General features: G+C 38.7%; 3 protein-coding genes and 2 pseudogenes across 9 annotated transcripts; 1 reads left to right on the top strand and 4 right to left on the bottom strand.

Annotated features, from left to right (window-relative positions):
* Window positions 1-7,596: 7,596 nt before the first annotated feature.
* LOC122135808 lies at window positions 7,597-21,783 on the bottom strand (annotated as a pseudogene).
* An 8,478-nt stretch (window positions 21,784-30,261) lies between these two features.
* On the bottom strand, window positions 30,262-42,651 carry LOC109080504 (annotated as a pseudogene).
* On the top strand, window positions 42,649-46,009 carry si:ch211-286b5.2. Of its 6 annotated transcripts, none has more exons than XM_019099715.2 (7): window positions 42,649-42,757; window positions 43,101-43,152; window positions 43,270-43,358; window positions 43,461-44,801; window positions 45,378-45,511; window positions 45,649-45,741; window positions 45,874-46,009. In XM_019099715.2, the coding sequence occupies exons 2-7, from the start codon at window positions 43,125-43,127 to the stop codon at window positions 45,974-45,976; spliced, it is 1,788 nt and encodes a 595-aa protein (XP_018955260.1). In that variant the 5' UTR covers window positions 42,649-42,757; window positions 43,101-43,124; the 3' UTR covers window positions 45,977-46,009. The 6 variants fall into 6 exon arrangements, with proteins under 6 accessions (XP_018955260.1, XP_018955264.1, XP_018955259.1 ...); XM_019099719.2 differs by having other exon boundaries at window positions 43,273-43,358; XM_019099714.2 differs by having other exon boundaries at window positions 42,706-42,830.
* LOC122135961 (nanos homolog 3-like) lies at window positions 45,969-47,523 on the bottom strand. Its single transcript, XM_042717242.1, has one exon. It carries the CDS (start codon window positions 47,398-47,400, stop codon window positions 47,026-47,028), a length of 375 nt encoding a protein of 124 aa, XP_042573176.1. The 5' UTR covers window positions 47,401-47,523; the 3' UTR covers window positions 45,969-47,025.
* A 3,207-nt stretch (window positions 47,524-50,730) lies between these two features.
* LOC109064304 (guanine nucleotide-binding protein G(I)/G(S)/G(O) subunit gamma-5-like) lies at window positions 50,731-54,053 on the bottom strand. 2 transcript variants are annotated; one of them, XR_006153817.1, is made up of 3 exons: window positions 53,885-54,053; window positions 52,233-52,416; window positions 50,731-51,486 (listed from the first exon to the last, which is right to left on the bottom strand). XR_006153817.1 is itself a non-coding variant. In XM_042717243.1 (3 exons), exons 1-2 carry the CDS (start codon window positions 53,975-53,977, stop codon window positions 52,291-52,293), a joined length of 219 nt encoding a protein of 72 aa, XP_042573177.1. In that variant the 5' UTR covers window positions 53,978-54,048; the 3' UTR covers window positions 50,731-51,486; window positions 52,266-52,290. The 2 variants fall into 2 exon arrangements, 1 of the variants encoding a protein (XP_042573177.1); XM_042717243.1 differs by having other exon boundaries at window positions 52,266-52,416; window positions 53,885-54,048.
* Between the last annotated feature and the right edge of the window lie 1,874 nt (window positions 54,054-55,927).

The following is a 55,927-nucleotide window of genomic DNA, read 5'->3' on the forward strand; positions in this document are numbered from 1 at the left end:
TATTATAGTAAGTATGTTTTTACTATCATAATTATTGGGTATTAAGATATTTTAGGGCAAGAAACGCTAATGAGTTATAGGCTCACGTACCAGTCAGAATTTTGGTGACTTTATTTCCTTCATTCTTTATTATATTATACAAACACCCTTTAAGCCATTAACACCTGGAAAAACTGGGAAATATCATAATAAAATAATAAGAATCATCAAATAGTCCACCTCACCAAAGTTACATCCACAACTTTTTACTATTATTGGAAGTAATATATGTAAGAACGCAATTCATAAAATAACAAAAAAAAAAAAAAAAACGTAAATTGGATTAACACAGTACCGTCATCTGGTTTAAAAAGTCAATATTTTTATTTTAGAAAATATTGCAAACAGGAGTAATTATTTTAGGATTACATGTTAGGACGCGATTCCTTCGCGAACACCAATGGCTTTCCCCCGGCTGGGTTGGATGTGCGTAATTCCATTACAAAGAGCTGAATATGAATGCTGGGCCGCAGATCATTGTATCCTACTGTCCCATGGGCAGGTGAATTTTCATGAACATTGATGTTCTTAAATAACACTGTCCGTCCCCACGCTGACACTAATCATGCCAGCCCAGTGTACGACTACTACTGCAACGTTTGTTTCCTGTCGATGGACATCTCAGTATGGCGAACCTTTCAGTCCTCACTACTCTTAGTTTCTTAAAGTGATCATATTCCAGGTCCGTTCCTCTTCAACGGTCAGAGGTTCACCCGCGCAGCGTCCGTCAGAGAGGACAAGATAGAGGGCGAGAGGTTTGCTAAAAAATTGCGACATTCCGCCGCAACCTTCAAGATGTGAGGGGGAGGCACCCGACTGCTGCGTTCACCGGGCCTCTAACCGTTGAGACGAGCGAGAGAGTACAGACACCCACGTCTGCTTGAGGTGACTGTGTGTGTGTGTGTGTGTGTGTGTGTGCGTGTGCGCGTGCATGTGTCTCTGTCTGTGTCTCTCTCTGTGTGTCTGTGTGTGTGTGTCTGTCTGTCTGTCTCTCTGTGTGTGTGTGTGTGTGTGTGTGTGTATGTGTGTTTCTGTCTGTCTGTCTCTGTCTGTGTGTGGTCTGTTGGGGTCCTGTCTGTCCTCTCTCTCTCTCTCTGTGGTTGGTCTGTCTGTCTGTCTCTTCTGTGTGTGTGTCGGTCTCTGTGTGTGTGTGGGTGTGTAGGTGGTGTTGCTGTACTGTCGGTCCGCCTGGTGTTCGGGTGTGTGTGGGTGTGGGGGTTTCTTCTGTCTGTCTCTGTGTGGGTGTGTGGTGTGTGTGTGTGCTGTGTGGTTTACCCTGTGCTCGGCCCGCATGAGGACCATCGTGGACACGATTGTGCAGCCGCCAGGTTTTCTTCCGCTGACCAACGCTCATGGTGTGAGGACACAGCGAGCTGCCGACACACACGTAAACCCACCGACTGACCTCACACACACTTTTGACAATCATGGAGCAATGACTCCGACGCACCAGAAAGACCAGGTTACAAACGTCTATGGTCAGCAGATTTGATTTTTAAGAGAGCTTAATGCGCTTTTTTATTCAGCAAGGATGCATTAAACTTTTCACATGTGAGAGCAGAGACATTTATCATGTTATGAAAGAATTTCTATTTCTAATAAATGTTGTCCTTTTGAACTTTCTATTCATTAAAGAATCCTGAAAATAAAAACTCTCATCAGGGTTTTAACGAACAGTAAGACAGCAGCACAACTGTTTCAACATTCATAATAATCAGAGAAATACTCCCTGAGCAGCAAATCATCATATTACAGTGATTTCTGAAGATCATGTGACACTGAAGACTGGAGTAATGATGCTGAAAATACAGCTTTGATTACAGCAATAAATGATATTACACTATATATTTAGATAGAAATTAGTGACTTTAAATAGGCAATACATATTGCACCAATTTTACTGTATTTTTGATCAAATAAATGCAGCTCACTGGATGAGCAGAAAGAAAATAAAAACCCCATTCCAAAAATAGTTGGGACACTGTACAATTGTGAATTAAAAACAGAATGTAATGATTGTGGACAGTTTCAAATTTCAATATTTTATTCAGAATACAACCTAGATTGACATATCAAATGTTTTAATACTGAGCAAGTGTATCATTTTAACGTGTAAATAATAAGTTGATTTTAAATTTCATGGCGATCAACACATGATCAACAAAGTTGGGACAAGGCCATGTTACCACTGTGTGGCATCCCCTCTCTCTTTTTATAACAGCCTGGCAAACGTCTGGGGACCTGAGAGAGACAAGTTGCATCAAGGTTAGGAATGGAGGGACTCTGTTGTCCCATTCTGTCTAATACAGGCTTCTAGTTCGCTCAACTGTCTTAGGTCTTCTTTTGTCGCATCTTCCTCTTTATGATGCCCCAAATGTTTTCTATGGGTGAAAGATCGGCCACTGCAGGCTGGCCATTTCAGTACCCGGATCCGGGTTCTTCTACGCAGTATCCATGATGTTGTAATTGATGCAGTATTGTGGTATGGGGGCATGTACCATGTTGGAAAATGCAGGCTCTTCCCTGAAAGAGAGACGACATCTGTGGATGGGAGCAATAGGTTGTTCTAGAACTTGGATATACCTTTCAGCATTGAGCTGTGCCCTTTCCGATTTGTAAGCATGCCCCATGCCACCCGCCTCATGCAACCCCATACCATAAGAAGCTCTTATCTTTTGCAGGCTCTGTAAACCTGAGCGCCTTGATGACTTCAATTGGGTTGTCCTTGTCCATCTTATTAGTTCTGGATGACACATGGCACCACCAGTTTTTCAAAAAGAACTTCAAAGTTTTGTATTCGTTCTGACACCCGAAACATGGTTTTTCCACCACTTGGCCACAGTCCACGATTTAACTTGCGTCCTTGGTCCCCAGAGCCAACACCACACTGCGCTTCTGGCTCATGTTAGGATATGGCTTTAGTTTTTTATCTATGTTCAGTGTTTAAGCCGGCAAAGGGGCGACTGGCAACGGGGATCGTGCTTCTCAACGACACCATGTTTTTCGGAAGTATTTCTGGAGCCAATGTTGTGACGATTTCCATTACACAGTAGACATTCCTGGATGTGATGCAGTGCCGTCTAAGGGGCCCGAAGATCACAGGCATCCAGTATGTTTTCCGGCCTGGACCCTTAGTACAGAGAATTGATCCAGTATTCTCGTGAATCTTTAGATGATATTATGCACTGCACATGATGTGTAACTTCAAATTCCTTGCCAATTTTTCTCTGAGAAAACTCCTTTGAACCCCTTGTATCCACTATGTTTGCCGTCCCCCCCCAGCCTTGGGGGGAAAGTGGTGATCCTCTCGCTGTCTGGACTGCTGAGCGCCGCACTACTGCCTACTTTGAGAGTGGCTCTTTTTTATTTACCCAATCATGTTGCCAACTTGACACTAATAAGTTGCAAACTTGGTTCCTAAAAAGCTGTGGCCTTATATGTACATATTTAATCTGTTTCTCCGCGCCCTCCTTATTGCTACCTGTCCCCATCCCAAACATTTTTTTGAATGTGTAGCTACGCAGTAAATCCCAAATAAACCAGTATTGGGCATGAACACTATTCAAAATGTCCTCACTTTTCAACATTTGATATGTTTATCTATAATTCTATGTTTGAAGACAATATCAGTTTATGAGATTCTTAAATTATCCATTCCGTTTTTTACTTCACAATTTGTACAGTGTCTCCAACTTTGTTGGAATCGGGTTGTAATCCCATATTTTAAATGGTATTATGTATAAACACACCACTTCAATGCGATGCCATTTAAGTACTGATCAGCAAAAGGAGCGTGCGGCTCGGAAAATGTTGCTGCAGCCCCTTTCAAGATCAAACCAAATACTATGAAACCATTTATTTTTATGTGACCATCTTGCTACAGTGTTACCAAAAATGGATTTACGTGAAAACTGAATATAAGAACCCTGAATGGTGTGATGTCCTAACACAAATAAATAAAATATAAAAAGCTAGCTATTTCAGCTTTACATATTGCGTTTAATAAAGTAGCTGAGGGTACATTACACTACTTAGTACATTTCAAATAAGTCACTTGTTACTGTATCCTATTACATTCCAAGTACCGCCTACCCAACATTGAGTGATGTGACTATAAATGCATCTTCACAATACTTGCGAAAACTGTAATAAGATAAAAATTATGTGCACACATTTCCAACTGTTGAATAAGGCCTCAACTCACCATCAGTGACCAAGAAACACACTTTCCCCAGTGTCCACATGTCAGGTCTTCCTGAGTGTTAGATGAGCGAGAGAGCTTTTCCACTGACTGCAGACTGAGAGAGAGAGAGACAATAAGAGAGAGAGAGAGAGAGAGAAGATCGAGGTTTTGGGCGGAAGAGAGGAGCAGGAAAGGAAAGGAAGAGAGTGAGTGAGAGAGAGATGAGAGTCTGTCCACTACAGTCAAGGCTACTTTGGAACAAGAGATGATTACCTGCGCTCTGAGAGCAGATTTTCACTAGAACACTATTAGATCATGCGAGGACGTGGCTCCTTTGTTCGCGAACGGGCAGAGGGAGTTTTTCTGTCCACACGCCGAACCCATCAGCAACCCGAGATACATAATATATCATTCAGATAGAACACTATATATTTCATATAGACACTCACACATTGACGTGTCAATCTTTCTCCTACTGCTCTAAGGCGTTGGTCGTAGTTGGATTGCAGCTCCCTTCCTGTTTTCAACGCAAAACTGTTTTAAGACAAAATAAACAGTAAAAGATTGCTATTGTTAGGTGAGCTTTATAAACAGAGCGAGGCGCTTTACTCAAGAGCACAGTTCGCGCGTTTCAGCTCCGGACCTTTAACTGTACGGGTAGCAGCGCCATGATGAGGCGTATCTTGAGATAAAGCGGCGTTTTATTGATTTGTTTGTGTGTTTATCGGCGGAAAAAAACAGCGAAAACTCCATCGATTCCTCGACGGTTTCCTCCTCGCGCGCTTCTTTTCCAAAGTTCACGCGCGTGACGTCACACAACGACGCGACACACAACACAGAGCGTTGCGCTGCTGCCCATCGCGCGTGTCACCAACTTGTACTTACTGTACATTCGTGCTTAAACTTTTATATCTTACTTTTTTTTTTTTGGAACATGTATCTTAAACGTAAGAAACGCACAATGTATGTTGTTAAAGTGACATTTCATCGAAGGGAATATATATAAACATTTATATAATCTTAAAACGTAAGAACCATCACGTATTTCATCGAAGGGAATATATATAAACATTTATATATTGTAATAATAATGACAACAGTCTCAAAGGATATATAATTGATCTTTTGATGAAAAAATGTGAGATTTTATGGATTCGTATTTTTATTTCTCGCTCTCTATATCAGATGCTAAAAAAAACTAGTTTACTCTGACGGAAGTCAGCACTATATCAGATGCTGTGAAGTATTGTAATCTGCAATTAAACAGCTTTTTTCTGTCCAGATCTAACCCTTAAGTTTACATTTGTGTAACTAAAGGTATTTTAGTCAATTCGGTGACGTTAAAGTACACTTTGGGCTTCAATAATAAATATTTTTATGGGTTAATAGTTTGAGTGTAGTGTTCTTTTGACACTTTTAACATGTTTTGTTTCATTGTAAAACTGGTTTTCATGCAGAAATGCAAACAAAGCATTATTCACATTTATTTCAGCAGAAGCAGAAAATCCACCATTCAAATGAGCGTTCAGGAAAGACAAAAAGCCTGAAACACTGCGTTATTTAAACAACGAAAGCAAGAGATTTATTGTTTCATAGCATAAGGACAAGCCAAGATGAAGGTTCAAGACAACCTCTTAACACAGCAAAACCAAAAAGAGTGAGAAAAAGAGGCGAGAGACACTCGCACACATCATGGTACCATGAGAAATAATGTAAGCCGAGCTACAAACCTGTGCCTTTGTGTGTGGGGAAAAACAAACCAGCAAACAAACAAAAAAAAACAAAAGACACTGGTTTTTTTTGCAGAGGACCAAAAAAAAAAAATTCATTCACGCTGTAATCCATGTTTACTGCTCAGTTCAGCTGAGTTTATATTCTCTATCAATAAAAAAAAAAAATGAGAAAATAATAAGCACATCAAAATAGTCATTTTAAGGAGCTTTAATTATTAAAAAAGGAAAAAATAAACAGTAGCCAGTTCAAAAAGATGAAAACGACTTTTTATATTCCCGCAGGTTCTCCTCAACCAACCCCCCCTAATCCGCACAACATAAAAAACAAACTACTTCTAAATGCACTCATTCCCTTTACAGCACTTCTGTCACCATGTTCTTTTGGTTTTGCGTGACTAGTTTGGCTCAACTAGACCAAAGTGTGTAACTCTTCTTTATCTCAAATAATGATGCTGGTCTCTCTCTCTCTCACTCACACACCACACACACACACACACACACACACACACACACACACACACACACACACACACCCACACACACACACATCTGTGCCTGGCTTCCTCTGTGTAGCTGCTGAGTTCTTCTCCATGATGTATGATACACGGACGGAAAGCTGGTCCAGTTGTTTGACTGATCAGTGCAGGGATCGGAAGCTACAGTGTGTAAAAGTATCTGGGCTCTCCTCTATATCTCTCCGGACTCTCTCTCCTCGGAGCTGGAACGCTGATCTCTCTCCAGCCACACGGATCTCTCCCGCTCTTTCATTCGGGCTCATGTCTGGGGAGACGGGGAGCTCTCTCTCTCATGTCCCTGCAGCGTCCGTTGTCCCACCATCTCTCTTCGCATGCGTTCTCCCCCTGCCATCTCTCCTGAGACAGATTCGGTTCCTCCGGATCTGGATCTCTGGTTTGAGCAAGACCTGCAGAAACAAGCAAAAAGCATCTGGAGTGAGCGTGACAGGCAAGAACAGGAATATACTATTTTATTAAACATTTATTTATTTTAACAAATTTTTATATTAACAGAAATATTTAATTAAATAAATCTCTTAAAAAATAATTTCTAAAATTTATATTTAAGAGTTTAAAATTGTAGGTTATAAATTAAAGTCATTTCAAATGATTTTCAATTGAGTGATCATGTTATATACATGTATCTGGAATTAAATTTTTTTAAATAATCTAAATTCCTATTATATAAATTAACAATTAAAATTCCAAATAATAAATGTAGTCATTTAAAAGAAAACGATTTAAAATATTTAAATTCTAAATATTAATTGCTTAATTAAAAAAAGTACATTTTACATATTTCAAACCATTTAAATTCAAAAAGATACAAATGTAGTCACTTAAAAGTAATGTACACATTCATTTAAAATAGTTCCCAATAATTCATGATTTGACATTTAAATTGTTTAATGATTTTTTTATTAATTTAAATTCCAAATATAAATTATTTGATAATTAAAAAATGTTCATGACTTCATTTAAAATATATCTATGACCATTTAACACACATTACGTGTGTATATTTATTTTAATTGATCACTGGTTATCAATGCTATGTTATAAAAGCTGTTGTTTTGATCATACTTCTCTTGGACTCCTTTGTACGAACATTCACCTGTAAATCATGCCTCATTGCTCAAATGTAATAGTCAGATCAGGTCAGACAGGTGGAGTCGAGCAGGAGTTGTTGTGGTACCTCTTTCTTTTGCTCCTGTGTGAGTGGGAGCGAGAGCGATGCCGGTCTTTGTGTCTGTGTTTCCTCTCCCGGTCTCGTTCCCGCTCTCCCTCCTCACGGTGCCGACGAGAGCGATGGGAGGACGAGCTTCCTCCCTTCCCTGAGAAGCACACAGAAAGAGATCATTTTATCACAGCACATCCTTTGATTACTGACACAGATGTTATTCGACAGGAAGCTGATCCTCACCGATATCGCTCAGCACTTCTGGATCTGGACCTGAGAACAGAAGGATAAAGAGAAACTTCATCATGATCAAACACTTGGGCATTTCTGTGTTACGACGTTAGTTTGTTTTTTGTTCAACAATTTGTGTGTCAACTCTTAAAAAAATGTTCACAGGAGTCTCTTTGTGAAACTTGTAACAGTTGATGTGTAATCCCACACTAGTATGATTTACTAGGCTACATCACCTAATTTTTTTGTACTAGAAGTACTTACAAAGGTGTTTATTTTTTTATTTAAAACACTTAAAAATGATCAAATTATTTATTAGTTCTTTCTGGGGGGGGGTAATTTTTTTTTTTTGCATTTTTAGACTCAACATTCTGAATCTGTTTGGCTGTTTAATCTATATATATAATGAACTGAATCAACACTGAACTTTTTATAAACGAAATCAATCTGAATAATGACACTTTATATACATCACAGTTATTAAATCTGAACTGAAATAAATGAATCTGAAATTAATCAATAACTGAGCCGAATAATGACACTACTGTCTTGTGTGGAAGCTGCTTTTATAGTTTGAGACTCCCCACTGCCTTTACCTATTAGAGCTCCACTGGAATTTGAAGGAAAGTAACATAACATCGAGAGACTTTCCCAGCTGTAATATCAAGGCCTGAGTATGCTTTGCACACATCTGGGTGAATGAAATGAAAGCAGAGCACAGAGACGGACATCCTGCGTTTCTCTCTCTCTGTCTCTCTCGCCCTCGCGCTCTCTCTCTCGCTCCCTCTCGCGCTCCCGGCGCACTGCTTCCCTCTCTTCTCTGCTCCAGCTCCCACTCTCTGGCTCGCTCCTGTGCTTTGTCAGCGCTCCTCCTCTCTCTCCTCGTGCGAGATGGCCCCTGTTTTCTCCGCCCACAGCCTTCTGCAAATCCAGAGCAGATCGTCGGCGAAAGAGCCAGCTGCTGACACCAGCCGCCTCGACTGCTGTGAAGGTCATCCTCATACCGCAGTTTTTTCAAGTTTTTCCCGGATTTCGATGCAACCTAGATGAAGTTTCCCCTCCGAAGTGGTCGGGCGAGGCGGCGGTCGTTGTCGTGGAGACCGAGGTCTGGCGGAGCACACCTCTCACACAACACGCCGGCTTCTGCTGCTGTAAGCTGGAGGCCGGCATGGAGTTACGGTAGATGTCCTAAACACAACAACATAATTAACTTGCGGCATAACAAAAACACACCTAATCGATTATTTTAGAATATCATAAACAACATTCACATGGAATATTTAACAGTTTAAAAAAACAGAAGCCACATCTTCTTAGAGACCTGGAATATGTTTTTGGACCTAGTATGAACCCTATATCTTAATATCCACTGTTATCACACTGACCATTCATGTGCTATCATTTGATTTCATTTAACATCAAACTGGATTTGATGATGCATGTTTTCATATCTGTATGCTCTTTAATGTATTTTTTTTGTGTATATTGTTTTTGATTGTTGTTATTGTAAACCGATAAATAAATAAAAAAACAAAAAACCACAACAAATACCTAATCAAATTTTATTTGCGATCACAATGATATTTCCACTATGACCTTTGACCCCACACCGACCTCTGCCTCTTTCTTCAGGGTGCGTGTTTTCTCCACCTTCTCCAGCACCTGCTCGCGCCTCCTCCACGTTACCCCTCGCCGCCCAGCTGCTCCGCTGCTCTGCGCCAGCAGCTTCCCGATCTCCCTCGTTCAGCTCGTGCACACGCTCCGCCTGCCAATCAGAGAGCATCGAGATTAGAGTCACAGCTGTAAAAACAGACAGTTCTGAGAGTAAAGGTGGAGAGAGGGGGGAAAATGGGCATGAAAAATAAAATTTCTTTTGGTTGGGGAAAAAAAAAAAAAAAAAAAAACCTTTTGAACCGTAACTGTGAATAATACACTTATCTCAAGCAAAATAACTAAAAAGCTACCAAATGGCATAGATATTGTGGAAGCCTGTTTCTGCCACAAAAAAAAAAAAAAGAATTCAATCGTGACTCATCCACTATTCTTCTTCTCACAATCATTCTTGAGTTTAAATCTTAAACTCTGACTTTTTTCTCTTAGAATTCTACGTTTGACTATCTATAATCCCTGACTTTATACTCTCAGAACTCAAAAGTTTACACTTCAGACTTTTTTTCTCTGAATTCATGAATTCTGAACTCACATCTCACAATTCAATCTTTTTTGTTACATCTCACAACTCTGACACTCTTTTCCCCTCAGAATTCTGACTTCACATCTTGCAATTCAGACTTTTTGCTTAGAATTCTGTTTACATCTCACAATTTGTTTAATTTTTTGCTCTCACAATTTCGGTTTACACTTCACAATTCTGACTTTTCTCAGAGACTCAATGCTTATATTCCACAATTATAATTATTTTTTTCTTAGAATTCTAAGTTGACATTTTAGCTTTAGAATTTTAGCCAACACTTTGAACTATAAACGTAACATTCTAAAAGAAAAACATCAGTTGTTGAGATGTTAACGAAAAAAAATTGTGAGATATAAACTTACAACTGTGAAAAATGAAATCAGAACTGTGGGATTTTTTTTTTGGTGATGGAAACAAGGTTCCGTGGATATGGTCTCTTTAAAAAGAAAATAAACTGAGTGGATTTTCATTTTCTGTTTTTGCATGTACTTCCTATCGAAACAGGAAGTTGGAACAGGGACACATTGAAAGGGCCCATCCTCCTCCTCCTTCTTCATAAAAAAAGTCAGTTTATTTCAGAGCTGTGGACCATGACTCACTAGTCTGCTGGTGTGCAGATGTGTGAAACTTCAATATGAAAAATGACATGAAAGTGAAATCTTGCGATCGTTCAGGGATTCCCCCTCGCAGATCATCAGGTTTTACCTTGGCAGCCACTTCAGCGCTGATCTCTTCCTGTGTTTCAGCCAGCCGTTTCTTTGCCAGTTCGGTTCTTCGGTCACAGTCTGCGATGAAAGACTGCAGGTGCTCTGTGGCCTGAGCAGACGCGGCACGATCAGCCATTTAGAAGCACATACAGTCAAATGTATACGAATGTAAAGGGTTCATACTCACATCCAGCTCAAAGAAATACTCCTGCTGCTTAGATGCGATCTCATAATCTGCTCTCAAAGCGAGATCATGGATCTTCACACACACTCCCCCAGATCCATGCGCTGCCACAAACACAACCGTTTAAAAAAACTCAGGTGACCTTTCAATGTGTTTGATGTCATAATGCAACTGTGGCCAAGCATAAATACAGTCCTGCGATTATCAAACTACCCCTAGTTTTAGATGAGTGATGAGGAGCGATAATGAGACACTTACGGTCCCGGACGAGTATGTCATATGCTGTGGGACACGACTCCAGCAGATGACTCTTACACACCCCGATTCGTCCATGAACTTGATCCGCTGTCTCATCGAGTCTCCTGCCAGAAACCCAGATCCACACATTAAGCAGCATCAAAAATCATAATTCTCATCGTTTCAAACACACAACCAGACAACCACCTTCAATCAAACAAACAATCATGCCACGAATCCAATCATGATGCTCAATAAAAAACAAACACACATGAGAATTATGACACTGATGATCAAACTACAATTTGCATCAAAATATGAGGCTTTGAAAATGATCGTAATAATTATGTATGAAAAAAAAAAAGAAGAATAACTGTGATTCTTTTCATACCAAATAAATAATAAAAATCATGATTCCCACTAAATAATTGACTGCTATGAATTTTATTCCAACCAAAGCATAAGCTTTATGATTTTTTTAAATCATATCTAATCGTCGGAATCATGAAAATGAACCAATATTTCGTGAAAAGCGAGAGTAGCAGTAATTATTATAAATGAATGGCATCAAAATAATTGAAAATCATCAAATCTGACATGCTTCCCGTCAATCAAATCACTAAATGCAGTGCTATTAAATGATTCAACTACAACCACGAGAGCCGACGACTCACATAAACCGTGACTTTCTTAACAGGTCAAGATCAAGAGAGTATCAATATATACCAGTAACTTATATAAAACAAAACACTAAAGCAACGAGGCACTGTCGGAGTCAAACGCACTGGTTTAGTTTCTCGTTCGCCGGGGATGAAAGAAATACTCTACCATCTCTGCTGGTGCCCATGAGCTGGTCCAGCATGGCTCTCATCTGCGCAGGGACGCATCTCACCTGTCTAGCCGCAACACCTGGACTATACCTGCTCGGTGCGTTAAACCCGGTGACCTGAGCTCAGCTCGCTACTCTAGAGCAGGAGGCATCCGCCAGCGGCCGCCGCCGACCTGAACACAACACAACCCGCCCGTCCTGCGACTCTCTACCACACTGCTAATATACAAAGCGCCACTTCTGAGTGTGAGAAGCTCCGGAAAGCGCAGTTTATAGATGAAATGCCAGCTGAAATCAGCTAATCATGAATCTGGCGTAGTGTCGCGCGTTAGCAGCAGCGGATAACTCTTCCTCAATCGCCAAAGAGGCTTATTATCAGTCCTCGCGGCTTTATCAATCCGCACAGGTCGTCTTTTGTGTAGTGGTCCATGTTCGCCAAGTTTGCACAGTGTTTATTTGTTGTTGGTTTTATTGTTTTATTTGTGTTTTTCCTCTCGGAATGAGGACTTCCGACCCGCGCGCGCTACTCCCGCTTAGGTTACGCGGCCCTCGAGGACGTGCTGCAGAGCTCGAGCGCTGATTGGCTGAAGGGGCGGGTGACGTCTTCACGTCGTTTGAGGTGCGTTCAGAGAACAACGTTTTGGTGGCATATAAAACACGTTGACAATGGGTTAAACCTCGTCTCATTAAAAACACCCAAATTGTGCATCTTTAACTCGAATGTCCACAACAGTTTGTTTTAGGGTTTTGTAGTCACTAACGTAATCCATATCATTACTTCACATTTTAAGTAATATGACTACTTTTTGATTGCATTACTTTAAACCGAAGACGTTTATAACATTGATTTAAATAAGATAATCTTGTACCATATCGATATAAAAATACAAAGAGAAAGAAATTAGTTCCATTCGTTGTTAATAAAGATGAAAAAGGATAAATTAGGGAGATTTAATAAATTATGTATTATTTATTGCAGTTGTGTGTGAATATAGTAATTATGTTAATCAGTAAATAAAGTAACTAGTCTTCATTTACAAGGGATATTGAAAAATCTATATAATCTAATTACATGTACTTAATATTTGGAATCTGATTATGTAATTCATACTACATGTTACTATCTTATAGTTAGTAATATAAGATTATATTTAAACAAAATAATTATCCAAAAGTTTTCACCCCCAGTAGTACCAAATGAAAAATATGATATTTAAACAAAATAATCATCCGGTTCAAAAGTTTTCACCCCCAGTAGTACCAAATGAAAAATATGATATTTAAACAAAATAATCATCCGGTTCAAAAGTTTTCACCCCCGAGTTAGTACCCAAATAGAAAAATATGATATTTTAAACAAATAATCATCCTTGCTTCTCTCGTTCAAAAATTTTCACCTCCCGGCTTGCACCAGTTTGTATCTGCAACGGAAAACTGGTTTTACTGTTACTTTAGGACTGAGTTGGAACCCGGAAAGGTCTGAAAAGATACATGCCTTTCATTAAAAATAGTATTATCAAATTTCTAAAGCTGAGAAAAGGACTATTTTGATTCACATTCCCTTGCCGATGCTATAGCTTTGAGACTCTGCGACGCTCGCTGCATGTTCAGCATCTCACCAAGGTTCATGATTACACAAGAACCGGCCACAAACACAACAGTATTGGTTCTCTTCTTGTTTATTGTTCTGATGTGTAAACAGACATCTCTTAAATGATGTACGTTTGTATATTATATTCATATGTATAAAAAAACATCCAGTGTAATAGTTTTTTTTTACTTCCACCTTACTTCACAGAATACAAAATCAAACCCAGCTGTGATTATCAATTGTGAAGAGCTATGAACAAACAGAAACACATAGAGGTCCTCTCAGGCCGGACATCCGCCTCCAGAGCTATTAGTCTTTTAAATGATTTAAATCGGAGGAATTTCATTGCTTTTTATTGCCGATTTAGCCTCTAGTTGTCGAGTGGCGTGTCCCGTCTATAGAGGGCCTCTCCAACAGCAGTTTCATCACCAATATACACAATTCATGGATATACAATGTATAGATATACATAAAACAAATCATCAGCTTACACAGTTTAAGTAAAAATAAAGATTAAAAATAATCGATGTAGATGTAGAAACTAAACTTTGTACCTTCAGGAACACTACAAATCCACACGGATGACCTCGGTTATGCTACATTTGTCTTTATAATATGAATCCTTCCATATTTCCCATTCACCAGTCTTCTAAAAATCAAAGATACTACATTGGCAAAAAATAAAAAACAAATTTTTGTTTTAGGCTGTATCATATGAGAATTTGGATTAGACAAACACGCTTACAGCTGCTCTAAGTGTTTTGATGCTTTCACATTTTTTGATTTAAGCAGGTGAAACTGGTAAAAAATAAATGCACATTCAATGCCCCGTGATCCAAAGTGATCTAAATGGACGCTTACGGCTCGCTCACACCAAGAACAATAACTCTGAAGATAACTGATATTTATCCGCCCAGCTTTAAATTCTCCAGCTGAGTTATAGCAGGATTGATTTTGATTGGCCGGCAGTCTAGCTTTTTATCATTCATCAGCTGGAGAAAAATCGTTCTGAAAATGAATCCAACGATATCGTTTCTCCGTGCATTTATCATTAAAGCTGTGGTGTGGACTCTGCTAATCTTTAATACTGAGAATGATTTTCTCACGATATCGAGAACGATATCTTTATCGTTATCTTTATAGTTATTGTTCTTGGCCTGTTCACACCAAGCATGATATCTATAAAGATAACGATAAAGATATCGTTCTAAAAATCATTGAGTCCACACTACAACTATAACGATAAAGGCACGGAGAAACGATATCGTTGGATTCATTTTCAGAACGATTATTTCCAGCTGATGAACGATACAAACATTGACAGCCAATCAGAATCAATCCTGCTATAATGAGCTCTGAGAGAATTTAAAGCGCACGCATTCGCGCCGAATAAACATGATATCGCCCGCTGGTGTGACTTTCAATATCGCGCATCGCTCTTTGGTGTGAATCAGGTAGACGCCATTATGAATTTAACGCTGATTAAAAACGCAGGCCTTCAAGACCGCTTTTATGCAGTTTTCGCTCTTCTGAGAGTTTTATCTATAAAAGACGCTTCATTAGCTATGTTGTCAAACGACAGCTCAACTTACAATCGTAACGCATCGTAATTCTGTCCAGCCTCGCTTTCTTCTGTCAGAAATTCAATATGACGTCATTCTGACTAGGGTTCACACGTGACGCCGCATTCTCTTGACTGTGAAAACTGGACTGTAAGTGATCATGGCATTGTTATTTTAAGTAAGTTTGTTATGATCGGGTTGCCGTGGGATGATTTTGTGACACGCTGTAAGTGGAGAGGTGGGCGTTGGCTCCGTCTCATTCAGACGATCGGACATCAGTGGGCGGGGAAGTTTTTTGCTGGTCTCTTCGTGAAGGCAGTGAGGATTCTCGGCCTCATATCTGGGTTTCACGGAGCGCAAAGACCCGGACTGACCAAGCTTCACGAGCGCTGATCCGCAGCCGAAGACTCCGTACCGTAAACCCAGGCTCAGACCAAGCATCGAGTGTTGTGTGTGATCGCGTGAATATAATACAACCACAGAACTCTACGATTTAAAAACAGAGTGGAAGTACTAGAGGAGTCTGGGATCTCTTTCTGAACGCGTATTGTCACAACATCTAGCTCCATAGCACACATTTCCCCACACTCTTGATCACATTACATCTGCCTGACATTACAGATTTGGTAAGAAACATCGCGAGGTTTAACTCCAGCGCCTGTGGTTGTAATGCGGAAAATAACTCTGACTGTCGTACTTCATTTTTGCCCTCAGAGCTTGAGAGATAAACCTGCAACCTTGCGTAAAGTTCAAAATCATTGACCGGTAATTGTTCGCTTTAGGTAGATTGACTATTCTGGTCTAAATGACTTTGTTCTAACATACCAGATTTACTCACATAAGGTTAAAGAACACTTGTATGTGAATTGCCTCATACTCTCCATTTGTTTTATTTGCTCGATTGCAGGCTTCAAATCTCTCTTTTAATGTTAATATAACATTTTGATTTTGTAACATGAGACAGTTTATATGGCACTGCCTGGTACAAGGACTGGCACTCAGATTCCGTGATAAACCGTGGTATTTGTAGATTAAAGTACAGCCCTTATCTAAAATGGGCTTATATTTTACATAAATCTAGTTTGCTTAGTAGCTAATGAAACAGTCTTGACCTGTAAGGGAAAGTCTCATGAAAACACTTCACCTCAAAACTGAAAGAAAATGCGCATTACATTTTCCATTAAGCTAAGTAAAAAAACATTTTTAGGACTCATTAAAGATGACACTCAATACATTTTCCACACCCATTCTCAAAAAATCAATGTAATGCCAAGAAAAACAAAAAAAAAAAGACTTGGCATTTTAAAAGTGATTGAAATGTACTTTTGAGAATATTTTTACAATATCTTTATTAGGATTCTCATTGACTGTATTATAGAATTATTTTTACAGCTAAACAGCTACAGTAAAATATTAGTAATACAAATAATATTGTTTAATATTATAGACATATTTTTAATCTAAAAATGATAGTGTAAATAGATTTTTTTGTGTATTACATTACTGAGAATATGGAGGGAATTTAAAATATTTAAGTGCCATTAAAATCACAATGCAAATATCTTTCTCTTAACAGTTCTTAAAATAGGCTTTGTTTACTTATATAAAAATGTAATTTCTCATTTTTCCAGTTGATTTTGGGGTGAAATACTTAATTCGGTGTGTTCTCAACAGAATGTCATGAGGTTCCTACCTTAAGGGACATCAGTTGACCCTGTATTCTGAAATACTCTGAATGCTCTACACTGTTTACCGCCTCTGTGAGACACTTCCTATTAAAAACGGAGCTGGAGCCAGAGAGAGGGGAAGAAAACAGTGGAAAAAAGGAACAAGACATAGAGATAGACGTGCATATGAGCTGTACACACACAGAGAGAAGGAGAACGTACTTGTGTGTGTGTGTGTGTGTGTGTGTGTGTGTTTGTGTGTGTCTTACAAGCCATCCCTGGCTGTACAAATGTGTGTCAGTCACATGGTGTTATTCCACTGCTGTAAAGTGTTGAATCAAACGCCTAGTGTATACCTTGTTTACACTCGTGCCGACGCCCAGGTGTGTGTAGTTAAAGGTGCAATCTCCCACCTCACAGTGAGGTGAAACCATGGGGAGGAGGAGCGAAAAGCCCTACAGAGCCGCGGAGTCTCCCCGCTCAGAGCGGCCTGCAGTTCAGACGGCAGAACAACTGCAGGAGCCGGTCGCGGATGATGCCTGCCGGTATCTAGCGTTGTCCCTCCCGTGGAGGAAGTGACGCTGAACGCAGGGTTCCGCCAGCATCGATCCCTGCAACACAACCCAGAGAATTTAATATTTGAATTGGATTTTATTTTGAGTTTTTCTGTGTGCACTTTGAATTTATTTATGTTTCTTAGGCCACAAAACCCAGCCATATGGACAATATTTTTTTTTGAAATAAAATTTGATTACATTGAAATTCCATTGATGTATGGTTTATTAGGATTGGACAATATTTGGCTGAGATACAACTATTTAAAATCTAACCTGAGGATGCAAAAATCAAAATATTGAGTAGAAAACTCACCTTTAAAGTTGTCCAAATGAAGTTCTTTAGCAATGCATATCACTAATCAAAATTAAGTTTTGATATATTTAAGGTAGGAAATTTACAAAACATCTTCTTCATGGAACATGATCTTTACTTAATGTCCAAAATGAGTTTTTTGGCATAAAAGAAAATTGATAATTTTGACCCATACAATGTATTGTATGTGCTACTTAAGACTGCTTTTGTGCTCCAGGATCACATATGAGGTTTATAAATTTTTATTTAATAGTTTTAGTTTATTTGAAGTTATTTTAGTATTTAAAATTAACTTAATACTAATTGGCAATGTGCAAACTACCACTTTTCTTAATTGACTACTCAGTGTTATGGATTGATATTTTAGACAGAAGTGACAGTTTAAAGTTAATATGCATTAAAGGTGACATATCATGAAAACAAGCTCCTCACTTACCTACTCTGACAGACACTGCCGCCATTAGCAGAGACTCGCCCTGAGGAGCCTCACACCCTGTTTATCTTCTCACACTAGAGCATTTAAAAGCAGCATTCAAGTAAGAAATATCTTATTGTGCTTATAGACGCTTATTCAGTCTCAGAGCAGTGAGTGATGGTTTTTGGGTCTGATCTAATATCATAGACAGCAGTAGGTACTGTACACTGATCTAATATAAACATGCAATTTCTCTCCCAGCTGTTTAACTAAGACATAACAAAAATCTGTGTTTCTGTTACTCGTGTGTTTTTAACAAACTATGAGCATGTCGCCGCCCCTCACATGCTGTGGTAGACATGATAATCCAAACCAAACAGATGTTTTTTAGCAGATTATCAGATATCAGGAGTTTAAACTAATGTGTGTTAAAACGCATGATTTCAGTGTGGTAGACATGATAATCCAAACCAAACAGATGTTTTTTAGCAGATTATCAGAGGAACGAGCTGTAAAGGCACAGCCCAGTTTTGGGAAGGGGGCAGCGTGCAGCAGCAGCTCATTTGCATTTAAAGAGACATGCACGAAAACAGTACGTTTCTGCTTCTACTCAAAACAGGCATTTTCAAAATGATATAATAAATGATCTGTGGGGTATTTTGAGCTGAAATTTCAGACACATTCTTGGGACACCTGAGACTTGTAGAAAGGAGCATAATAGGTGCCCTTTTATGATGGATTTGATTTTTAGAAACATGCATTTTATTGCTTCACAAGATGTTAATTGATGGACTGGAGTGGTGTGGATTACTGTGATGTTTTTATCAGCTGTTCAGACTCTCATTCTGACGGCACCCATTCACTGCAGAGCATCCACTGCTGAGCAAGTGATGCAATGCTACATTTCTCCAAATCTGTTCCTGTACTCTAACAAACATTTTAATATTTATAACTATTTTATACTTCTACTGGATAGACCACAATCTAGCCTATATAATCTATGCTGTTTCTCTGGCAGATGTATAACAGTTTTCCAGTCAGGACAAGTTAATTTGCTGAGCTGAACTGATGGGGTGCTGATCTGGGACCAGCGCTCCCCGCCTCAATCCTGGTCTTGTCTGTTGTGAGTCAGACAGCAGTTTTCATGAGAGCAGTGCAGTAATCTGTCTCTCCCCTCGAGAAAGACGCCAGCAGTTGAGTTAAAACACTGCAGCTTTCTTTAATTAATCTGCTTTTCTATTCTGACTCTCTCTCGTCTCTCTCTCTGTTTTTCACATGCGCGGAGGATCGTTGAATCCTCCCTCATATCAGAACCGCTTTAACTTAAAAGCAGCTCCGCTCTGTTTCAAATCTCACTTAAACACCCTGCTGTCACACACACTAATCATCTTTTTTCTTGCTGTCTCCAGATCCTCACCCCTTCTTCTTTCTTCTAAAAACAAAAAAACACGCTGTTTTGAACATTAAAAAAAAACCACAAATAGGCATTTACTATATACATGAACACTAATAGCAATAGCACATTTAATACACTTACACCATCATTCTGAAGTTTAGCACTGATAAGATGTTCTCTTCTCACTAAGGGCTGCATTTATTTAATGAAAAGTACAGTAAAAACTAATATTGTGAAATATTATTACAAGTTGAATCAACTGTTTTCTATGTGAATACATTTTAAAATGTAATTTATTATAAATAAATACAGTAATATTGTGAAATATTACAATTTAAAATAAGTGTTTTATATGTTATTATATTGTAGAATATAATTTATTCCTGTAATCAAAGCTGTATTTCCAGCATCATTACTCCAGTCTTCAGTGTCACATGATCTTCAGAAATCACTCTGATATAATGATTTGCTGCTCAAGAAACATTTATTATTATTATCAGTAGGGCTGTCAAATGATTACTCACGATTAATCACATCCAAAATAAAAGTTTTGTTTACATAATATATGTGTGTATACTGTGTATATTTATTATGTATATATAAATACACACACATGCATGTATATATTTAAGAAGAATATGTTATGTTTATATATTAAATATATTTATATATATTATAAAATATAAGAATATAAATATATAAACATATAAACATGTAAATATTTTCTTAAATATATAATTTATGTGTGTATTTATATATACATAATAAATATACCCCGTACACATACATATATTATGTAAACAAACTTTATTTTGATGTGATTAATCATTTGACAGCCCTAATTATCCGTGGTTGAAAAATTTGTGCTGCTTCTCACATGTTTGTTAAAACATTGATATATTTTTATTTTCCTGTATTCTCTTCTGAAGACTAGAAAGTTCAAAAGAACAGAAAACATCAATAAATTTCTTCACTGTCACTTGAAAATCATACCAACCCAAACCTCGAACAGGTGTATAATTATTACAAATATATATTTTAAGGAAGCCTGCTTGAATTTCACAAACAATCCAGAAGATTTTGAATTTCTATTTAAATGGTTTTATCCTCAGTATTTTATAGTCGCATCTATATCTCTCTCTGACTGACTGACATGTAAAATGACCAATCAGTTTTTGTGTGTGTGACTTAAGGCAGGTAAAAAGTTAAATATATGAATTATTTTTTTTCTTATTAATATTAAGTATTAATATTACTAATTGTATTAATAAGTGTCAAATTGAACTTGCAATCCATCTTTCTACGTACCCTCTTCCGCAAACTACAAGTCAATTCAGTGATTTCTTCTCAACCTGGAAAGTGCTTATTGTAGTAGTAAAATTGTGTTATGTTTAGTTGTAGTTAGGATACTGAATTACACTTTTTATTAATATGTTGAATTATTGTTATTTTTATGATTTGTTCGTTTTCTTTTTTTTTAATACTTCATGATTTTATTGTAAAGTTTATTACTATATTAGGTTTAATTTATATTATTTCAGTTTTAATTTTAGGCTTCGATTTATTTTTTTTTCCAGTCAGTAATTTTAGTGCTTCCAAATTAAAAACTTGAGAATGTTTGCATGTTGTTTTTGGGATGTGTTTTCATCTATAGTAATTTTTTCAATATTTCTAATTTGAAACCTAATATCATAAATTTTCAGTGACGTGTATCCGGTTATCAGTGTCCACTTTGGCTCACCAGGAAGCTGCTACAGGACACTCCGTTGATGCTGGTGAAGCTCCTTAGCTGGACGCTCTCGATCACGATGTCTCACAAGTCCGCCTCAAAGATCCAGACTCAGATCGCAGGACGTGCTGGCCCGCCACACGTAAAACACGTATTAACCGCGTGGATGCTTGGCAGCGAGTGGCCAGCTGATACGCCGTGCCCACCTTGTTGGCCGAGTCGCCGTTGGCAACAACCCTGTCCGCTCCGACACGACGACAGCTGTGTGTGCACAAGAACATTTTAACATCTGACACTGACCTGACACAATCACGCACACCTGCAAGCCTATACACCTGGCAACTCGTCACCTGGTGTGATGCCTCTTTCTCCCTCATGGCGATGCGCCGCCATGCTGTCTGTGATGAGGTGGCTGGGAACCCTGTACGCCACGGGCTCAGACGGCCGTCTAGCCGGGCGCCCTGGTTGTAGGCCGGGTCTCTGTCAGCAGTACAGAAACGCTTCAATCGTCCGCCGAGCATGTCAGCTTACCAGAATTCACTCCTGCACTAGATCAGATACAGTCATTATCATCAGAGTCACTCACCAAGGATGAGTCCACTTCTCTGATCATTTGTACTTCAACCCCATGTCTTTTCACTCTACATCGAAGCTTTTGAGGAAAACATTCCAGTGATTTTTTTCCTCCATATAGTGGACTTCAATGGTGGCCAAATGATTTCAAGGTCCAAATGCAGGTTCAATGCAGCTTCAAGCTAGAGGCAAGCCGAAAGCATTTGAGGCTAAAAAGTTGTATAAATATGAATCTTTTTCAGAAAAATTATCATTTTATGCTTATTATCTCCTTCAGCTAATATCCTTTTTTGAAGCTGTATTTTTTGGACCCTGATATATGCGCTGGCCACCATTGAAGTCCCCTAGATGAGAAAAATCCTGAATTTTTCCTGAAAAGCTTAATTTCTTTGCGGCGCTGAAGTGAACAGACATGGTGAATGACATGGGGGTGGGTACATGGCTCAGGAAAGTTTTATTGTGGAAGTGGACTTATCCTTTGGATTTCTGTAGTAATGGTAAGATCGTGGACTGACCGAGAGCCGTGCCGATTCCCGCGCGTGGCCAGGTTTGCCGGTGTTTTGACCATGTGCGGGAGGAACTGGTGAATCTGAAGTCTCTGCTGTACAACCCGACAGGATGTGGCTGCGCCACCGTGAAGTTGCCGAATTTTTTTGTTTATCGTTCACGCCCCGCGTCCAACATCTCCTCGATCCAGCCTATCCACACTGCAGTCCGGGTGGGGCCGGTGGCCAACAGAGACCAGCACGTTAGAGGAAGATAAAAAGGAGTAATTAAAGCAGTACTCATATTTGTTTACATTTTTGCTGAAAATGTCGTTAAATATAATTGCCTTTAATAACTTATGTCTCACAGTGAATATCTGATGAACATTTATACACGGTACATTTGGAAACATAAGCTTACTTTCTTCAAGGCTCTTTAAAAAAAACAGCATACTGCACAGAGTAGAAAGGTGTGCTTAGATAATTTGAAATATTTTAGACTACTTTACAAATGAAAATAGAAAACCATTAAAAATATTCATTTAAATAAATGTGTGTCATTTTAATTTGTTAAATTTTAAAATTTTTTAATAATACTTTTAAATCTTTCCTCCTAAATAAAATATTTATATTATTTATTTTAATATATCTAAATCAAATCCATCCCCCGCTAGAATCTGCTCACAGGAATGAAAACTAGGATTTAAGAAAAAATACTACTTAATACACAAATAATACAATAAACAATTAAAAAATTCAAACACACAATTTTTAAATAAAAATGTTTTTTGGTTCACTTTTAGTTGTAGCAGGGTCTTCTAGTTTTATGTATTTTTTGACTTCCTTTCTATAGTTTACATTTTAGTATTTTTTTCATTTTTATTGGTTTCTTTTTGCTATTTTTTTTTTAATTATATCTTAGCTTTAATTAATTTTTCTTTCAGTTTTAAGTCATTTTAGTACTTAAATTGAAAAGAACTTTAGAATTTTCCTCGGCAACGAACTGAAAAAATACGTTTTTAATTTTATAACAACTATATTTTACTTTATTTCAGTTTTATTTCAATTAAATGAAAACTTTTATTGGTTTAATAGTTTTAGTTAACAACAACATTGGCACAGACACTGCAATTAGAACTGCTGACAATTAGTACAAATGAGTGCAAAAGCTTTTAAGATTAGTTTCACAGACGTGGCAAAGAAACCCAGCAAAGCAGAATATACCGCTCGTTTTCTGGAATATCTTGTTCACTAGCTGTTACAAACAAAACTATTCAAACATCCCAAGCCTTCTGATCCCGGGTAAACCCTCGGAGCGTCCGGCGGGCTGTCACCTGTACTCGGAGCTGCCGGCTCCGTGTTCTTCCTCCATGCTCTCGCTTCCTCTGTGAACTCCATGAGCTCGCTCTGGCTGCTCAGCCCATGTTGACCGCGTGGTCGCAGCCGGACGTCAGGTGGCACAGCTTAGTCCCTGATGAAGGACACGAGTCGCGCCGCCCCCGAGCGCCCACCAACCGCAAGCTTCCAATCAGCCAGGCTCAGGCAGCCCACGATGGACGATGGCGGGACGCCGCCAGAGACCTTGCAGGGGTGAAGGGTCACAGGGTCACAGCACCGACCAGCGCTTCTCATCACCAGGAGCTTGATTTCACACCCCTACACTCACCAACTCACTTTTCTCCACATACATTTATTCATACTCGACTGTAAAAAACATTCTGAGATAAAAAGTTATGTGCCCAAGCCAAAATGCTGTTTGCAAACCGCATTTTTATTCAAAATTTTACCAGGAAATCCAATGGGATGAATTGTACAAAAGTACCTACTCATTGCATTTTAGTGAACCCTTTAAAGGAAAGTTTACATTTCCATTTAAGATGTTTCTCGTGTAATTAAGAGAGTCCTCCAGATATAAAACACAGGTTCAGAGATTATTCAATAACTACAAAGAGAAATTACGGCAAGTGGCGATGTCATCAGTTTCTTTAGAATTTGAATTTTGCTGTTATGATTACAATGAGTACTATGACATCATTCTTAAAAGTGGCATTGCTGTTCCAAGAGCCTCATTAAATAACTGTCATAATGACTTAAAGGAACAGTTGACAAAAAAAAAGAACGAGACTGTGTCATCATTTACATCACCTAAGGTTGTTGAGTTTCATTTTCCTCCTGAGCACAAAAAGAAGATATTCTGAAGAATGCTGCTAGAGCTTAATAGTTGATTTGTAGCCAATGATCTTCTACAGAATGGAAAAAAAAATCATGGAGGCCTACCAGAAGAAAGAAATGAAGACAGATATAGTTGTTTAGTGTCTGAGATGAACTACTACCTTTAATAATCGTATGACATCCCGCATTCTAAACTGGAATATCTGAGATTCATAATGTCTCTTTATAAACGCAAACTGCGAAAGTGTTGTAAGTTTCTACTCTCTTTCTTTCTTTTTATATTCATTCTCTTCATTCATAATCATTTATTATTCCATTCAGTCATGTAAATCATTGATTGATTTTTTTAATGTTTTTTTTTACATTGTTGTTTAGTCTTATGATTATTTTTGGGTGTTTGTCCTTCATCCCAGTAAGAGACAGAAAATTTTTTACTTTTAGGGTTTTTTTTAAGGTCACGGTACCTGTATGTTACGTATTTCCATGTTTGTGCTGCGTGGAACATACACAACTAAGAATTCAATAAACTGCTCTTTTTTTATCATCAGCACTTCATCTCACTGCTCCTGCTCTCTCTGGCTTTACTCTTGGCTGACAGAAGACTGTTAATTACAGTGGTGCCGGACCAACTGTAATCTGTATACGAGACAATCAGATACTTTTCTGACAGATCTTGTTCTCTGGTTGTGAAGCAGGCTCTATATTATATGGGCCCTCGTGTTACTCCTTGGACCAATTGCGCACAAAGAGAGACTCTCTTTGTAGTGACTTACCGTACGGTAGCGCTCGCAATCGGTGATTGTCATTTCCCGTCCATTAGTAAACTCTCATGACAGTGACAGCGGCTGGCACAGGACCAAAGCCCCGAATCCCCGATCGATCAATAATTCATGCCAGATATTTGCAGGAGGACTATTAATGAGGCACAGACATGGCTGCCGGAAAAACATCACCCCAACACATTAATTATGCACTACGTTAATCAAGACTGGAACAGCTGGAGAAAGAAAACTGAGGTTTGCCAAACACCTTTCTGATGTCACAACATGTGTTCACAACACACGCACATCAGTTTAGAAAACTAGTCCCGTCCGAACAGGGCTTTAGAATGTATCTAAAACTGACTTCTTATAGACGTCTATCAGATGTTTGTACACAGCAGATGCTCTCCAGATCAAGTGACCTTTAACAATGTGTGCTATAGGGGCGGTTCACACGGGACGGGCACGGTTTAAAAACTTCAGACGTTGATCTTCCTTCACAAGAACACATTAGTGGCAAACAATAAAACTAATTAGCATATTTAACCGTTAATGTACAATTGACTTCTTCAGGAACATTTCTTTTAATTTTTTACAAGCATAAACTAACCCTCCCAAATATTTAACTTGGGAAATAACTTGTTTACCCAAGCGGGCCGTGTGCATAATTAACTCATTTAATCCCACGCTCACAATAGTGCCCGGGAAAGATGTTTTCTTTTAAAAAAATTCATCTAAAATTACTGACCTTGTTTTAGTTCATTTTCAGCAAATATTTGGAAAAATAAAGCTTTCAATTAAATGTAGTGCAAATTGTCACATGACCAGAGCAGTTTACTTCCTGTTTGCAACATGAGATGATGATGGCTGCATCAAGCTCCAAAAAAAGGCTATAAAGTATGTTAATATAAAGATTTTTGGTACGCATTATCTTTAAGGTGTCTAGTATTAATATATGAATTCACAATTATTCAGTTTTGTTGAGTGTGGACATAGAATGAGCAAACATGTTGGTGGCAATAGTAGTGACCGGTGGAATAACGTATTTGTGTCCCTGGAGCATGGTATATTTTGTCAACTAGGCCAAATATACTTGTATGTGGACAAATATCCATTTGTCCTTTTATGCAAAAATCATTAGAATATTAAATTAAAAGATCAGTTCCCTTGAAGATATTTTTGTAAAATGTCCTACTGTAAATATAGTCAAACATTAGTTTTGATTTAGTAATATGCATGCTAAGAACTTCATTTGGACAACTTTAAAGGTACAGAAGTTTTCTCAATATTTTTGGATTTTTTTGCACCCTCCAGGTTCCAGATATTCAAATAGTTTGTATCTCGACCAAATATTGTCCTCCTAACAAACCATATATCCATGGAAAGCTTATTTATTCAGCTTGTATAAATTCTCATTTTTTGGTAAAAACAGAACCCTGTAGGACTGGTTTCGTGGTCCAGGGGTCGCACATTTTTTGTTTTTTCATCTTAGTATACATATTCTTGTTGTATAAGGGTTATATGTATCATACTACCATAGTCTGAAAGGGTTTTTTTAAAAGGGGTTAATGCTGACCGAGATGTAGAAGAATTTGTGACTGCAGAAATGTTTAAAATTTCAGTTTTACACCTCATCCCACCGGTCACAAAGGACCAACCAAAAACACATTATTGATTTTTTCAAAGGGGTTACAAAATGACACATCATTTTAAATCTTTAATCCCGGGAAAAAATTTTTGGGGTTTTATATGGGTTAAACCACAACTGTATAAAAAAAACCGGAAAGACGCAAGTTTGCAAAAAAATAAATAAATAAAAAAATTCGCATGTTTGTAGATCACACATGCCACCGTGCACGAAAAAAAAACCGCAACCCGTGCCAGCCCCTTTACCAAAGGAGCTTCTTAGGGGGCTTTGAGATTTCCGGACGTGCGGAGCGAAACCGGGCAGGGATCCGTCGACGGGGCCTGCCGTACCTCCCTTCAGCTTTTGAGGGCCCAATATCCGCCCCGCCCCCCGACGGTTCTCGTCTTCCCGGGTCCGGGGGCAGCACGCGGGTTGATTATCTCGGGAAACCGGGGCCGGTCCGGTCGCCCCCCGCTATGCCCCCGGTGAATGGGGCTAAAATTTTTCCGGGGGAGCGCGGGCGCCGATTTTGACGGGTTTCCGTGGGTCCGTTTCGCGTCGGTGCGTCGGGGTGCTTAAAAGCGCTGCGATCGTGAATCCTGAACTCGGCGAATCACAAGGTGTGGGCGTCTGCCCGGATAGAGGGGGAAAAGCGACGATCACGAAGCAGCGTGTTCGCTCTGGCAGAAAAGCCCCGCCCTGGTTTGACCACGACCACTCCTGTCAGTCTCCCATGAAGCCTTTTATAGTCTTAGGACTACGGCGACGCAACCATTAAAGCGATTCGGAGTATTCTTAGCGACTGAACGGAGGGACCAATAGGGCAGATGTGTGGAGACTCGGAATGAGGACGGCAAGATCTTGTTTCTGAGGAGGATCGATAAAAAACGCATCAAGCGGACGCTATTGTTCATATTTTAATAAGCCATGACGTCATCAGGGACTTTCATCCGATCGCAATGGGTCTTCCCAAAATGAGAATTCTAATATATAATGTTCTAAAACACAACAAACAAAACATCCCCGGCTACCACTTTTTTACAGTGAAAGTGAATAGGGACTAGGGTATGGACAATGATGACAAAACACTTAAGCAGTCCACCACCCAAGAACGATAAAATATAAAGGTGTGATATTTTAATATGTCAGAGGGATTTTAAGTTTAAAAAGGGTATGGTTTCTTCCTCACATAAAAATTATTCACACTGATCTATAACTAGACGAAAGATTATATAACCTGTAGATCAGTGCTTTCGAATGATCTTTCTCCCGTGTAACACAAAACTAGTTTTTCATTTTTTACACAGTTTACTCCGGCGATTCAGTTAAGGGGGTCTTGTTGAATACAAGTCATTATTTTTGTTCTCTTTGCACACCAAAAATGTTTTGTTATAGATTCATTAAAAATACATTGCAACCGTTAACCGTTTCTGGGCCCGAGGAAAATTTCAGTTGCGTTGCGGTCTCTGTTGCAAGGGTCAGAAAAGCTCTCGGATTTCATAAAAAAAAAATCTTATATTTGTTGTTCAGAAGTATTGAATGGTTGCGGGTTTGGGAAAGACATGACTGTGAGAGTAATTAATGACAACATTTGTATTTTTGGGGGAGGGAATGTTCCTTTAAGTGTGTGCTTATGAATAAACAGAAACATTACTGTTCTTGGACTTGTGAACAGGCCTTTAAGAGGCCACTCACAGAAACGAACGCATTCTGTGTGAACGGCCCATTGAACTATAATAAACTTTGTCCATAGGATTTTTGAAAACTTCAAAGCTTACTTACATTTGCGTACATTTGTAAAGATGTATTACAAACATTTATAACCCTACCTTAAAGGTGTTTGGTTGTTGTTTCTCGAGCATGACAGTCCCAGTCCCCATTCACTTACACTTTTTAGAAGCAGCAAGGACATTCTGGCAAAACCAGTCTCTTTTAGTATTAAGCATTTCAAAAAAAAAATAGTCAATGGCTGTAACCGACCCAAATATGACGGACTGATCACAGAATCGCCATTTTTAGGTCAAACTTTCCTTTTTAATTATTAATTAGCCACAGCTATGATATTCCTTGCACCGTAGACACATTTAACAAGTTTAATTGCAGCTTTTAAAAAACAGATCCCATCGTCAGAACATCGGTACATACATGAATACATTAGCAGTGATTGCTTCTGCGGTAGGCTGAGAACCTAATGATGACCTGCTCCGTACATGCGGATGTGAACGAGGATGAATGAAAGGCTAATTGGGTTCAGACAGCATCCTAAAAGATGGACAGCGCGCCGAATAAACGAGGTTGTCATGGAAACGAGGCAGCTTTATGTCTGGCTCGTTAAAACTAAAATGCAAATCAAACAAACAAACAGCTGATGACAATGACTGACTGTTGCACACACACACTGAGAATCCTTTTTACACAAACAACAAGAGGTTTGGACGTTGTCAGTCAGGGGTTAAAGTTGATGCTCTTTGACTTCTGACAAAGGACCAGAAGAAACGAAGAAGAGACAGCTTCCCTAGAAAACATGCTGATCTCCAGCATATGAATGACCACATCTCCAACCAACGCAAACATCACACATTAGCACCCGGATACAAAACTATCATTCCATTCTAATCCAAACCACAAGACCAAAAAACACACCACACACAGACACACATGAACCCGAAACACACGCACACTGAGACCGTTTAATTTTTCCTCTCACGCAGCGGGGTGCGGCTTAATCCCCGATGATGGGACAGTATCTGCATCTCCTCCATCTAACACACCACACACACTTGAACATACTTCCCTGGAAGGTGCTTGAGATTTATTCCCATATAAACCGGGATGTGCAAGTGGCATTAGACTAATCTGGGAATTACTGGAGGACACCAAAGGGGGAAATATACTGGAAAAGACTGCAGATAACAGGCATTTATATGTGAAAGAGAGGTTAGGCTGGAGCCATATCAGACCAGAAGACACAAGAGCACAAAACTGGGTCAAATAAAATGAGAAAAAGAAACGATTTCGCTTGTGTAGTGCAAGGTAAATGCATGAACTGTCAGAGGGAATGAATGACCGTCTGTAAACCTGTTCTATGATAACCGTTATTTTCATTTATTTATTTGGATAATATATATAACACACACAACACACAAAGCATTGCATGGGGGAAATCTCACAAATACAAGGCATATTTCAGAAAATAATGAATATATATATATAGATATATTATATATTATATATATATATATATATAGAGATATATATCTATATAAAATCCACTTATTACTAATATTTATTTGATTATATATTTATATCTAATTTATTATGAAACATTGAGAAATGTGTGTTAAAAAAAAAAAAATCTCAGTGCAAAAAAACATTCTTAATGGTCCTAAAATATTTTATAACTAAAATTTCTAATCTCTTTCTTTTTGGGGGCTAAATAAATGTGATCATGTTGTTGATGGGTTTTGTGAGATTTCGCCTTTAGTGTTTGACTGATGTGTATTTTTGCATGAGATGAGATCAGTTTGATATCACTCGAAACATTCAGATGTCAAATGGAGGAATGTTTTGATGGTCTGGACCGCAAAATGAAGTGCAGCAATGCAAAAGGTGCTTAATTGCGTGTGCGTGTGTTTGTGTGTGTGTAGTGTTTCCCTCTGCAGCTCCTTTATCTCTGTCAGGATTCATTTGTATTCTCATGAGTTCAGAAGTGTGAAGAGTTTCCCAGCAGACAGTCGCGTCACTCTCTAATGGGCCGTTTTTCCTGATCGACTCCAGCTGTGAGAGAGAGACAATGATAAAGACGACAGTGAGCTCACATGGAGATGCGACTGAAGCAGAGACACAGCAGGCTTTATTATTCACCTCGTTCTCCACCATCTTCAGTCGGCCGAGGGCGTCTTTTGCTGCATCCTGAGAAACCAGAACAGCTCTTTAGCTTGAATCTAAATGACTGATTTAAAAATGTTGAAGTGACTTGACAAAAGTGACATCCAGCTTCTGCTGTGTTTGTTCTTGATGAAACATCTGAGCAGCTGCATGAGTGTTTCATGTCAACACTAAGTGACATTCGTTGCCCATTTTACTTCAGTAATGTGAAGTATTTCGGAGTGAAATGAGAACAAAAACAGACACCTCACAGTTCATCAGTGCTGATTTTGTGTGTGTGTGTGTGGTTTGCTCACCCTGTTGCCTTGGCTGGAAAACGTTTTTAACTGAGGTCTGGACAGACCGTGAACAAACTTTCGCAGCACATTTTCATATTCTGAGACACAGACAGAGAGATACAGTACATTACTGATGACCTGTTTTGCTCTTTAATATGTAGCACTGGAAAGTCCAATTTCATTGAAGTGAATCAGTTCATTTAGAAAGTTCATTTAAATTAATCATTTCAAAAGCATTCACAGATTCATTTGAATCATCCAGCAGTCCACATGCAACATTTTATTCTCTCATTCATAAACAAAATAAACGTCTAGTAAAACAGGGCAGTTTATGGTTAGGTTTTTAGGTGTTTTTCTCTTTAAACTATGGTTCAAAAGTTCGGGATTTTTTTTAATGCTTCTGAAAGAAGTTGTTTCCTATATAAATCTGTTGAAATATAACTTATTTCTGTGATCAAAGAAAATTTTCAGCATCATTACTCCAGTCTTCAGTGTCACATTATTTCTGTGATCAAAGAAAATTTTCAGCATCATTACTCCAGTCTTCAGTGTCACATGATCTTCAGAATCATTCTAATATGCTGATTTGCTGCTCAGGAAACATTTCTGGGCTGTGTTTCCCAAAAGCATTGTAAGCCTAAGTACATCGTAGACGCTTACGATGCTTCTGGGAAACTCAGCCCTGATCATTATCATAATCCATGAAAGGTTCCTGTCAGGATTCTTTGTTGACTAGAAAGAAACAAACCCCCTGTCCTGACCCCTTTTGAAGTGAATGGTAGTGCACAGAATTTGCAGCTTAATTCAAAGTTTTCTAATTGCACGTGGTACCTGTCAGTGCTGCCGGATGTTTCTCAAGGTATGACTTCTGCCACTGCAGTCGCTGACAGACGTCCATGTGCTGCTTGATCAGCTCTGACGGGTCTCGTCTGTTCTTCTTATAATCGCTGATCTAAAGAGACGCACACAAAATGACTCAGGATACACTCTACATCCAGTCAACAGCTCAATCCCATCACTGACACACACCTTCCACTCCAGTCTCTCTTTGTCATGGTGAAGCAGACTGAAGCTGTGCATCTTATACTGCGGAGGAGACGAGCTGAAATCAACCAGAGACACGTGTTAAACAATGTGAAATCAGTGCTGTGCGATCAGCTTTCGTGTTACCTTGGTTTAGAGTTCCTGTCGTGATCGTTCCTAGGTTTGGATCTTGGAGAAGGAGCCTGTTGGAAATAAAATGCTTTATGTGGATTCTGTCCAACTGTTTTTGGTATGCAAGATCCTGTGTGTAATGTAAACAGCACTTATTGTCATCTCATACCCGTTCCTTTTCCCTGCTTTTCTCCCGCTCTCGGTCCTTCTCCCGCTCTCGGTCCTTCTCCCGCTCTCGGTCCTTCTCAGTTGAAGGTGTGAGCGGGTCGATGACGAGCCACTTCTCCGTCACCGGCTGCAGCTGAACTCCAGACAGCGGCTCGCGGATCTTCACTCGCACCTCCAGCTTCCCTCCTGTCGCCTTGCGTCCGTCCAACACCTGCAACGGCAGCACAGCCTCATGGGACACCAGCGCTCATGTGCATGTGACACATGTGTGAGTTTGAGTGAATCACTCACATCAATGATCTCTCTGATCTCACACTGGTTCTCAAGAGCTTCTAGCTTCATCTGAGCACTTCCCACCACTTTATCTGTCTTGAAGAGACCGCTGCGGACACACACACACACACACACACACACGATTATTAGACTCACTGCTAATGATAGTGACACCACATTTTAACCCTGTATGAAAAGTGAAAAACTATTTTGCCTAAAGGCAAATATTGGAATAATATAAAATTAAACCAAACAAATTACAATTAAAATAAAAAAAAAAAATAATATAAACTAAAAAACATTTATGCTGATTTCTTTTAAAAAATATATAAAAAATGTATAATTTAAAAAAAATGACAGCATTGAGAATCATCATTGAAAATAATGTGAATTTGCAAAAAAAAAAAAAAAAAAAAAAAAAAAAAAAAGCAGATAAATAAGAGTAATGAGAATCTGTGGAGTAATCCTGCTTAATTATCTCTGTGAAAACAATGTATATTAATTTTCGCAAAAAAAAAGTAGCAATTAATTGATCTGATCAATGATTGAATTGATTTTTTAGTCCATGGTGGGGGAAAAATTAGCAAATTTATATTTGCAATGCAAACTCTGAATTTTTTGGGAAAAAAAAACAGAACTGTGAGATCAGAATTCATAGCAAAATTCTAAAATTGTGAGATATAAAGTCACAATTACCTGTTTTTTTAAGTTTTTTTATTAGTGGAGGTAAGAAGCTTCCATAAAAAAAAAATCTTAATTTTCATGTGATGACTAATGTCATTTATGTTGGGGTGGAATGTGATCTGGGCGTGTAATTGTCAGACTCACTATTAGTGATGATTACTAGGAGTCTCACCCTTTGTGTACGATCTCAAACTTGATGCCTTTGGCCTGTACCACTCTCTTAAAGCCTCTGTGATCCCGCTTGATGTTCAGCTTGAACTGCTCCTTAAACTCTGAAAACACAAAGACTGTCAGCTAATGCCGCCACCTGTTTAACACAGATGTGTGTGTGTGTGTGTGTGTATACCTGGACAGTTGGTGTTTCTCACAGTACTGGTTTTGTCTCTCTGAGCTTCTTCCTAAGAAACAAACACACTGTAGATGCCAGTAGAATGTGTGTGTGTGTGTGTGTGGAAGAGTGTTAAAGTGTTGCGTACGGCGCTGGGGAACGGGAACTCAAAGCGCACACTCGCATCCAGATCGTTGGCTGAAACTCCTGGAGAAAACAAAGAAAATAAAATCTGCAGCCATTCTGTGACAGAATCTCATTATTTTATATAACAGGGACACTAATGTTCAAAAGGTTGGGGTCAGTAAATTCTTTTTGAAAGAAAAATGAATAAAATTCTAAACTTTTCAATGGTAGTGTATTTCAGAGACCATCTGTTTACATGATTATGACACACAGGCACACGTTCACACACACACACACACACACCTGGAGGAGTGGGCAGGTTGATCCCTTTCACGACCGTCAGCACCATCTCACTGGACGTCAGGTTAGGAAAGATCCTAAACACAGAGATGCAGACATTTAGTGAATCTGCAGGACGACTGCACTGACAGACGTGTTGTGTGTGTGTGTGTGTGTGTTCTCTCACTTGACAGAGTTGAAGGTGCGCTCCTCTGTGTGGTATTTAGAAACTTATCTACCACTACCATAATACTCATTCATCACTCATACATCACCCAAAAACTACACACACACACACACACACACACACACACACACACACACACACATTTAGATATTTTCTATTGTGGGGGCTTTCCATTTAGACCTTTGCTCAGCAGCAATCCTTAACCAAACCCTCAGCATTTTTTATTTACTATTTACTGTTTATTAATCTGTTTTCCTCATGAGGACTGTTTGTTGCTCCCACAATGTTCATATCAGGTTTTATTATCCATGTGGGGGCATTTAGTCTCCACAATGTAGTCAAAATCTAACAACACACAAACAAATACACTTTAAGGCTAGATTTTATATATGTTAGTATTTCTGGTTAGAGCTTAGATTCTAATAATTATTACATATTTTAATTATACTTTGTTTTCATTTATACATTTTATACCATTAATACGTAAAAAATATATATTTTTAAATAAAAAATGAAATAAGTAAAAAAAAAGCAGTACTTTAACAATTTATAGAAAAATAAGTACACGATTTTTTTTTAAATTGCATTTTTAATGTTTGTTTTTATGTAAATATGATCAGATTTGTTTGTTTTGATTCATACACTACAATTCAAAGGTTTAGGACTGTCTCTTCTGTTCATCAAGGCTGCGTTTATTTGATCAAGAATACAGTAAAACTGTAATATTGTGAAACATTACAATTTAAAGTAACTGATTTCTATTTCAACATACTGTAAAATGTAATTTTTTTCTGTGATCAAAGCCGAATTTTCTTCAGTGTCACACAATCCTTCAGAAATCCATCTAATATGCTGATCGGCTGCTCAGGAATGATTTCTGATTATTATCAATGATGAAAACAGTTCTATACATTTTCCTTAAGGATTATTTGAAGAATAGAAAGGCACTTTTGATCAATTTAATGCATCCTTGCTGAAAAACAAAAAAACTAATTCATTTCTTTTAAAAGAATTCTCAAACTTTTAAACAGTAGTGTACACTCATCACTCAAAACAAACACCTGGAAATTCTTCTTACCTGACAATGTTTTTTTTATATATATAATAAATGAGAACACACCTGGCAGTTTCTGCTACATTCCCCATATGAGTGAACTGCTGTGAGTACGCCAGGCATTTCTGGAAACAAGCGTTAGAAAGTCATGTAGACTGTAAATAAAGCATGTGTTTCTCTTGAATTGAGTGTGTGCTTCACATGGATCAGATGTGTGTGTAATAACCTCGTGCTGGTGTTTGAGCTGCGCCATCAGCTGAGTGTACTGCTCAGACGAGCGCGGAGAGAGAGAGTGGACGAGCGTGAATGAGACCAGTCTGTAGTCGTCCTCACTGACCGGAGCGGGCGGCACCTGGATAAATGGCATATACATCAACTTGACTCTTTCAGTCAATGACGTTGGCCCTCCAGAACCAGTTCAGATTAATTTACTGTGCATCACTCATTCACAAACCTTGGTGATGTCAACAGGAAGTCCGGCCTTGGCGGCAGTGATCATGGAATCGAGGCCTTTAGCATTTCTCAGGTGCTGAGCGGCTCCCTGCATGTCCTTCATCTCTTTAGAGCGCAGCGCGGCCTTCACGAACTGCTGTCTGCGCATGGTCAGGAAATCCAGCTGCTGCTGGGCTGCACAACAACACAGACGTCACACAGCAGTTCGAACCCGTTAAATGCCCATATTTAAACACACCTACCTTTCCCTCCTAGTTTGGGGGTGGTTAGTGGAGCCAGTGGGCGTGCATGCGGCGGACGAGGCTTTCGGAGGAGCGGGAGCTCTAGATTTCTGAACGGCAGGCTGAGCTGATGGCTACACAGACACAGAGAGATGAAGAGCCAGGCCCAAGCACAGTTTCTAGAGGTTCTGCTGAACTTTGACGCTACCTTCTGTGGTTCTTCTTCATCTGCATCTGCGTCGGCATCTGCGTCCTGATTGGCCAGCTTCATTGCTGTCTCCAGGACGCCCATAAAATTCTGCTCGCCGCCCTCAGTGCCCTGCAGCGGAGGACAACCTGACATGCACAAACATTAACAATGTCAGAAATGAGGTGCACAAACCATCTACTATGAAATTGTAAATTCACAATTCTAAGAAAAAAAAGTCAGAATGGTGAGATAAAGTGTCACATGGCAAAAACAAAAAAACAAAAAAAGAATTATGAGAAGTAAACTCTAACTTGCAAAACAGTCAGATTTTTTCATTTATCCTTATCCATTTGTAGATCTTGTAATTATGACTTTTTTTCTCAGAGCTGCAAGAAAACACGTCTGAATTGTAAAATTAAAGTTACAATTAAATTTATTTTGTGCAGAAACATTAACTACACTGTATCTGCTTTACATATTATAATTAATTACGTTATTATAAATACACAGAATATGTTTTATTTTAAAAGAAAAAAGTATAATATAATATAATATAATATAATATAAAAACATTTCAAATAAATGCTGTTTTTTTGGACTTTTTATTCATCAAAAATCCTGAAAAAAGCGACTTACAGTGCATTCAGGCTATACATTTGTTTTAACCAGTATATGTGTTTCCTGGGAATCGAACCCACAACCTTCTGCGCTGCTAATGCAATGCTCTACCACTGAGCCACAGGAACATTCACAGAATTAAATTACAATTTTACAAAACATTCAAGACATTTTACTATATTTGTGAAGACATTTGTCAGAAGTTTGGCTCTCGCTGGAAACAAGTAAACCAGCGTTACCTGGTGGAACAGGAAGTTCTGCCAAATTCACAGGCCGTCCTGCTTTATGAGCTTTAATGGTGTCTTGATATTGCTGAGGTCAAGATGAACACACACACACACGAGAGGTTAATGAAACAGCACCTGTTCTTATTTAAGCGAGTCTTCACGTGTGTTACCTTGATTATGCGCTGGTGCATGCGTGCTTTGCGATCGTCTCCTTTGCTCTTGGCGCTCTCTGCAGCCTCTCTGTATTTGTCCATACGCTGCTGTAAGGCCTCGGCGACGCTCCGGGGAGCAGAGAGAGCTGAAACACACACATACACATATAACTGATGTCTGTGTTTGATGTGTGTGAGCGGGACGGACACACACACACGTTCTCACCTGTGTCTGGGGCAGCAGTGGAGGCAGCAGGAGGGGCGGCTGGTTTAGAGGACAGCTGGGGAGGTCAGAGCGTGGCACTTCCAACCTCTCCTGAAAGACAGACACTTTCATCAAAAAAACCAGACTGAACGGAGGTGAGTGGAGAGCTGTGAGGTAAAGCTGTACCAGGAGGGGGCGGCAGTGAGCTGATGTCCACAAACTCCCCTCTGTCAACACTCTCCACCATCGAGTCCAGTCTCTGTGAGGAAAGGAGGAGACGGAGAGCAAGTTCATTTTCACAGGTGTTAATTGTTTGTTGACCTTGTGCTGTGTAGCCAGGTAAATCTACACATCTACACTTCTGTTCAAACGTTTACAGTCAGTATGTGTTTGAATTTTTTTGAGTTAAGTCTGTTCTGGTTTCTATGTGAATATGTTTTTAAAATGTAACACATTGCTGTGATGCGCAGCTGAATTTACATCATCATTACTCCAGTCTTCAGTGTCTCATGATCCTTCAGAAATCATTCTAATACGCTGATTTGCTGCTCAAGAAATTATTATTGTCATTGTTGAAATCAGTTGAGGTGCTTCATTCGTCTGTGTTTTTTTTAAAGGTTTATTTGATAACCATAAAGTTAAAAATAACATCAGTTATTTAAAACAGAATTTTTTGTAACATTATAAATGTGTTATTTTAGTATCATCAAGTTTATTTGTAACAATTTTTTTTCATATATTTTCCATTTTCATTTTTATTTTTGTTAAAGTTTTAGTAATTTGTTGTCTGTTTTTATTCGTTTTTATCAGTTATTTCTTTAAATATGTCTCTTTAGTTTTTATTCATTTTTATTTAAGTATAACAAGATAAACTAAATGAAAATGAGAAATCTTGCCTAGGCAATCAGCCGAAGTACAATAAGTTTAGGTTTTTATATTTTATCTCACTTAACATTTTCTAAAAAATTAAGTAACACAAAAAAAAAATTTTTTTTTCTCTAATTCTATTTTTTTCTAAATTTTAGTTCATTTATAATATCCAGTTTATCTGTAATAACCCTGGTCTTTACTGTCCCTTTTGATCACTTTAATGCATTCTTGCTGAATAGAAGTATTAATATCTTTCAAAATAAATAATCGTACAGCACGCAAACATTTGAATCTTACTGCACATAAAAAAATAAATAAATGCGTAGGGCAACAAAGAAATGAGTGTGACCCAAATTAGACCTGATGATCATAAACTGGCAAAACTCATTCACCTTGGACACTTGGTAGAGTTGTTTGGCTTGTTCAGTGTTCCCGCTCTGCTTGGCCTTTAAGGCTGCCAGCTTATAGTCTCTCTGTCTGCTTAATATACTGGCTTTGAGCTCTGAGACACACACAAACACACAACAATGTGTACGGCAACAGCTTCACAGTAACTGATAATGAGAACGTCAGAGTGTGTCTGTGTACCTGAGTGCTGTGTGCTGGGCTGGCCCGGTGTGAGGGGTGATATGGCTGGTGTATCGGGCGTTAAGGCCGTCACTCTCTGTGACGGAGGCTGTAGCAGCTGAGGTTTGGATGGAGGGACTGGCTTGATGTTGGCCGTCTGCGGTGGCGTGTTTGCTGGAGCAGGTTTTTCTTGCTCTGTGATTGGCTCAGCCTGCGGAGCAGCGGAGGGTTTTCCACCGGTGGCCACAGGAGGAGGAATCTCATCTTCATTGATGGGCTTTCCCTTTTTAACTGATGTCAGCATAGACTGTAGAGTCTAAAAACAGGAAATCGGAAATCATCAGACAAATATACTATATAACATACAGTATAAATTAATTATTTTTACAGATATTACAGATTCTTTTTTCCTCAAATTGATATGTTTTAAAATAATTTATTTCTCTAATTATTTTAGTAAGATATATGTCAAATAAATTGCAGTAATTGTCATATATCACCTTTACATTCGCCACCCTGCTCTCTAAGACAGAGGTCTTCAGCCCTGCTCCTGCAAAGTTTATTTCCAACCTGCTTCAGCACCCTGCCTGAGTGTTTTTAAGCAGTCCTGAGGAGCTTAATTAGCTGCTTCTGGTGTGTTTGATTAGGGTTGCAGCTAAACTCTGCAGGACTGTGGGTCTCCAGGAACAGGGTTGAAGACCCCTGCTCTAAGACATTATCATCTGCCATCAAAAAGTCGATGTGGGTTGAGCTCTAGTCTTGGAAGTGTCCCACCTTCAGTCCGCGGTCGTATCGCCGTGCTTTGCTGGTCTCCCCCGTGGCCTTGGCGTTGGTAATGGCCGTTTGGTACATGTCCAAGCGCTCTTGCAGGCGAGCCTCCAGGCTGGCAGGTGCATTCTGGGATGCGGGCGCTGCAGTGGAGCGTTGAGGAGGCACTGGTGACGGAGGAGGTTTCCTGACCACTTGCTCCTCATCGTCTTCCAGCACATCATTCAACTCGGCCTGAAACACATAAAACGACTCCAATCAAAACCTGTTCCTGAGAGAAAGATCGCATCTGATGTGCCCCCTGTAGTGAAGTTAAAAAAACAAGAAGGGTTTTGTCCTACCAAGAGATCAGCGTCGTTCTCCAAATCACCATCGTCATCCCCGTCCTCGTCCAGGTCTTTCATACAAAGCGCTGCCATCCGCTCGATGTCCTCCATGGGCACCGGAGCTACATGATTACAAAAAAGCAGAAAGATTAGGAAGAATGCTAAGGGATCAAGGTTTGGCCTGCTGTTGGTAGACGACAACCTTTTCCTCCAGGTCTCTTGCCGGCCGGTCCGCTCCTCCCTCCTCCTCCCATCAATGCCAGAAGCTCCGCCTCCAGCTCCTCATCATTTCCTCCTGAGTCATCCAGTCCGCCGTCAGGACCCAAATCCAGCAGCAGTCCCATCTGATTACATGTGAGGACGGACAGCCGGTGTTATTATTGTATCACTGAGATATTATTTTAGTTTTTATCAATATTTTGAATTACATTATATTTTCATTTCAGATAAAGTTTTAGCCATTTTGTCATTCTTTGTCTATATATGTAAATAAGCCTAAATATTCATAGCTTGTTGGAACATTACATATGAACTGTTGCAAATTCAAAAGCATTTTACACACCTGCATTTATTTACCATGTATATAAATGTTTTAATAATTTTCCTTTCAATTTTTATTTTATTACTTTATTATGGTACTTCAGGTTAAAGGGGTCCTTTCTCTTTGGAGTGTTACAAGCTCTTGGTGCATAAAGAAGATCTGTAAAGTTGCAAAGACTAAAGTCTCAAATCCAAAGAGATATTCTTTATAAAAGTTAAGACTCTGCCTCGCCTACCTACAATGCCTCATTCTAACACACCCCCACATCTCTACGTCACTATGTGGAAATATCTGCGTAATGCCGCCCAAATGTTCAGCAAAGAAAGAAGGCGTGGTTTCAGTAACTGCAGTTAGTGTTGAAGCAGCCGTTAGAGAGATGCTGTGTGTATCGAGGTGAAAGCAAAAGCACTTTATTTGGCCTTCGGAAAGTAGATGCATTTAGGAATCTTTAAGATTACTTACAACAGAACAGCAACACATTTTATGGACAACCGTTTCGTGAACCTAGGAGAGGAGGTGATTCTGACTTTGTTACGACAATCTGGCTCTTCTGAATCTGCTACTGTAAGTATGTTTTGTTATTTGTTAAAGTATTTGCTGTTGACTGTTCAAATGCAGAGTTTTGCACGTTGTGTGTGTGTGAGTGAGAGAGAGAGAGAGAGAGAGAGAGAGAGAGAGAGAGAGAGAGAGAGAGAGAGAGAGATTGATTTACAGTAGTGTGCAAACACATACGAGCTTCATCACTGTGTCTTGCAAACACATACGAGCTTCATCACTGTGTCTGTCACGTGACTCTGTTCCCCTTTCGGGCTTGAACTGATGGTCACACTAAGGACATTATTAACTGTCTTTACATTTATTTTGAAAGATGAAGCTCGCTATTATGGAAAGGGGCGTTACATTTCAGACGAGTGCTTGCTGTGTTCGGCCAATCACAATGCACAGGGTCAGCTGGCCAATCAGAGCAGACTGCGCTTGTCAGAAAGAGTTTGTAGAAAATGACGCATTTGAGAGAGGCGGTGCATAGAGGACCTACTATAATGTACAGTATTTGAAAAATAATATGTTTTTTGAACATTAAAGCATGTCAACATATTCTGTTACACAAAATAATGATCTTTAAAAAAGCATCATATGACCACTTTAAAGTAAAGGACAGTCAGAAATGTGGCCTTTGCAACTAGAATGAATAAAAAAAAAGTTTTATTTGTTTTTTATTTTGGTTAATGTCTATTTTATCTCAAGTTTAATTTTTTACGGGTTTTTTAATTTCATACAGACTTCAAAGATGACATTTTAATATTGCCTTTGCAACTAGCATAACATATATATATATTACAATAATAACCCTCCAAACTGATTTATAGATTCAAAAACATTTTAAGAATCTATATGTGTGGCACTCAAAAGTTCCCCCCATTTCATGCTGACTTCAAATATGACTCTGGACACAGTCCTGACTCTCGTCTGATTTATCACCTGTTTGGCTCTGGCGGCCCCCTGGCCCTTCTGCGGAGGGTTCCGGCTTCGACTCATTTTCTCCACAGGTCCTTCAAACCTGGAGTGAGAAAAATAAAGATTCATTTGTAATACTACAAACCAGCCACTGCATCAGCCTTTCAATGACACCACAACCAACCAGACCAGAGAGCGAGTGGCGTCATAGCGCATTCCTACACCATTACGTGAACAATGACGTCTGCGTTTGCATAATCAATGCATAGACACAATCAACCGCCAAATACACATATTTAATAGTTTAATATTTCTACCCGAGCTCCGTCACCTTACATTAACTGACTATAATAGCGAATATACAGCAATAGCGAATGTTTCAGCAGTGTGTAACCTGCTAAGGTTAGTGTTTACAGGTTAAACAGGTTAATCCAAAGCACATCTCTGGCTGATTTTGCACCAGAGCTCTTGGAGGCAAAGTGCAACGAAGCCATAAAATAAATATCAGATCATTCACAATATAAATCATGAAGGAACAACTAATTCAGTCAAAGTCTATGCTAGCGAAGAGGTCAATTCTCACATCAGACTTTATTTACTAATATTCTGAACGCGATACCTTGGTCATATGTTCATCCGACGGCGGTTTACGTGATAAATATCTGTTCCGTTGTGAAGAACAAGCTGCCTGTCTTGAAGTTTTTGCACCAGAGTGTCATAAACACAGAGATAAACACTGCTGTCTATGTAGCACTTCCTGGTTTTCGCCAGGTTTCCCATAGCAACGACAGAGGCTCTCGCTTTACGGCACGCGGGAACGACGCCCCACAGCAGGATCTGTAGTTCAACCGCCAGCGTGTCGACGTATTGAGATTTTAATCATATTTTACACTTTATAATGGTCTGTCTTGTCATAGTTGGTTTTCTCTGAGAAAAGGTGCAGAAATAGTTTACTAAATATGACATCACGAACAGCGTCACGAACCCTCCCCTATCTTACTTGACATTACAATGTCTGTTTGTAAAAAATTAATTATGCGCCATTAACAGCGGTTTGTTTGATATGTTAAAGTGATTTATAATTGGTTATTAAAATTTATTTTACTAAATTGGGTTAAAGGGGAATAAAATTAATACATTAGAATACATTTTGCAAATTAAAAAAATCAAGTGTGTCATTAACATGTTTGAACTTTTATTAATTTAGTTGCATCTGTACTAAAACAAGACAATGGCCAAAAGAAAATCGAAAACAGCAGGTACCTTGGACCCATGTAAACATAATTATCAGTCAATTCATACTACCAGCTTGATTAGAGCTATATTACTTATTTAATTTTTCAGTAAACATGCTGATGCAGTTAAATGTCTATTAGCAGAGTTCAGACCCCCGAAGAGGACGCAGCCCCGAGCAAAACGACCGAAACACACTGAAGAAACAAACCAGTCTGAAGATGAAAATCAGGTGATTTCTCTCTCGATGACATAGCATTTTTGAAGAAATTACAATATGCTTTGACGTCACTGTGCTGTGCTGATTCACTTAACTCTCTTCCTTAATGTCTAGACTCTGACACCGGAGTCAGAAGACAACAATTCCCACAATGCATTGTGCTCAGAGAAGCTGGATGAACATCAGCCTGGACAGAGCACTCAGACGACAGATCCCTGTTGTTCCTCGGAAGAGAAAACCAGCCACGATGATAACGATGAGCTTGGAAATGGCACAAATCCACCCGAGGTCTCTCGTGAGGCTGAACAGACTGCAGCGATCACACTACAAACCCCAGAACTGGACAAAAGCGACAAGCACACTCCCTCTAGACCTTTGAATACCGAAGCTGTTGATCTACATCAGCCCAGTATAGAGCTAGATGATGCAGAGCGTGAGATCACGAGAAATTCAAATCATCAGAAGGTCCCGGATGATCAGACCGAGAGAGAGTTGTCACATGAGGAGTATACAGCCACTGAACTCACGATGGGTGAGCAGTTAGGGTCTTCAGACATCGTAGCGGAGACCTCATATGACCAGATTCAGACGTCTGAAGATGCAGGTTCTGCAGATCCTCTAGTAAAGAGAAAAATAAGAAAGAGGATGGGAATGTGCAGGCTTGGAGACAGGAAGAGGATGCTCAAGGGACAGCCGACTGGAGGGAATGTGTTTGAAGGAAGCCGGGAGAACGAGGCGGGGCAAATCACTAACGAAGAGCCGGTCATGACGAGTGACGGTGTTGAAGAAGAGGATTCAGTGTCCTCCTTCACAACCGCTTGCTCAGTGGAGGATACACCTGTACAGGAGGAACCGGAGCAGCCTGGGAATGAAGTTCAGATACTGGTCAAATGTATGTCAAGGGAGTTTGTTACTCATGAAACTGATAATGCAATCCCATCCCGTGCTGATGCTGATGATCTTAACCCTCCTGAGCAAAATGAAACCGAATGCATGGAGCAAAATGCGACTGAAAGCAACATTAGAGAAGATAGCAGTGAGGTCACAACTGAGATTGGTACTGTGGATTTAGCTGATGTTCACAAGGACTCAACTGATGTTTCAGCTCAAGAAGAGGTTGTGATAGCCGGTTCACTTGAAGCTCCCAAAGAGGCCAATGAAGCTAACCAGTTTGGAGAAGAACTCGTCGTGGGAGGTGATGAGATTAAGCAGTGCAGTCCGTGTGAATGTGACATGAACGCCTCTTCTAGTGACCACACCAGTGAACAGTGTGCGGAGCTCGTGGATATCGCAGCCGATGAGACCGTCAGTGCACCTCCTGTAATCCACGAGACAGAAGATAAGTGTGAGTCTTCAGACTTCACAGCCGAGAACAAGGCAGACTGGGAGAACAACAGCGTGTGGAGCTTGTCCTTACCTGCAGCTCCATCAGGTGGTGATAATGAAGATGTGCAAGTGAGTTATTCTTCTGAACGATGACCTACAGTACATTTCAAGCAGGGGCGTCCAAACCTGCTCCTGGAGGGCCGCTGTCCTGCAGAGTTTAGCTCCAACCCTAATCAAACACGCCTGAACCAGTTAATTAAGCTTTTCAGAATCAGAAGTATCCATGCGTATTTGTTGGAGCTAAACTCTGAAGGATGCTGTCCCTCCAGGATCAGCTTTAGACACGCCTGACTTAAAAAAAAAAAAAAAAAACTTCATTCCAAAGCCATATTTCAAGAAGATACACTGCAGAATGTTCTCTGAAGTGCTTTTAAGAGCTAGAAAAGTCATAAAAGCACAATAAAACCATACCACATGACAACTAAGATAGCTTTGGGTGAGAAAAAGGCCAGAATATAAAGTGTTAGTTGACAGAAATCAGTGTTAGTTGTCATCAAACCAGTGTCTAATATTCCTTTGAAATACCAAAACCACTACATGCTGTTTTTTATTTGACTAAATTTACAATGTAGGTTTTGGTATCCAATACTCTCACATATTCTTTAAAGTCAGCATTAAGTTACTAAAACTGAGTTGTATCCTTAGTTGTTTACAGAGTGTGTAAGTTTACCGAGTGATGCTCAAGAGCCTCATCGGAGTCCTGCCGCTGAACCGGATCCCTCCAGCCCTTTATCCATGCACTCGGTGACAGATTCCCAGCTCAACAACATCCCTCTGAGGTGAGACAACCATTGACTTTGAATGTTACTGGAGGTCTGTTTAGGTTTCTAGAGGCTGGTTAAATTTCAGACTTTACTGTCCACAATATTAATGCACAGTGCAAGGTGTTATTTTCATGGTTTTATATTTTGCTCAGTTTGGAGGATCTCCCCATCTCAGAAGCCTCCTGTGATCTGGAGGATGCCACAGAGCTTGTATGTGACCTAATCAGAGATATTGCCTTTCTGAAGTAAGTCAGGGTTTTATTTTGAGCACTTGAACACAATTCTGATTTTGTGGTTTACACCATTAGGTTTATTAATAAATAACAGTAAAGAACAGTTTTGAACATAAACCGTAATTTTGATTTGTTTTCTTGCAGTCAGTTATTGATGGACACACGCAGGAAGATTGGATTTGGGCAACAAGGCAGAAAACCTCCGCTCCAAACTCAGAAAAATAGGCATAATAACAATAGATTCTGAATGTATTTTACTGCATGATATAATAGACAGAAAAAAAAATGTAAACAAAAGAAAGACTGAATAATTTGCACGGATGAGTTCAGATAGCAGGCACTGGTTTACAACTGTTCAGTTACACTTGTTTGAGCAAAGGCACAACATGCATAGAGTTGCTCTGTTTTAGTAAGCCTAAGTTAACACTTTTCCTATGGGTTCAAGCATAGTAAACATTGTAATTCTGTCAGTCACAGGGTGTGACCCCCAAGACTGAAGGGTCGTAACCTTAGCAACCAGTCTTCAAAGTTCCAGTCATAAATCGGTCCAAATTCCTGTTCAAAACACATTCTGCATAGATAAAATGAATCTTTCTGGTTGTTGCTGTGTGCGCGTTTGATTCGGTGAAGTAATGTTTTGTAAAACTACACACAAAAAAAAAAAAAAAAAAAAAAAAAAAAAAAAAAAAAAAAAGTGTAGTCAAACTGAACCAATTTCAGCTTAAGTGCTGTGATATGAAGACAGGGTTCCAAAAGTTCTGTTGTTCATTTTCTTGTTTTTGTCCCAAGGTAAATCATTTTTAAACAAATATACATGAACTTCCTGATGTCACGTGAACAAAACCTGATAATGTTTTCAAAATGTTGTAAAAAGAAATAAAACAGAAGACTGAGATTTTTTTAAGTGTTAATGCAAAATATAGGCAGCTTTAAAGAGAAACACATGTAAATAACACTAAAAGCGTTTATATATATTTCACCACAGATTAATCACAAGATACTTTTTTTTTAGTAAAATTAACAAGAAAGAGCTAGTTCACACGTGGTTGCACCTGTAGCAAGCCAACTGGCTGGTGTACAAGTTTGTTAGAGTGAAAAACAACACCACTGCACACAAGAGGAAGACAAAAAACCGTGCAAAAATCAAACACCAAAAAAAAAAAAGCACACATGCATGCAAACTTACACACAAGCCATTATGGATTGAACAATTAAAACTGGAATATTAAAACTACTCGTAAAAACGTCCTTCTTGTATACCGTGGCCAGATCTTCTTCGGTTCAGAAACGTCCGGTTCACCATGTTGATTTGGCGTACACGGAGCTGTAGGTTTTGTCCACGAGCGGGCAGAATCTCTTGGTGTGCGCTTTGGCCCCGGTGGCTCCGCACAGGGGACACACGTACTGGCTCAAGTACGGGCACGTCACGTCTCCAGCGCGGTCTTTTAAGTAGTGCGAGGTGAACACGGCTTCGGTCTCTCCGTTGTGTTTGCAGAAGCTGCAGAACTTCTTCTCGGATGGGTTGCTGCGGGTGCTCTTGCCGCGTTCCGGGTCTCTTTTCTCTGTCGTCAGGGTCCCGTGCGCTCGCGTCGGGCCGCTTGGAGACTCCAGGAGCGCGTCTGACTGCTCTGCTGGCCGCTGCATACCTCTGATCATGTCTGCCAGACCCATGTAATCCTTCCAGGGCTGAAATTACTGATTTGTAGACTCCATAGATCCATGAGCCGACAAGATGTAATGGAGAAGAGAAAATGCCATGACATCCGCCAGGTGCGACAGAACCGTGAAGCACGCGCTGAGCACGCGTGGGTTTAAAAGGGTGGACGTCACGGCAGGAGACCAATTAGGACACGATGAGTTTGCCAATTGCCCTCTGAAACGAAAACGATTGGTGGAGCAGATTGAAATAAAGCAAGAATACTTTTGAACTGTGGACTGGAGTTGCTAGTGTAACACCATACGGGGTAATATTTAACTAATATATGGCTCTTTGAGGGGACACTGATTGGAGAAGACCGCTTTTTGAAATATTGTAGGAAGTTAAAAGACAACCTAATAAACTTAATAAAAAAAACAAAAAACAACAACGAGCAACTTGCTAAGTGTTTTATGAAAAATAGTTCAACCTTTCATTACGATCCTTATATTCTCATCTTATAGCAAAAATATTACAGTGGAAATTAATATTCTCATTTTAATGTAAAAGTTCAATCAAATATGAACATTTGCTGCAAATGTAGTCACCCTCAGACCATCCAAAGTGTGGATGGGTAGATCCTCTGCGGTGAATGGGTGCCATTCACTGGACGAATTGTTATTATGAATTATGGACTCATATATTTTGGCCAGAAGTGATGTTTTAAGTTAAAATGTCTTGATGAATTATTATTATAATTTTATTTATTTATTTATTTTTACAAACATGCACAGTTTGACCTCACAAGACTTTAACTGATGGACTACTTGTAGATTATTGTGATGTTTTTATCAGCTGTTTGGACTCTCATTCTGACGGCACCCATTCACTGCAGAGGACCCACTGGTGAGCAAGTGATGTAATGCTACATTTCTGATGAAGAAACAAACTCATCTACATCTTGGATGGCCTGAGGGTGAGTATATTTTCAACAAATTGAAACCAACGTAAAACAACAACAACAACAAAACAAAACAAACAACAACAAAAAAAAAACACTGAGAGGTATTTGTGGACTACTGAGTGAAATGTAAACATAGGCATTCTGGCAACTAGCTCTGGTCTCAGTTGCAGTGTACAAAATAATAAATGCAATTATTGATCTGATGTGTGCATTCATGAGAGATGTTAATACGTAAGAAATATAAAACAATACAAGGTAATTCTATACATATGGTATACCTTTATTTAATTTTTTTTTTTAAATGTATCTTTGAAAACACTGATTCTTCACAAAAAAAGTCTGTAATCTAAAAGGGCCAGTCCATGTTGCGGTCATCGGGTGACTGAAGGATCCGTTCTGACCTGAGACAGAAAATAACACTGTTGAGTCCAGCTGTGCAGTGACATGAGTGGTGCATGAGGTACAGTGTCAGATATTAGACCTGTAGTAGCGCAGTTTAAGAGCCGAGTACAGCTCAGGGGTGTTGGGGGTCATGACCATGTTCAGACAGGATCCTGACGTGACCTCTGACCCCTCAGATAGCGGTGTGGCACATGGAGACAGAGAGAGCTGCTCCGGTACGGCTGCACCTGCACACACACAGCTGAATTACAGTGTGATGTGAGTTCTGTAAACATGATCTCTGTGTTGTGTGTGTGTACGTCAGTTGCTGATCGCTGTGCTTTCTCTCCTGTACCACTGCAAGGTTTTCTTGACAGCAGACAAACTGAAGAAGTCTGACTTCAAACGGGACGCCTTCTGCCACTCAAACTCTCATCTCTGAAACACACACATGCAGATTAAATGCTGGGGACAATTATAATTCCAAAGGAGTAATTCACCCCAAATTAAATCATATTATTATTTATGCAACCCATATGCCTTTTTTTTTTTCTGTGGAAACTAAAAGGAAAATTAAGTTATCAAGCATATGAATATGAAAGATGGACTATTTTTATGGTATATTTAATAAATCTTCTAAATGTCTTCTTTTGTGGTCTGTAAAGTGAGCTGGGTGATTTGTAGAGTGACTTTTGCTATAATGACAAAGCTGCTAATTTTCAAATTTCTTTTACTGACCATGTGATATTTCAGTTTTTCTTTTTTAATAAATCTGCAAAAATGTCAACAATTCTGTGTTTTTCTGTCAATATGGAGTGCTGTGTGTACATTAATGAGGGAAAAAAATTAACTTAAATGATTTTAGCAAATTGCTGCAATATAACAAAGAGTGAAAAATTTAAGGGGGTCTGAATACTTTCCGTACCCACTGTATACTGGGGCAAACCCTTAGAGATGTACATTCTCTTTTTCCAGGAGGTCTCAAAATCGAATATGTAATCTATAATTGAATATGTTCATTATGAAGTAATATAACAATATTAATATAATAAAACATTTAATTTAGAATATTGTTTATTTTGGAATCTCAAAATATAATTTAATATAAATTAAAAGGCAGTAAAATAAATACAGTTAATAAAATAAGCACCTAAAATTAAAGCGATGTCAAAGCTCAAAAAAAAATCAAAAAAAACTAAAGCTATGACAAAACTCAATGCAAAATTCAACTGAACCGTGATGTTCAGAGAGGCCCATGTGATAATCCAAGAGTACTTTCAACAAGACACTAAGGCATAATCACACCTGTAATGGGTTGATGAGGTCTCTGCGCTCCTCTCTGAAGATCCTGTGTGAGAAGCTGTGAGTGCTTTCATCAGGACACTGAGGCAGAATCAGAGTTCAGCATCTCTGAAACACAAACTCTATCTGTGCATCGTCTGCCTCGCATGGTGCCAGTGTGTGTGACCGGTTACCTGAGCAGTCCTGAGCTCTATTATGGGATGTTGGGGATCTTGCAACCTGTTTGTTCTTCATAAGACCAGACTCTGCAGATACTGTAACATCAGCATGACATTAAAAAAAAAAGAAACACTGCAGCATAAAACACTGGCATCTAATGCAATATACAGCCTTTTCTTTTCAGTGTATAAAAATAAAAGGCAGTGATTGTGAAAATCTGCCTTGTGAAAGAACTGATCAGTTCCTTCAGCAACAAATGTTTTTTTTTTTTTGTGCAATTTTTAAATTTGTAACATTAAGTAACTTACCAAAAATGGATTTCTACATCAATTCACTTTCTAAATATATATGAATATGCAAATATCATAACTTATATACAGTATGTCTTACCAGAGCAAAAACAAATTGTTCACTCAGAAGGCAGATTAGTAATGAAGGTTCACATAAGACTGTCACAGAGCAAACTGAGCTCACAAGTGACCCAATATCAGATACAAAACACACTTCAATTATAATATTTAAGATGCATTTTAAAGCCCATTCAACAAAAGACAACCAATTAATGATCAATAACACTTTATTTTAAAAGTAAGTTTAGCAAAGTCAATGAAACGAGAATAAGAAAAAGGTTTTAGTGTAACCTGTTCATTCAGAATGTGATCAGGGTTTCCTCAACACTGCACATATTGTATGTCCTCCTCAACAGACACACTAGATTCAACTCATCAGATCATTAGTCGAGACTCCAACACCTCAAATAAGCGTCAGATTAAAGAAGACATCCAACGTGTGTATTGTTGAGGACAAAAAGCATGTTTACAAACAACCTTCAAACCAAATCCTGCTGGCCATAAATTAGTAAAAGACTATAATTAAAAAAGGTCATGTAATTTCTGATAGGAAAAATACTCTAATAGTTTCATTTTTTCATTCCTTCCACATAAACCAGGGAAAACTTCATACAATCTTCAAGGAAGTCTTTTTGTTTTATAAAATACGCATTACTATTAAAATAGTGTTTGGTATATAAAATTGCTTTCAAAACATGGGATGTGTTATGGGTTTTACAGCTGATTGTACCATACAGTGTTAATTCAGCAGAGTCAACATATTATTACTCATAATACAGTTCATAGAAATAGACAGCAACTGTGCCGATATGAAGAAAATGAACACCGTAGAAATATTTCTTTTTTTTTGCTATGCTAAGTAGTGTTTGTGTGTGTGTAGTGCTCCAGGAGGTCTTTATGGAGTAGTGTAAAGGTAGAAACAGACACTTGAAGGCAGCCACATCATCTGAAACGCTTCACCAGCTCTGAAATATCAGATATAATATAGATATTAGTTTATTTAAAGGAGTAGTCCAAAAACGGAAATTTGCTGAGAACAGGCCACCCAATATGTAGGGGAGTTTGTTCATGGAAACAAGTTTGGAGAAACGTAGGATTACATCACATGCTCACTAATGGATCCTCTGCAGTGAATGGGTGCCATCAGAATGAGAGTCCAAACAGCTGATAAAAACTTAACAATAATCCACAGGTAATCCACACCACTCCAGTCCATCAGTTAACATCTTATGAAGTGAAAAACCACATGTTCGTAAGAAACAAATCCACCTATAAGGTGTTGCAACTTAATACAAGAAATATGAGTCCATAATCCATAATGACGCTTCATCCAGTAAAAACCGCTGTCTATCCGCTGTTGTCCTCTCACATCAAAATCCACCAACTTATTTATTTAGAACTGCTTGTAAATGGTACTTGATCTGTGCATATTTCTCTCCTGATTCAGGCAAGACGATTTTTTCACTGGAGGAAACAATATTATGGATTATGGACACACATTTTTGCCAGAAGCAACAGTTTGAAGCTAAAAATGTCTTGATTTGTTTCTTAAAACACACACTTGTGGATTCCTTGTGTATTATTGTGATGTTTTTATCAGCTGTTTGGACTCTCATTCTGACGGCACCCATTCACTGCAGAGGATCCATTGATGAGCAAGTGATGAAATGCTACATTTCTCCAAATCTGATGAAGAAACAAACTCATCTACGGTGCTTTAGAAGGACAGAAGGCTGTAGGTAACCTATGTGTGAGCAGACAGCAGTCGTTCAGAGGAGGCCGCAGGACTTGGGCGGGCGGAAGGGGTTGTCGCTGGACGGCACGCCCACCAGCAGCGGGTCTTTATGGGCGTTCTGCAGGCAGAAGTTCTTCAGGTCTGTGGCAGCTTGAGAAACCTACAGAAATTACAATTAAGACAACATGTTAAACGATAACATGCACTGAGTGCACACACCCCTGAGCAAATTTAATAGTTTGGGTCTATATTTTTAAGTTTTTTTTTAATTATTTTTTTTTTTAATAGAGGGGTTAAAATCAAGAATTCTGAACCTTGCTTATCTATGTTCAGGATTCTGTTCTGGAAATGTATGCAAATCTAGTGCATATTTAATGCATACATATTTTTTTATCTAATGTTCAGGATTCTGTTCTGGAAATGTATGCAAATTAGTGCATATTTAATGCTTTTTTATCTAATATCTCTATGTTCAGGATTGTGTTCTGGAATGGTATGCAAATTGAGTGCAAATTTAATGCAGTTTTTTTTATATAATGTTCAGGATTTGTTTCTGGAAATGTATGCAAATTAGTGCATATTTAATACATACATATTTTTTTATCTAATGTTCAGGATTCTGTTCTGGAAATGTATGCAAGATATTTAATGCTCTGATTTTTTTTATCTAATGTTCAGGATTCTGTTCTGGAAATGTATGCAAATTAGTGCATATTTAATGCATACATATTTTTTTATCTAATGTTCAGGATTCTGTTCTGGAAATGTATGCAAATTAGTGCATATTTAATACATACATATTTTTTTATCTAATGTTCAGGATTCTGTTCTGGAAATGTATGCAAATTAGTGCATATATAATGCATACATTTTTTTTTATCTAATGTTCAGGATTCTGTTCTGGAAATGTATGCAAATTAGTGCATATTTAATGCATACATATATTTTTTTAATCTATTAGTACCTTGCCCATACATTTATGGTTGTAATAAGCTTTTCTAAAAGTTCTCTGCTTGCTTTTGAGCATTAAACAAAGTGGCATGAGGAATTTATAAGATGTAAAAAGTCATTAACTGAAAAACAACACTACTTTGACAAAATAACATTGGCAAACATTGCATTAATAGTGAAATTTATTGCACATTATTATTAAGAAGAAAAAAAAGGCATTTTCATACTGGGGTCTTCAGGCTGGGTCACCATAATTAATGCACACAGAAACAAACTTTAGTTTGGACACATACCAAAGGTTTTACAACTGTATTATAAAAGTAACATAATATACAATGAAGTACCACAGTATTGTAATCTGACACCATCACTCAGTACCACCACCGTCTGCATAGATTTACATTATTAATGATCACGAGAAACAACTTCTAACAGTTGTCTGAACTTTACACCGAAAATACCCTTCTGGCAGTTAAAAAACTCGTATAAAACACATTAAAAGCATATCGGACGTCAAAAAACTAAAGCTATTTACCTATACATGAGTTAAAACGCTTTTTAAGTGTTGTTTTGTCGGTTAGCGTTAGCACTAGCAGTGACTCAAACCGGTTAAACTCATCCATAAACTCTCAAAATCCAAACTCTTTCACGGTTATTGTTGAAGCTGGCATACTTACGTTGATTCGTCGTATTTTGGCCTCTAGTCTGAGCTGTTTGACGGCTTTCTGCGCCACAGCCACACTGCTGCTGCTAGCGTTATTGTTGGACATGATGACTGACGGACTCTGAGGAGAGTTTGCGGAAGTTTCACGCTCGCTCACGCGCGCGCGCGCACACAGAGTCTGGTTAGCTATCCTTGTGGAGACTCTCCATAGGCGCGATGGTTTTTATAATGTACAAACTGTATCTTCTATCGCCCTACACTAGGGTTGCCACCTTCATCAAGACAAAATAAGGGACACTCATTCACGAGTCAAAAAAAGTACACAAATAATCAGTAAGGAACTCATAGCTCAACAATAAACCATGAGAAAACATGCTCAAGTATGTAAACTTGCAACAGAACACATTAATATTGTTATTTTAAATGTGCTTATTTATAATTATTAATTATCGTTAGTCTTTTTTGACAGTTCTGCAGCTGTTACCTGGATGGGATGAATTTTTATTATTTATTTATTTATTTTATCCATTTGCTTAAATTAGGACTACATTAATATGTCATTTTCCCATTTTTATCTAAATTAAAATAATTATAATATACAATTATAATATTTTATATGAAAATAAAATATACTATTATAATAAAATTATAATAATTATAATAAAATAAATAAAAATAATTTAAATGCCAAATTGTATATGACATATATGATTATTTATTATGTATATATTTATGATTAATATAAATGCCAAATTAATAAATGTGGTCTAACATTAATTATAATCTATTAATTTATCTGTTTAATCATGCTTAAAAATATAACAGTTGTGTCAACCAAGCTCTGATAATGTATGGAATATTATATTATCAGACTATCCGAATTTTAATAAAACAATAGGCCTATCCCTTTAGAAGCATGGATGTGTCTGTAACTCTATAAAGGTATGGTTCACCCAAAAATGAAACTTCTGTCATAATTTACCCAGGGTTTTCTAAACCTGCATAAAGTTTTTGCTGCTGTTGAACACTAAAGAAGATACTTTGAAGAATGTGTCTCAACTAAACAGCTGCTGGTCCTCAGTAACTTCCATCGTGGAGAAAAATAAAAATACCATCAGAGTCATCGGGGACCAGAAACTGTTTGGTTACCCACATTCTTCATAGTATCTTCTTTTTATGTTCAACAGAAGAAAGAAATGGTTACAGGTTTGGAACAACTTGTGGGAGTGTAAACACATATTTGAGTGAACTATCCCTTTAAGTCAGTCAGCTGTGAGCAACTTACCGACGCGCTTCTCTTCAGAATCAGAATCAGAATCAGAATCAAAATGAGCTTTATTGCCAGGTATGTTTACACATACGAGGAATTTGTTTTCGTGACAGAAGCTCCGCAGTGCAACAGAATGACAGCGACAGAACAAAAAACCACACACAATAAAAGAATAAAAAATAAAAAAAAATACAAATCAATAGGTAAGGAATGACAATATACAAATTGACAATTGTATGGCAGATATATTACGAGCAGTTATGTATGTACAGGTATATTATGTGCAAAAAAAAATAATAATTTAAGTGTACACTAGGTATGTGTGTTAGATAATAAGTGTATGTTTCTGTAAATATAAATAGTGTAATGTGTTCCACAGTTATTATCAAGTGTTCCTTAGATGGATTGCCTGAGGGAAGAAACTGTTCCTGTGTCTGGCCGTTCTGGTGCTCAGTGCTCTGTAGCGTCGACCAGATGGCAACAGTTCAAACAGGGAGTGTGCTGGAGTGTGAGGGTCCAGAGTGATTTTGCCAGCCCTTTTGCTCACTCTGGATAAGTACAGTTCTTGAATAGACGGGAGGGTTGTACCGATGATTCTCTCTGCAGTCTGGACTACCCTCTGTAGTCTTCTGAGGTCAAACTCTGCGTTCATCATTAGTTACTGGACAGATCCATTGATAACCCTACATCTGGAGAGCCATGTGTTCAAAGAGCAGATGTGAGCTCCAGATGTTTTAAACCACGCAGGTTTAGTGCATACTGCGCTCGTGTGAGGGCTTTAACACA

The sequence above is a fragment of the Cyprinus carpio genome, chromosome B1, assembly GCF_018340385.1.
Source record: "Cyprinus carpio isolate SPL01 chromosome B1, ASM1834038v1, whole genome shotgun sequence".
Classification (NCBI taxonomy): Eukaryota; Metazoa; Chordata; class Actinopteri; order Cypriniformes; family Cyprinidae; genus Cyprinus; species Cyprinus carpio.

Bases quoted from the DNA above. Each gene is read 5' to 3' on its own strand.
- si:ch211-286b5.2 (XM_019099715.2), top strand. From the start codon at position 43,125: ATGGCCAAAAGAAAATCGAAAACAGCAG. The intron at 43,153-43,269 runs GTACCTTGGACC...AATGTCTATTAG, and splicing joins AAGAAAATCGAAAACAGCAG to CAGAGTTCAGACCCCCGAAG. The intron at 43,359-43,460 runs GTGATTTCTCTC...CTTAATGTCTAG, and splicing joins AGTCTGAAGATGAAAATCAG to ACTCTGACACCGGAGTCAGA.
- LOC122135961 (XM_042717242.1), bottom strand. From the start codon at position 47,400: ATGGGTCTGGCAGACATGATCAGAGGTATGCAGCGGCCAGCAGAGCAG.
- LOC109064304 (XM_042717243.1), bottom strand. From the start codon at position 53,977: ATGTCCAACAATAACGCTAGCAGCAGCAGTGTGGCTGTGGCGCAGAAA. The intron at 52,417-53,884 runs GTAAGTATGCCA...TAATTTCTGTAG, and splicing joins CCAAAATACGACGAATCAAC to GTTTCTCAAGCTGCCACAGA.